The following is a 65,435-nucleotide window of genomic DNA, read 5'->3' on the forward strand; positions in this document are numbered from 1 at the left end:
TTTCTCTTTTTTTCCTGTTGTTTATTTTGGGTTTTTTGTTTTGTTTTTGTTTCCTTCTATCTTCATTATTTGATTGCTTGCTTGGTTGTTTTGTGGTCTAGTAACATAATAGGGATTTCCTGTTGTGTATAAAGGACATTTCAAGGCCAGCTTGTGTTGCACGAGACCTGGTCTTCAAAAAGAAGACACATGAGAATGAGGAGGGGAATATAAAATAATGATAGTCATATCACACCTGAGACATTAAGCACCCACCCAGTACTCAGTTATTCAGGCTGGCCGGGTACCTCAATAGTTGAAATAGTTCCAGAATAGCTGAGAGTAGCTGTCTCACTATGGAGGCGATGACCCACAGTTACTCATTTCACAGGTTGGGATGCCTCAGTAGTCCCTGATCTGGCCCCAGAAGCCCAGGAAATTTCCATAGAGCCTATGATCCCTGTTCCGTTATGAAGGCCTGGAAATGCTGATTCTGCTAGTAGCAAAGGAACCAGCAGTGTGAATCAACTCAGCACAAGAGGGAAAGCCAAGAGACAAAAGGAGACTGCTGATGGTCAGGGTGGGCCTTCCCGCAGCTAGGAAATGAGGACAGTTCTTAGGTGAGGCTTCCTAGTCTCTGATTTATGGCAAATTGACAGTAAAATCAACCATAATAGAAGAGAAAAACCTTTGCTAGCCTGCCAAACCCTGCCTACTTTGTCTTAGTGTTCATGACCTAGTGTCTGTTTTATGTAGGAGCTCTTGCAAGAGACTTAGTCCACCTTGTCCTCTCATGCAGCTGAGCATTGCCACACACTGTCCTCCAGCACCTGAGCTTTGGACTGAGAACCCATTCTTCTACTCGGTCCAGGCTGTTGGACTTTGTAAGGGGCATATTTCAGTGTCTCCTCAGGACAAGGGTAGGGTGCTAGTAAATGTACTTCCTCACAGCAGCAGTCTGCCCAACCAGACATCTTCTGACCTAAAATGCCATCGTTTCAAGGCAAACTGGCATGATCATCTGGGCTTTGCCATCCTCCCAACACTACAAAAATAATAGCACAAAGTTACAGAATGAAAAAATGGTAGCCCATCTGTAGTCTTCAGTATAGATGTCCAGAAATCATTCTTAGATGCAAGGCTTAACAAATACAACATTAGACCCAAAGTTTGCATTTTAAGAAAACCTCCAAATAAATCTGAAACAAGTGATATAAACCATATTGGGGGTGGGGGTGAAGACACTAAAAGATGGAAAGCTATGTTGAAGAATTGACAGAATTAATACTATTTTTAATAAATTGCTGTGTTACTCAATGCACTATAGAGATCCAGTGCAATCCCCACAAAAACCCCTATGATGTTTTTTACAAACTTAGAAAACAATTACAAACATGTATGAAAGCATAAAAGACTAAATTATGCAATCCTTAGCAGGATCATAAAACCCAGTCTCACACTTTGGAGCCATAGTAACAAGAGCAACATGGTACTGACAAAAGATCACAAAGAGAAGACTAAAGCATTCAGACAACAAGTCTGTGTACATTGTCAAAGTTGTCAAAAATGCATTGGACAAAATACTGCCTCTTTTATAAACCACTCTGGGAAAACTGGATTTCCACACACATAAGAATGAAGTTAGATTCACATCTTTTATCTTGTATAAAGGTCAAAATGAATTGAAGATGACAGTGTAAGACCTGAAACTAACCACTGGGGGGAAACAAGTAAAAGGATTTTCTGAAAAGGATTCCAGGACCACAGAAAATAATCACAAGAATTGATAATGGAATTACATAAAATGTAAAATTCTACACAGGAACAATCACTGGGGAAGAAAAAGCCTACTGAATGAGGAGGGAAGAGCAAAGAAACAGCTCATTACACATCAGACAGGATTAATACCTAGAATAGTAAACTTCAAAACTTATACAAGTGATATATCCAATAGATGGAATGATCTAAATAGACAGTTCTCAGGAGAATGCATGCAAGTGGCCGATAAGTACTTGGAACTCATTCAACATCCTGAGTTAATAGGGAAATGCAAATTACAACTGCTTTTGAGATTCCATCTCCAATTAGGCTTATCATTAAGAAAGCATGCTGCAGAAGATGTGAGGAAAGAGGAGCCCTTATTCACTGATGACAGGAATACAAACTGATGCAACTACTTTAAAGAATCGTATGGGATGGGGGAGGCAGACTGGAGAGGAGTCAGTGGTTAAATGCACTGGTTGCCCTGGCAGAGGACCTGGGTTTGGTTTCCAGCAGACACATGTTGGCTATTGACAATCTAACTCCAGTTACAAAAGATCTGACACCTGGCCTCTGGCCACTACACACACCTGCGCACAGACACACATGCAGACAAACCACCCATGCACATAAAAACACATCATTCCAGGTGTGGTGCCAGCAAATGCAGAGGCTGGCAGATCCCTGAGTTCAATGTCAGGGATTAAGAGTAGGTTCCAGGACAACCCTGTCTCAAAAAAAAAAAAAAATGATTACTAGTAATAATGAACCTGTATAGGTTCCTCAAAAAACTGAAAATAGAACTGCCATATGACTTAGCCATACCTCATGAATATATGCACCAATAACCAAGCCACACGCCACAGAGGTACCTTCCCACCCATGCTCATTGCCTCATTATTCGCCATAGCCAGGAAACTGAACCAGCCTATGTCCTCATCTACAGATCAGTAGATAAATGTAGTGTAAAAACACTATGGAATCTTAAACAGGCATACAGGAAAGTGCAATCACGACATTTGGAAGAAAATGCATCCAACTGGAAATCATTAAATGTTTAAGTAAGCCAGACTCACATGAATACTACATGGTTTATAATTCTGAATTTATTTAGAATTGCGTGTGTGTTTATATTTTGAGGGGGTGTGTCAGATGGGAGGAAGAAACCAACAAGGAGGTGGAAAACTAATGGAACGCGTGTAATAGGAAAAAGGAGACTAATGGGGTGACTGAGAACAAAGCAAAACATGTATGAAAATGCCATGGTGAAACTCATTCCTGTGCTAACCTAAAAGTTAATTTTAAAAAAGAAAAACATTCTGAAAAAACACTAACATCAAAAAACAGCCTTGATTTCAAATGCTTGCTTGGTAATGAAGACAGTGCCTGCCAACTCACTTTTCCTAGAACAAACATTCCTTCTGTCTACATTTGTGAACATAAGTATATTCTTGGGTCTTTGGCAGCCTTGTGTTCTCCAATTTCCTGTCCTTATTACAATAAGTAGACCTATTTACAGGTCCTGAGAAGATAAAAAAAAAAACATTTGTTGTATTATGGAGTAAATATACCAGTGAAGGTGGGCAATGAATGTAGATAACATATCTGCCCAGTTATCTACATCAGAGCTGCTGTAGTATCAAAGTCAGTCTAGGAGAGTGACAGAGGTTGAATCAAGTGTCATGGAACAGAGCACTAGCCTATCATGCCCAAGGCCCAGGATTCAAGCCTACATGGTGGTATGGAATAAAGGCATCTAAATGTTCCCCTCTTTTCATCTCACACCTCAGGTTATTGTGAGGAACCCTGCTTAAACCATTACAGAAATCCCTGACTACATATTGCCCTGGTGTAGCAATCTAGTAGCCTTATCAAAAGTAAGATTATACAAGATAAAAACTGATTAGATCATGTCTAACCATGTAGAAGTTCACAGAGGTATATAGACTTATTTCTTAGAGGAAATGTATTTATAATATAAAATATTACTATTGAAAATAATACTTTGTGAACTCTGAAATCTTTCCAAGTTATGATTATCACTTATTTTAAAAACTAATAACTTGCCAGATACAGTGGTAGAAACCTATAATGCCAGGACTTGAGAGGTGGAACCAGGAGGATGGGGAATTCAGTCTGGGTTACATGATATTCCTTTCTCAAACAAAACAAAACCAACAAAAACTTAGTAACTTTGAGCGTTTTTTTTGGAAAAGGTCTCAAGCAGCTCAGGCTGGCCTCAAATTTGCTATGTGGCTGAGGCTCGTCTTGAACTCCTGATCTTCATGCTTCCACTTCCAAAGTACAGAGATTGCAGGTGTGTGCCACCCTGCCTGGCTTACAGCATCTAATATTGCAATCACAGTAATGTGGAAACTGAAGTCACTAAACCTGAAGATGTGAGCTGATGAGAATGAAGAGTTAGGGTTTAGGTTGGTGTGGGGTGCTGTTGAAGATCATTGCAGAGATGCTGACAGGGACAGTAGGGCATTTCAGACTAGTGTTTGGCATCCTACATGATTCCTACATGAATGAAAATTGAACTCACACTGGAAAAAGTCACAAGGGGCATTATGTGGGGAAATCAAATTATTTCTTTAGGGTGTTTGTCATTTTCCATTTGTTCTCCAGGCTAGCTTTGAACTCCTGGGTTCCTCCTGCCTGTTTTCCAGGTAGCTGGCATTAGAGGTCTAAGAGCATTTTTATTCTTTCTCCTGTGTTTCTATCCCCACCCTGCTGTAACTGTATTCAGGAGCTGAGAGGAATCATACTTGTGAGCCTTCTAGTTCTTTGCTGAGTGTCACAAACTAATACTAAATGCAGTGACATTTTCTTTTCTGGGATTCTCACATCAAATCAAACTCTAGAGATGAAGTTTTCCCAGCCAGGTCTTCCATTCCCAGCTATATGACAGATTTATGCCATGTATGACACTGTGCTGGCTAGTTTTATGTCAGCTTTTTGCAAGCCAGATTCACAGGAAAGGAGGGAAACTCGATTGAGAAAATGCCTTTAAGATTCCGCTGTAAGGCATTTTTCTTAATTAGCGATTTCTGGCCCAGTGTGGGTGGTGCTACCCCTGAGCTAGTGGCCCTGGGTTCTATAAGAAAGTTCCCTAAAGCACTTCGGAGGCAGAGGGAGGTGGATCTCTGAGTTTGGGATCAGTCTGGCCTACACAGTGAGTTCCTGACAGAAAAAGTCTTTCTCAAAAACAACCAGACAAGAAAGAAAAAAGAGATAGTCCATTTCTCCACCCACAGGTCTAGATAGACCTGGGCCTGTTTACAGCCCGCCTTCTGGTGATCTGCACACAACTAGCAAAGACAGGATACTGCACACTGCAGCTCCCATCCCAGCAGGAGCCAGCCAGCCTAGAGACTGCCAGCATCCAAGACCCACTCTCCACCCACAGGACAGGCAAGATAAGCATGGGACTGTTTCCAGCCTGCATCCCAGTGCCCTGAGCAGAACCACTAGAGACCTGGGGACTGTGTACTGCAGATTCCATCCTGACAGGGTCCAGCCTACCCAAAGATTGCCAAGGTCCTGGTACTAGGACCACCTCCATCCATGCAACAGGAAAGTCACCAGAGTATTGGACCTGCTCTCACCCACTGGAATGGAACCTTGATCACATACCTACCAGGAGAGGAAGAGACTCCTTCTGCACCTACTGGAAAAAAAATGATGGGAAGGAGACATAAAAAATATGAAAGCACACCCAGCAACAAAAAAAGCAATATGACACCGCCAGAGTCTAGAGACTCTATACCTGCAAGACCTGAACAGCCCAAAGCAGATGAAGCAGATGAGAAAGACCTTAAAAACAACTTCATGAAAATGATAGAGGCCCTCAAAGAAGATATGAGAAAATCCCTTAGAGAAATGAAAGAAAAAATAACTGCAAGAAATGGAAGAAAAAACAAACCAAAAAAATCCAACAAATTCAAGAAAGAGGAAAAAACAAAGCAAAAATTGCAAGAAACAATTGAAACAGTGCAAGGGTTGAAAGCTGAAATAGAGACATTTAAAAAAAACACAGTCTGAAGGAATGCTGGAAAATGAAAAGCTGGACAGTCAGGTACTACGGATGCAAGCATAACCAACAATACAAGAGATAATCTCGGGTGTTGCAGATACACTAGGGGAAATAGATTCATAGACCAAAGAAAATCCCTACACAAAATATACAGGAAATATGGGACACCATGAAAAGACAAAACCTAAGATTAATAGGTATAGAAGACAGTGAAGAAAACCACCTCAAAGGGGAAAAAAACATATTCAACAAAATCATAGAAGAAAACTTTCCCAACCTGAAGAAAGACATGCCAATGAAGGTGCAAGAAGCTTACAGAACACCAAATAGAGAGGACCAAAAAAAAAAGTTCCCTCGCCACATAATAATCAAGACCTCAAACATACAGAATAAAGAAAGAATATTAAGAGCTGGTAAGGAAAAAGGTCAAGTAACATATAAAGGCAAACCTATCAGAATCATACCTGACTTCTCCGTGGAAACTCTGGCTTTGAAAGCCAGAAGGTCCTGGATAGATATTCTACCAACACTAAGAGCCCACAGATGCCAGCCCAGACTACTATACCCAGCAAAGCTTTCAATCATTATAGATGGAGAAAACAAGATATTCCATGACAAAACCAGATTCAAATAATACATATCCACTAACCAAGCCCTACAGAAAGTTCTGGAAGCAAAACTCCAGTTCAAGGAAGTTAACTGCAACCAGAGAAACATAGGCAATGGATAATCCCACCTTGCCAATAGCCAAAAAAAAAAAAACCCAAAAAAAACCGGGGGTGGAAATCAATATATAATTCCACCACCACTAATCATTCCAAAACAAACAAGAATGAGCAATCAATGGTCATTAATATCCCTCAATATTAATGGTTTTAACTTGCCCATAAAAAGACACAGCCTAACAGAATGGATTCTGCTGCATACAAGCAACACACTTCAGCCTCAAAGGCATACATTACCTCAGAGTTAAGGGTTGGGAAAAGATTTTCCAATCAAATGGACCCAAGAAACAAGCTGGGGTAGCAATCCTAATATCTAACAAATTAGATTTTGAAATAAAATTAATCAAAAAAGATTAAGGAGGTCATTTCATACTCATCACAGGAGAAATCCACCATGATGAAGTTTCAATTCTGAATATCTATGCCCAAAATATAAAGGCATCCACGTTCGTAAAAGAAACTTTACTAAAACTCAAGTCACATATAAAGCCACACACATATAGTGGAGATGTCAACACCCCAATCTCAACACTAGACAGGACTACCAGACAGAAACTTAACAAAGAAGCAAAGGAACTAATAGAAGTTACCACCCAATTGAGATTAACAGATATCTATAGAACAATCCATCCAAATAAAAAAGAATATACCTTCTCAGCGCCACAAGGAATCTTCTCAAAAATTGACCACATACTTGGCAACATATCAAACCTCAACAGGTACAAAAAAATGGAATAACCCCATGCATCTTATCAGATCACTATGTGTTACAATTAGAATTCAACAACAACACAAATTGCAGAAACCCTGCAAACCCATGGAAATTGAATAATGCACAATTGCACCATTACTGGGTCAAAGAAGAAATAAAAAAGAAATTATTAAGATTTCCTAGAATTCAGTGAGAATGAAGACACAACATACCCAAACTTATGGGACACTTTGAAAGCAGTGCTAAGAGGAAAGTTCATAGCACTAAGTGCCCACATGAAGAAACTGGAGAATAGTTACACGAGAGAATTAACAGCATAACTGAAAGCTCTAGAACACAAAGAAACAAACTCACCCAGGAGGAGTAGACGCCAGGAAGCAATCAAATTGAGGGCTGAAATCAATAAAGTAGAAACTAGGAAAACAATACAAAGAATAAATGTAATGAAGAGTTGGTTCTTTGAGAAAATCAACAAGATAGGCAAGCCTTTATCCAAACTTACTAAATGGGAGAGTGTGAACATGCAAATTAACAAAATCAGAAATAAAAAAGCAGACATAACAATGGACACTGAGGAAATCCAGAAAATCATCAGGTCATACTTTGAAAACCTGTATAACACAAAATTCAAAAATCTAAAGGAAATGGGCAATTTTCTGGATAGGTATCACTTGCCAAAATTAAATCAAGAACAGATAAGCAATTTAAATAGACCTGTAACCCCTAAGGAAATAGAAATAGTCATCAAAAGTCCCCCAACAGAAAAAAGCACTGGTCCAGATGGCCTCAGTACAGAATTCTACTAGAAATTCAAAGAACAGCTTATACCAATTCTTCTCAAAGTATTCCATGCAATGGAAGCAGAGGGCCTTTGCCAAACTCTTTTTACGAGGCTTCAATAACCTTGATACGCAAGCCGCACAAAACCACAACTAAGAAAGAGAACTTCAGACCAATATCGCTCATGAGTATTGATGCAAAAATACTCAGTAAAATACTGGCAAATCAGATCCAAGAAAACTCATCCACCATGATCAAGTAGGCTTCATTCCAGGGATGCAGAGATGGTTCAATATACAAAAATCCATCAATGTAATCCACCATATAAACAAGCTGAGAAACAAAAATCACATGATCATCTAACTAGATGCTGAAAAGACCTTTGACAAAATCCAACATCCCTTCATAATAAAGGTGTTGGAGAGATCCAGGATAACAGGAACACACCTAAACATAATAAAAACTATATACAGTAAACCAACAGCCAATATCAAACTAAATGGACAGAAACTCAACACTATTCCTCTAAAATCAGGAACAAAACAAGGCTGTCCGCACTCTCCATACCTCTTCAATATTGTACTTGAAGTTCTATCTAGAGCAATATGACAACAAAAAGAAATCAAGGGGATACAAATTGGGAAGGAAGAGGTCAAACTTTCACTACTTGCAGATGATATGATAGTTTACATGAGTGATCCAAAAAACTCTACCAGGTAACTTGTACAACTGATAATGATAAATACTTTCAGCAAAGTGGCAGGACACAAGATCAACTCAAGAAAATCAGTAGCCCTACTATATACAGATGATTAAAGGGCTGAGCAAGAAATCAGAGAAACATCACCCTTTACAATAGCCACAAACAACATAAAATACCTTGGGGTAACGCTAACCAAACAAGTGAAAGACCTATATCACAAGAACTTTGAGTCTTTAAAGAAAGAAATTAAAGACACCAGAAGATGGAAAGATCTCCCATGCTCTTGGATAGGTAGGATCAACATAGTAAAAACGGCAATCTTACCGAAAGCAATATACATATTTAAAGCAATCCCCATTAAAATTCGAGCACAATTCTTCACAGACCTTGAAAGAGCAAAAGTCAACTTTATATGGAAAAACAAAAGACCCAGGATAGCCAAAACTACCCTGTTCAAGAAGGCAACATCCGGAGGCATCACCATCCCTGACTTCAAGCTGTATTACAGAGCTAAAGTCCTTATGACAGCTTTGTATTGGCACAAAAATAGACAGATACACCAATGGAATTGAATTAAACACCCTGACATTAACCCATACACATATGAACACCTGATATTTGACAAAGAAGCAAAAATTATACAATGGAAAAAAGAAAGCATCTTCAATAAATGGTGCTGGCATAACTGGAGGCTGACATGTAGAAGACTGCAGATAGATCCATGTGTATCTCCATGCACAAAACCTAAATCCAAATGGGTCAAAGACCTCAACATAAATCCAGCCACATTGAACCTGTTAGAAGAGAAAGTGGGAGGCACGCTTGAACAAATTGGTTTAGACCGCTTCCTGAACATAACTCCAGTGGCACAGACACTAAGATCGACAATTAATAAATGGGACCTCCTGAAACTGAGAAGCTTCTGTAAGGCAAAGGACACAAAAAGGCAGTCCACAGATTGGGAAAAGATATTCACTAACCCCACATCTGACAGAGGGCTGATCTCCAAAATTTACAAAGAACTCAAGAAGCAAGTCTCCAAAACACCAAAGGATCCCATCAAAAAGTGAGGTACAGAACTAAATAGAGAATTCTCAGTAAAAGAATCTAAAATGGCTGAGAGACACTTAAGAAAGTGTTCAACATCCCTAGCCATCCGGGAAATGCAAATCAAAACAACTCTGAGATACCATCTTACTCCTCTCAGAATGGCTAAAATCAAAAACTCCAACGACAGTTTATGCTGGAGAGGACGTGGAGAAATGGGAACACTTATACACTGCTGGTAGGAGTGCCAACTTGGTACAGCCACTTTGGAAATCAGTAGGGAGATTCCTCAGGAAAATGGGAATCAGTCTACCACAAGACCCAGAAATTCCAGTCTTAGGCATATACCCAAAAGATACACATTCATACAACAAGGGCATCTGTTCCACTATGTTCATAGCAGCATTATTTGTAATAGCCAGAACCTGGAAGCAACCTAGATGCCCCACAACTGAAGAGTGGATAGAGAAAATGTGGCACATTTACACAATGGAGTACTATTCAGTGGAAAAAAATGGAATCTTGAAATTTGCTGGCAAATGGAAGGCACTAGAAGAAACCATTCTGAGAAGTAAGCCAGTCACAAAAAGACAAACATGTACTCACTCATATATGGATTTTAGACATGAATCAGGGGAGTGCCAGCAAATAATTCCACTTCTAGAGAGTTTGGGAAACAGAACCTTCATCCAGCGACTGATGGAAGCAGAGGCAGACACCCACAGCTAAACACTGAACTGAACTCCTGGAATCTAGTGACAGAAAGGGAGAACTGATGAACAAAGGTGTTAAGACTGGGCTGGTTTAACCCACAGAAACAGTTGACCTGAACAAGGGGGAGCTCTTGAACCCCAGATTGATGGCTGTGTAGAAAGCATGGGACTGATCCAGACTCCTTGAATATAGGTGTCAGTGAGGAGACCTAAGTAATCTATGGGGCCTTGGGTAGCATTTATCCCTGGCATACAAATAGACTTTGAGTGCCCATCCCACAATGAGGGATGCTCTCTTGGCCTGGACTCTTGGAGGAAGGCCTAGGCCCTGCCCTGGATGAAATGACCGACTCTGGAGTTCCTCCATGGAGGGCCTTACCCTCCCTGGGGATCGGAGTAGAGATTGGGTGGGGAACTGGGAGCCTGGTGAATGGTTGGGGGAGGATGGGCAGGAGAGGGAGATGGGATTGACATATGAAGCAAGCTTGTTTCTAACTTAAAAAAGGAATGAAAAAAGATGAAGAAAGGAAGGAGAAAAAGAAGAAAAGACAAAGGAAAAGAAAAGAACAGGCTGAGCTAGCCAGTAAGCAGCACCCCCTCTATGGTCTCTGCATCAGGTCGTGCCACGTTTGAGTTCCTGTCCTGACTTCCTTCAATGATGAACAGTAATGTGCAACTGTAAGCCAAATGGACTGCTTCCTTCCCGAGTTGCTTTTGATCATCACAGCAACGATAACCCTAACTGAAATACACTCCTTATTGAAACAACTAGTCTATTGGATTAACTGTTTAAATATATCTGGTCCCAAAGCTTAGGACATATAGAAGCCAAAACGAAAGCAGGAACCCTTAGGGGTGAATGAATCCTAAGCTAGCTCACACCTGAAAGCCTCTTCCAACACTGGGAGACTTGATGATTAAAAAAAAAGAAAATGCCAGAGTTATTTAAAAAGAGAATCTGAGTACAGTGGCTACATTTCTGGGAAACAGTGGATATGATATAAATCTCAATAGTGAGCATAAGAAATTCAAATATGAAAAATAGCCAGGCACAGTGGCCTATGACGGTACATAGTCCCAGTACTAGAGAGGCTGAGGCTGAGGCAGAGTTTTCCCCTAGGTCCCTGACCAGTCTCAGGTTCTTGGCCAACTTAAGAGGTTTATTTATTTATTTTAGTTAGGAAGTATTGAACCCAGGACCTTGCAGATGTTAGGCAAGCATTCTACAGAAACAATAATGATGTAAGGTACAGAAATTCATTGCTTTACCTAAAGAATTGAAAAAAACTGGTAAACTTATTAGGTAGTGTCACTCACTTGAAAACTGGACAAAGCTACAAGAAAACTGCAGACCAATATCCCCAGTGAACACAGATTCAAAAATCATCAAAACAATATCAAACCAAATTCTTACAGTGTTAAAAGAAGTGTACACAATAACTATATAGGATTTATGCATGAGATGGAGGAATGCCTCAACATGCAAACCAACTAATACATATCTGTATCAAAAATTAGTAAAAATTAATAAAGATTACATCATAATTCAATATATGTTTTATAAAAGCATTTAACAAGTACTTTTTTATGGTAAAAATGGTCAACAAACAGAAACTCCCTCAACAGCAGGTCCTGTATGATAGATAACTCCACAGGTAATAGAATACTCAAAGACCTAGAAAACTTTACACTCACCACTTTTAGTCAGTGTAGCACTAGAAGCCTTGCCCCAAACAATTAAGAAAATCAAACAGGAACTACGCAAATCAGAAGGGAAGAAGTAAAAATGGTAGGAGAGGTGTCACTGCCACACCACAGAGGCTGATACGTCTATAGCTGCTGCAACAAAAGGGAAATGCCCACCATCTTCCCTTCCCCCTTAAGTAGAGAGGACAGTTCCCACACCACAGCTGCCTGAGGAGGGAAAGCAGGAGGCCTTCATTTCAAAGTTAGAATACTGTAAAAATCAATCTGTTCTTACTTTGATATCTTTATTCAACAAGATAGTAATGATGTCTAACAACTATGTGCAGTTACAGACAAGGCACTTGTGGGCATAGCTTCTGGCCCCTCTTTGCAGCTAAGACTGTAAAAGGCTTTGTGGAACTTGGATAAAATCCTTGGTCTTTTAAATCGGCCACACTCTTGTCCATAAATTACCAGCAGGTGGAACTTCAGAGGTGAGTGGGGGAATTAAAAGAGTATTTTTAGGAGTCATTTTATTGCAGCATTCCTATAGTAGAAGTATTTGGTTTTCTCCTAGGTTCTTGGCCTTTGCGGTCTCAGGTTCTTGGCCAATTTAAGAGGTTTATTTACCTGTGGTGCTAAGGTCCTTACATGTTAGGCAAGCATTCTACCATTAGACTACATCTCCTGTAAGTATATATGTACAGTTCACTATGGTTCCTAAAGTTTCATGTTCATGGAATAATGTAAAATTCATGTATTCTAACTCTAAAAGTTCCCAAGGTCATAACTGTTCAAAAGTCCAAGAATAAGCTTAACTGAGACTTACACAATCACTTAACTATGAGACTCTATAAAATCAAATAGCAATTTACGTACTCCCAACATACAATGGCATTGAATACTTACTTCCATTCCAAAAGGCGGAATGGGGGCACAGGGTCTTTCACCTGCATGTATTTCTGTGCACCAGTTCATGCCTATTACCCATGGAGGTCAAAAGAGGACATCTGGTCCACTGGAATTAGATCTATAGATAGTTGTGAGCTGCCATGTGGTTGCTGAAAACTGAACCCCAGCCCTATGGAAGAGCAGCCACTGCTCTTAAACGCTCAACTATCTCTCCAGCCTCTAATTTAAAAAATAGCATGATACAGATAGAATGTCCAGAAATAAAACCATGAACAACGAACTGATCTTTGACTGTACAATTGTAGGAAATAGTTTCTTCATAGATAGTGTTGTGAAAACTGGTTATCTTTATGCAGAGCATGTCCCTGTATCTCTGCCATACACAAAAACACAACAAGGCTGTATCTCAAAATAATTACAATGATAACGACAATGCTACTAATAATGAAATCTTGAATATTTGTAGCATGGTGGAACCTGGATGGTTTTATGCTGTTAAATAAGCCATATACTGAAGGTCAAATGATGATACATGACACTATCCACATGATGAACAGAAACGGTCAAGGTCATAAAAGCAGAGTTGTAAGGAAAGACCAGGTACCTGTAACTGATCATGCCCCGTTGGGGCATGGTCATGGTTGCATGGGAAGATTGAGGGGATAAAAGGACAGAAGGAACAAACTTGGTAGAGAGATGTAGGTCAGGGAAGTCTTCCATGAGCACACACGTTAAGATGAACTCTGAGGGATGAGTAGGAATTACATGAATAGTGACTGGCACAGGAAAATATGCCATGCATAGGATTCAGAACACTGAAATAGGATGGAGCCCTGTTTTTAGATGAGTTGCTTTCTGACTGAGAGAGAATGAGTCAGGTATAGTAAAAAGAAAAGGCAGAGGCAACAGAGCTTCTGATGTGAGTTTTCCCAGACATGTTGAAGATTCTGGACTTGACTGCAATGCTATTAGGGGAGACTGTTGAAAGGCAGGAAGTAATGTCAGATTTTCATTTCTAAAAGATTATTCTGACCAAGTGAAACAGTGCATTCTGGGAGAATCTCAGTACTTGGGATACAAAGGCCAGTGGATCTCTCTGAGATCCAGGCCAGCCAGAGATACACAGTGAGGCCCTATCACAAAATAAGAAGCAAGGAAACATAAAAAGAAAGGTTACTCTGGCTGTGGCTGCATTTTAGAGTCCACGTCATACTATCTTGAGTGTGCCCAGTCTCATTGTCAGATTGCATTTTATAGGTTATTTTGAAGAAGAAAGAAAATGATGAGTCCGTATAGAAATTCATCACAGTGGTAGAGAGGCCAGAAATTAGAGCAGCCTGGACTACCGTGTTTGCAATGAGAAGTGATGTGATTAAGTATAACAAATTATCTCAACCCTTACATTAAATGCAAGAGATCAAGGAAACATAAGTCACGGCAACTCCTAAATTCCCAGCATTAGCATTTGATTTAGTAAAAGAAGATTTGGAAAGCAGAGAATGGGTTCGGTTTTGCCTTGTTGTAAATCAGATATGAAATAGCATTTAACGACCATATATAGAATCTGGAGACAGGAAAGATGGCCAGGAATGAGATCAACCTGGAGGCAGGAGCTGATGTAGAAGCTGTAGAGGAGCACTGTTTACTGACTTGTCCCCATGTTTTGCTCAGTCTTCTTTCTTATAGCTCTCAGGAGCACCAACATAGGGGCGGCATTGCCCACAGTGAGCTGGGCCCTCCCACAGAAGACATCACAGAGAAAATGCACCACAGGCTTGCCCACAGGCAGATCTTATGGATACATTTCTCGGTTGGAAGGTCCTCATTAAGATGACTCTAGTTGACATAAAACAGAGCTTTGTGGTCTGGCCTGGAAATTTATGTAGTGGCTAAGTGTACATGCCTCAGAATTTGAAGAATTAGGCATAACTTCTCAGTACACAATTTAGTATTCAACCTATAAGATGGAGACTACAGTATCTATTTCATATCTATATTGATTTCCAAGTCAACCTATCTGGAATGCCATCTATCACTGATCCATTATTCTTTATATTATTGTAGCTATCACTTGGTATATGATCTGAATACAATTATTTTACAGTTATTTTAGTTAATGTATATATTAAATAACTATTCATAAACCATGCCAAACACTGTACTATTTAAATACTGAGACTATAACAATTAAAAAAGTTTGACTTCATGGATCTTACGTTCTGGCTAGAGGGAGACAGACATTGGTCAAATAGAGTAAAACTGTAGGTGGTGATAACGTTTAGGATTAGGTCCATCAGTTCTGGGAACCTAGAGATCATCTACAGGGTGATTGCGGACTCTGGATGGACTAAACCATTAAAGGAGTTATTCGAACATTTGAGTGAGCCATGTGTATGTCTAGGACAGAACATGCTACAAGACTGAATAGTAAGTGTCAAGGTCCTTATATGAGCCATTGCTAGCATGCATGAGGGCAAGAAAAGAGGTTGAGAAGCTGGTGTGCCATGAAAAAAAGGACAAACTGGTGGGGTGAGAGATCAGAGAAGGAGCAGGGGGCTACCAGCCCAGAATGGTTTATAGCTCATGGTAATAGCTTTGGCTTTTATTCTGAAACAGGTAAGTAACTGGGTGGTTTTAAGGAGAGAAGAACTTGGTCTTTATAAAGATAATATGGGAATAATTCAGTCATTAGACTAAGGCAATGGGAGTGTACAGAAATGTCAGATTCTGGGTACCATACAGATTGAAGGTAAATCCAATAAGATTTGCTGGTGTCGTGAGTGTGTATCAAGAAAGATAAAAGTCAAAGATGACCAAAAGACTTTTTTTCTAAGCCAAATAGACAAATTGAATTGTTGTTTACTAAGAAAATGGGGAAAGTGATGGTGTGTCATGTCATGGTTTATTCATCCTGCAACAACAACAACAACAAAATCTGCTTAGGACTGGTTAATGTAGCTCAGCATTGTGTCATTGTTCTGTAATTCCAGCTCTGGACAGGCAGAGCTGGGTAAACTACAAGTCTAAGGCAAGCCTAGTCTGTATAGCAAGTTCTAGGCCAGGCATGACAACATTCTAAGACCCTGTCTACACACACACACACTCTTAAAATTTTTTAAATTGCCTCACATTTAGAGATGGAAAGTTCATTATCAGAGTTCTAGCCTCCCATAAGAGCCTCCTTACTCCATACTCACATAGCTAAAGGCAAAGGGCAGGAGAGACCAAAAGCGGCATGACGGGTCTCTTTGATGCAGGCTTCAATCCAACCCAAGAGGTACAGACCACATGAAATCACCTCTTAAAGGCCCTGCCTCCAAATGCCAGTTCCTATGTTCAATCTAATCAAATCCACAAACAGGGCTTGGATAAACTACTCGAGTGCGAGTTGAGTATGGATTATTTTCTTTTTAGTTATAAACTTGAGATTTGGCATTCATGTGTTACTAGTGTGCATATCTTTGATAGCATCTACGCTTATGCTTGTACATATAGTCAGTTATACCTTTTTATACATAGACTAGTGCCACAATTGTTGCAATTGGTTTTACTTGTCAACGTGACCATCATACTTCTCTGAGAAGCATACACAGATATTAGATAGGATTAAAGATCAGTTTTTGTTGCTGGCATCAGCTTAGGCCTCACGCCAAAATAAGATTTCATCTTTTCCTCTGGAGTGAATATGTACATCCAATTGTTGTTGGCTTTATAGTTTGTCTCTTTGGGGGGCCTGCCACCCACCTCCCAAATAATCATACACAGGGAATTAATTCTTATAAATGCTAGGCCTTACCTTGGCTTGTTTCTTGCCAGCTTTGCTTAAGTTATCTATCTTTGTTTTTGTTCTTTTCCCTGTGGCCTTTTCCCTTTTCTTACTTCTGTAATCTACTTTCATTCTTAGTCCGAGGTTGGCTATGTGGCTGTGTGGCTGGGCCCTTCTTTTCTTGCACCTTGCGTCTCTCTTACTTCCAGATCCCTCTTTTTCTCCTTCAGTTTAGTGTCTCTGCCTGTCATCCCCACCTATCCTCTCTTCTGCCTTGCTATTGGCCATTCAGCTCTTTATGAGACCAATCAGGTGTTTTAGACAGGCAAAGTAACACAGTTTCATAGAGTTAAATAAATGCAGCATAAAAGAATGCAACACATCTTTACATCATTAAAACAAATGTTCTACATCATAAACAAATGTATCACAACTTTTAAAAAAAGATTTATTTATTTATTATGTACAGTGTTCCTCCTGCATGTATGTCTGCATGCAAGAAGAGGACACCGGATCTCGTTACACATGGTTGTGAGCCACCATGGAATTGCTCTGAAAGAGCAGTCAGTGCTCTTAATCTCAGAGCCATCTCCCCTGTCCCAACACATCTTAAAATAACATTCCACCACATCCAGTTACTTGCATACACAAATTGCATCCTGGGCACACAGCCAGTTTTTAGGATAAGAGGGTATGATGAGTGAAGGGTGCAGATGGAGTAGGGCCAGTGCCTTGGCCACTGGCAGCCTGGTGGCAAGGACTTATAGAAGCCTCCCCTCCTTGACTACTTTCTCTACACATCTTAAGAAGCCTTTCTCTGGAATTTACAAGCTGACATGCTACAAGTGTATTTTGAAGATTCTTCGGAGATCTGACTGTCTGGGAAAACATGGTCAAAGGCAGCAACTATTTCTACTTCAGGTCTTGTCATTCAGGGCTGTGTACAGTGAGCATCTTGCTGTGGAAGGCAGATGTGAATGAGAGAGCCAAGGAAAGACCAAGACACGCATGTACTATGACTCTTACAGCTATCTATCTACCTATTAGGTAAGTCACTCCTCCCTTAGGGAGATATGACCGGAAGAACTCAGAGAAAGGTCAAGTTCTCGTTCCCAAAATATCTGATGTAGGTCTTGGTTTTGTGAGGTCCGAAGTTCATGTGATTTGTGTGGTTCTTTCTGAAGAAACAAATACAAAATTAGAAACATAAAATTTAGTAGGAGGCCAGCAAGCTTAAGGAGTGAAGGAGTAAGCACCGTGACTTTACAGTAATCCTCTTCTGCTATTTAGAAGATGATACACATTTTTCTGTAGATGTCAGGAGGTTGCTCTTCACCACAACAATCCACTGTGCAAGCAAAGCAACTTGAGCTTTGTAATAAGGCTTCAGCAATACAGTGTAGTGGCTCATGGAAACATAGAGTCCAGTTGTCAGACAGGCTCTGTGGTTGATTGACCTAACATCCTAACAATGTCACCGATGACCCAGTTTCTTTTAATCTTTCCACTGCTCTGTCCACTGTATCTACTTGATCATAGGTGGCTCCCTGAAAGTTTGTGCCTTGAATGCCAGCAGCATTGGATTGCTAACTTCCTCTTTTCTGTCAGAAGACAGAAGGCAACTGCTTTGACTATATAACATGAGTCCTAGGCTTCAAATAGGTTTGTTTGATACAAGCATCTGGGTAAGACATGAGCCAAGCATTTCAGCAAGTGGAACAGAATAATTGTAGATGTCATAAGCCAGTCAGGGCCTACCCCCAAAGGGATGGGGTTATGTCTCATTCAAATCCTGGAGCTGCTACAGGACAGGAATTGAGATCTGGGAAACAGCCACCAGGTAAGCCAGAGTAGGTCTGGCTTCATGGGCTAACTATACTGAACTTTTCAAGATACTCATTGGATTTATAGTTTGCCTTCCATTTTCACTCTTTTCTGCTGGGAGACTGAAGCCTCTAAAGGACAATGCTCATTTATTCATTCTTTTCCAAGCGCCAATGTTAAAAGCTCAATCTTTCTGAGAGAATAAATTTATTGCAGACACACTAGAAACAATTTGTTGAAGCATTAAATAGCTAATTACAATCATTTATGAAATGTAGGTGATACATAAAGTTAGAACAGGTTAGCTATTGTAGGATGTAAATTGAAAGGAACCTTCAGGCCAGGGCTATAGCTCAATTATAAGTGAAATTCATGTTTAGAATGTACAAGACTCTGGGACATAAGAAAAAATAAATGACTAATACCCTGGTCAGAAGTATATCTCATTAAGGGGAAAAAGTAAAACAGGACAGGGGTTTTTTTAGTGGCTCTTCAAAATGTAACATATTTGGATTATCATTGATTCAATAATAGCACAATGTTTCACAAAGAAATAAGGACTTAGTACAAATGGAAAGATTATTATAACCTTTATTTTTACATTTACAGAGAGACAATTAGATTAAATGTGAGTTCTAAATTTTTAGTTTTGTAACAGAAAAAGTATCACTTTATCTCAGGCTGAAGTAGTATTTCACATTTTTTAAGTCTAAAAGCTAAGAGAAAAAAACCAAAACCAAAAAACAATAGCAAGTAACAACATGGCATGATAAAGCAACCAGAAGAGAAAATGTGCTATGACCTCTGGTTTTCTATTTTTCACCTCTTACCACTGTATTCATTTCTGAAAGACAGACAAAAACTTCTTTTAAAACACATATGACAATTTAATTGTACCAGGCATTTTAAAATTAAATGTAATTGCTGGGAAGTGTGGCATACACCCTTAATACCAGCAGTCCGGAGGCAGAGGTAGGTGGATCTCTGTGAGTTCGTGGCCAGCCTGGTCTACAATGTTCCAGGACGGCCAGGGATACACAGAGAAAACCTGTCTTGAAAAACTAAAAAAAAATACACATCTAATTTATTTGAAATTGTGTCAGGGGTCTCACAGGCTTACTATAAAGCTACAATCCTGAAGTTCTAGGATTATAGGCATCTAAAAACATACCGAGCCCCTCAAAGCTTTTTGTTTTTGCTTGTAAGAACAGATATTTAAATTTGGTAAATTATTCTGTTAAAACACTTATTTTCAAACTGAAGTATTACCTCCATGTTTCTTACCTTCTAGTTCAAACTGTTATATACTCTGTATTTATTAAATCAAGTCATACTTTCTGGGTAAGTGCTATATTTCATTTAGGGTGGGCAGATTAGGTTACAATTATTTTAAATCAAAGCTCCACTTGGGTAACCTAGGCATGGTAGGTAGGAGATTTGAAAGGCTATGATTTGCCTACAGCTATTCCTATAAACAATTTAAATACACTGACTTTTGCATGCTAAACAGGTTATCCAACTCTCAGACTTGATATTCTCTGGAGAATTTGAATTATCTCCCTTTCTACACACATAATCATTCACATATATATTTCAATATCATCTCTATAAATACATGAGTATGCTTACATCACTATAAAGTTTCCTATAGTCACATCTTGTTCTTTCTGTACATTTTTAGCATTGGAAATTGATTAGTTTTTTTAAAAAAAGATTAGACACCTGTAATATTAGACACTTGAAAGTCTGAGTTCTAATCCAGCCTGGTGAAGCCTTGACTCAAAAAATAAAAAGGGGGCTAGGGATAGAAGTCAGGAATATAAGCCTCATTTAGCATTTGCAAAATCCCAGGTGCAGTGCCCAGCACTGTACACTCAAAAAACAGATGTGGGGGGGGGGGGGTGAGGGAAGACATACATAATATGCTGTGCTTCAAGGAAGTAGATGTAAGTTTTATTTTATCTGAAAAGAAAAATCAACAGTACAGGGTAGATTTTGAATGTTATTTATATGAAGATTGTGCACATGCTTATCATGCCAATTCATGTGAACTTTCTTTATATGGCATCTAAGTTTGTTAGATCACCTAACTACCAAATACTATTTCACAAGGAAAAGATGTCTGGTGACATGCTAAATTGCTCTCAATAGTAATTAAGGTGAATTAATCAAGTAGCCATTTGGTTTGGTAATAGCTCCTTCAAAACGGGATTCTCTACTTCTGATAAACATATTTTGAATTTTGTGGTAGTTCAGCAGATTCAACACTGAACATGTTTATTCAGCGTTATTAAATTTCAGAGTGAAGTCCCAGTCTCTACAATGGCCCTTGTCTTTAATCTGCTTTCCTTTCCTTACCTCTGACTTCATTTATTTCTCCCACATTCCTCTGCTCAAGCCACACTGGCTTTTCTGATATAGCTGAATATGCTGAACTGAATTTTCTGGAATAGTTGAATATGTTAGTTAAAAAATTAACAAAAAGGGCCAGGGAGGTGGCTCAGTGGTAAAAAAATTAACAATCATGCTTCCTAGTTTCTTTCGTTTCTGCTAATGTCCTTGTTTTTGTTTGTTTTGCTTTGCTTTTTGTTCTATGAAATGCTTTTATTTTGAAAGCATTTATATGGATATACATTATTTCTTCAGTTTTGGTGAGCATGAAGAAATGAGCTTGAAAGTCCTGAAGTAGTTGAATTTAGCACTACAATATTTAGAACCAAGTTGTAGCACTTCACTTGTTAAAGATGCATTTTTAACATACATAAAACATGAAACTGCATAGAGATGCAGTGCAGCATAGTGCTCTGATATGTAATATGCAACATGTAATCTTCACATCAGGTTAAGCATCTCTCCCCAGACATTTCTCATTTTGGTGATAAAAACGCATCATGTTCAGTCTCAGTCTCACTATTCAGCCTTTGCACCGCAACGGCGCTAGGCTTCCAGGATTCATCCTTTCCTTGGCATCCACGAGGCTGATTTCCCACCACTTACTGTTCAAAGCCACCCTTCTCAATAATGCCCACCCTGCCCGGCTGCTAAGAATGCTAACCCCCTTCCCAGCCTCTACATACTCCATACTTCTGCCCGGGAGCATTTACAGCCTTCTGCTTTCGTTTACAGACTACGCACACACGCGTGGTGTCTACTGTTTATTTCGTATCTAGTAAGTTTCATAAGGGAAGACCTTTATGTCTTTTTGTTGCTTCCTCATATCCAGTGTCAGAAGAGAACTGTGTGCTCTAGCATTCCCTGTTTTGCTCTGTTTGGAGATGAAGTCTTGCTTTGTTGTCTAGACTGGTTTGAAATGATACAATCAGTGACTGAAAAGAGCCTTCTGCCTCAGACTGCTGAGTTTGGAGCCTTCAGCCGCCCTCAGTGTCCCCATTCAAAGTATTTTCTGATGTTGCTTACCTAAGCAGGAACCCAAGTATGTGCCAATCCTGTGCTGTGTTTCAACACCTAAACTTCCTCAACTAGTACAATTTGTTTATCATGTGCCTCCAAATATAGGTGGTGAAAACCGCATCCACTTCCAATTTTCCAACCTTCAACAAGGATTGTTTGCGTGTTCTAAGGGAGCAATGCCACTGCTAAAACTACGATTTCATACAAATACACACACACATAAAAGAAAGGAGAAATACAGATTGCCCACTATCGGTATATGGTGGGGAGAAAATAAAAATTTAATGGTTCTGAATGACCTTTAATGCAGCGTCCACCACTCCCCCCAATAAAACCCCAAACTTCTTGAGAAGTCTGTCGTTGAAGCAGAAAATGTAAATCCAGAAGGCAAGTTTTCTTGTTGGATTCTAGGTAACTCCGCGAGCCTTGTCCAAGGATGGTGCAAAAGCCAAGCAAATATTGTACTTGTATCGATCTGTTTTTCAGAAGTAGACTATGAAGATACCTGTCTACCTGAAATCTCATGCGCTAAGCTAAAACACTCAACAAATACATGCAGGAAGGTCGCAACCCTTCGACCTCTCCAACCCCGGACATAAGAGAGAGAAATTAAAGTCCAAATTTTAGGATTTAGCAGAGCCGTGAAATCCCAGGCGGGTAACTCACAGCCTAGAGTGCCGGAGTGAAGAAAAAAACATCCCATCCTGGCCCTGACACCTGCCCCTCGGGCAGTGACCCCCTCGGGCAGAATGGAGTGGATGACTCACTTGGGGCCAGCCTTCCCCGGAGGGCAAACTGGGTCTGACGTCACGCTCTGAGACTCTGGGTCCGTTTGGTGGGCTTAGGAACCAGGACGCCTAAGAGCCGACCTCCCCCGAATCAGTAGGTTCCCGCCCCAGGTACCTTCCAGCACTCGGATCCCAGCTAGGGCAATCCAAGAGGGTGAAGTCCTAGGGAAGCGGGAAGCCACGCCCCGGGGCGGGACTAATGTTGGACGAAACCACTGCCTGGAGTGCGGGGGCGGAGCCTCTCTCTGGCCTTGTGCGCGGAGTCCTTCGTGGGGCCCGAGGTCTCCGGCGTGTCCCCCGCACTGTATGGTGTGGCCCGGGGTCGCCGGTCACGCGTCGGGGGTGCGGCCTGCTCCCGGCCGAGGTGGTCCCGGCTGCGGCTGCTGAGGGAGTCCCTTGGAGCGGCGCGGGCAGCTGGGAAGATGCTGGGCCCAAGTCTCCTCAGCTGGGTCCTCCTGGCCGCGGCTGTCACCTGCGCCCAGGCACAGCAAGTGCCGCCGGTGGGTGAGCTCCAGCCGAGGCGCAGATGGGGGTGCAGGTGCAGGTGCAGGCGCAGGCGGGAGGCGGGAGCAGCTGGGGTGGGCGGGTGGGGGCAAAGGGACACCTGCTCGCCGGCTGCATCTTCCGGGGACCCGAGGTTCAGTCTCGCGGAGCGTGGATGCAGACACGCCTTGGGAGTCCCGGACGGAGTCGCTTGGGTGCTCTCTGGGAAGAGAACACAACAGGGGGAAGCTCTAGCTTCCATGAACGACTGGGTAGGATTCACTCATTCTCCAGTCTTGATGGTGCTGTTTGAACTACCAGCTATAGGCAGAACCCTCTAGGGAAAAGACTACCGATTGCCTGTCGACTTTGGCATATGCTGCCTGCTTGCCAAGTGCTTTCTCCTGAAGAAGCCCACGCAGGAAGCTGTGGGTCACATGCAGTCTTAGCCCAGATGGTGAAGTCGCCCCCCCCCCCTGCAACCCCAGTCGCTTTCAAGCCCAGTCACGGAATGTCTGTCCCGTGGTGCTGCGCGACCAAGTCGCAAAGGCCACAAGACTGTATTTTCTAAAACCGCAAGAGACAGTGAGGGACTAGCACGACTCTTGCATGTAAGTACAAGAGGAAGTAGTCCTAGAGTGATAATCTAGCCAGAGGTCACATCGTTATTGACAGAAACATTTCTAAATTCAGGCTCTTGGCTGCAGTCTCAGCCTGACACCGACACTTCATAAATTGATTCATTCTCTCTCTGTCTCTCTTTGTCTCTGTCTCTGTCTCTGTCTCTCTCTCTGTGTGGGTGTGTGTGTGTGTCTTACAAGCTATTGATCTGAAGGCTATTTGTTTTGCTTTGTTTTGTTGCCAGCAAATTTAATAACTAGGAACCTGGATGTATCTTATCTGAGGCGGATAACATAATGTTGAAAAGACGGGACCTTGAAAGTGGCAACAGTAGGAGTTTATTATTTTATTCCTGGAAAGAGAAATGCTTTTTGACTTAAAAAAAAAAAGGGCAGGTTATTATCCAGTCACCAGAATAAACACTTAGCAAATAAAAGTAGAATGCAGAAAAGCATACATATGAATAATTTCAGTGACCAAAAGCCATATAGTATGTACAAACGATTGAAAGATGATAAGAACAAACTGTTTGCTCTGGTGTGGATAGAGAACTAATTTTCTGAGGTAGGTTGGGTTTCTGAGAGTTGTTAAAGGCTGTGGTATTTTGGTAGCCTGTGCCTTTTATCCAAAGATTACCAAAGGGACATAGTAGTAGTTGAGTAAATTAGGTCTGGTGTTGAAGGGGAGGATTGAGAAAGAACCTCTTCAACCATGGGTTAAACAACAACAATTTAAAAAAACCAACATGTTAGAGAATTTGGTTTAATCCAGGATTGGTTCTAGATTTGGTGTCTTTAGAACGCTGAGGAATACCTGGATAACAAGTGGCATTCTTTTCTCTTGGCAGTGGGAAGGGTGTGTTGTGTTTGGAGAGCTACATGCTGCTCATTCTTCACGTGTGGACAAGATCACGACCCAACTTGCTTTGTCTCATTTTAATGTCCCCGAGGAACTTAATTCTCTGAGTGTGTTTGTGTCCTAGAACACAACACAAATACCTGGGGTCCCACAGGCCTGCCTTGTGTTTATTAATGTCAGCTGTGAACCAAAGAGTAGTTTCATGTACTGGGAGCTGGTTATTATTATTTTTTAATACTTTGTTTTTAAGCAAAGACATTTTACTGTTTGTTTCTTGGTTTTCGGCGCGAGGGTGCTCACCCAGGACCTCACACATACTAGGCAAGCTCTTCACTTCGAGTTACATTCCTAGCTCAAGCAAATATTTGAGTCCTTCAGTTGATTTAATCGTTTTTCTCAGAACTGTAGGCGGAACTTTCTTTTGGCCTCCAGCTTACAGATACAGAGACTTCTTATTAATTATGAAAGCTTGGCCTTTACCTTAGGCTTGTCTCAACTAGCTCTTACAACTTACATTAACCTGTTTATCTTAATCTCTGTTCTGCCATGGAAAGACCTCTCTTCCATCTTTCACCTCCTGTGTCCTCTGGCTGGCTAGTGACTCTGACCTCCTGGATTCCTCCTCTTCCTTTCTCTCCCCTCAAGTCCCACCTATACCTCCTGCCTAGCTATTGGCTGTTCAGCCTTTTATTACTCCACCCACAGCAATACACCCTCATACAGGGTACTACTATCCCACAGCATTTCTCCCTTTTATCTAAATAAGGAAGGGTTGTAACTCTAACATAGTAAAACTACACACAATAAAGCAATTAGGTCAGAATTACATTTTCAGTGTTTAGTCCATATGTATTTGGCAAATTTGGAGAAAGTACTGAATTTTCTATTCTATCATAATAAGTCCAAAGTTTTATACCTAAACTGTTTTCTAGCATAACTTGTATTGTCATCCTAAAAATATCTTTTTAAACCTTAAAACATCTTCTTAGATAAACAACTCAAGCTTTTATGTTTCTCAACCTTATAAACGTTACATCTCTTTTTATTTATTTTTATTTATTTTTTTATTTTTGGTTTTTACGAGACAGGGTTTCTCTGTATTGTTTCGGAGGCTGTCGGTCCAGCCTGGCCCCGAACTCACAGAGATCCCCCTGCCTCTGCCTCCCGAGTGCTGGGATTAAAGGCGTGCGCCACCATCGCCAGGCACATCTTTTTTTTTTTTAATAAATTTTTATTTAAATTAAAAACAATCTTATTTTACATACTAATCTCAGTTCCCTCTCCATCCCGTCCTCCCATCCATTTCCCAAGGAGGGTGAGACCTCCCATGGGGGATCATCAAAGTCAGTTACATCATTTGGGAAAGGACCTAAGTCCTCCCCGTGTATCTAGGCTGACAGAGTATCCCTCCATAGGAAATGGGCTCCCAAAGCCCATTTGTGCACTAGGGATAAATACTGTTTCCACTGCCAGGGGCCCCATAGACTGCCGGAACCTCCCAACTGACACCCACGTTCAGGGGACCTGGTTTGGTCCTATGTTGGTTCCCCAGCTGTCAGACTGGAGTCTGTGAACTCCCACTTGCTCAGGTCAGTTGTTTCTGTGGGTTTCCCCAGCATGGTCTTGACCCCTTTGCTCAGCTCATCACTCCTCCCTTTACATGGCCTTTTCCTTTTATATTATTGTACTCTCTCTTTAAAGACTATTATTTTTAAACTATGTGTTTTTTAAGACTGTCTGTACCCATTTCTTTTCTTTTTTTAGCATCTAAGTACATTTTTAAGCATACTGTATCTGTTCAGAGGTTTTCTCAGTCTAGACCTGACTTTCTCACAGTGTTCTCTGACCATGTAAGCCAAACCTTAAACTGCTGAGCAGCACCTAGGCCCTCCACTTCGTTCCATGTAGCACATGACCTGGTGACTGGCTCTGCCCCCTTCAGGTTAGTGAGAGTGGAGCCTAAAACCTGTGGGCCCCAGGCTGGAGCTGGTCTGTCCACCCCAGTTCTGGGAAGTTTCTGAGTTCACACTGCAGTAGGCCTTTCTGCCTTGTCTCCTGCCACCTAGTAGGGTGCTGTTAGGTGCTCGTAAACCCCAAGTGCTAGGTAGCAGGTCCTCTTAAAAGACCTGTGCCTGTGTACGCTGCAAGCACTGATTCTACTCTGAACTTTTTTCCATTTTCTCAGTCCCTACGTTGAATTGTATGCCCCACTTTGGGCGCCAAATGCAGGTGGAGTTTTCTTTTGACATCCAGCTCACAAATAACATAGAAACTTCTTAATAATTATGACAACTTGGCCTTTACTTTAGGCTTGTCTCAACTAGCTCTTATAACTTAGATTAACCCGTTTATATTAATCTACATTCTGCCACATGGCATTACCTCTCTTTCCTTGCGCCTCCTGTTCCTTCTCTGTCTGGTGACTCCACCCTTCTAGAGTCCTTCTCCTCTTACTTTCTCTTCCCAGAAACCTCACCTATACCTCCTGCCTAGTCGTTGGCCATTGAGCCTTTTATTACACCAATCACACCAATATACAGTGTACAAATATCCCACAATGCAGAACTGATTGGGAAAGTGTTTCCACAGGTCTTCGGTGAATGAAAAAAAAATAGGGTTAAAACAGAAAGCAGTGATTTTCCTTATATTCTGGTCTTATGGCCATTTTATTATCATTGAACTGTTCTCTCATTAAATTAATGACAAAGACAGGTGTTATGTAGAGGGGATTTATTTTGTTTTAAAATCTTTACTTACAGAATAAAAACTGGGACCTTTTTTTGTGCTGAGGCACTGTTAGAAAAATTTCGCTCATCCTGAAGAAATTGGGCCCTAATTTCCAAAAATGCCCTTCAGAGCTGCCTGGAAGACTGGTGACTTTATTCTTTGACAGAATGGAAGGCAGTTGTTTTTTGAGTTTTGTTATCTTGTTTTTTTTAGCTTAAATCATTATATGAATGATAAACTGTATGAAGTGTAGCCAAATATATTTTGGGAGGTTACCAAACATAATTCCATATGACCAAATATATTTCAAAATATATGAATATGGATGAGGGCTTGTTTAAAAAGATAAATGAGTTATTTGGTTTGAGGCATTAGCTGTGCTTTTTAAAAGTTTTGTATTTGAGGCTGTTTTCAGTATAAGTAACTGAAAGTTGTCTTAAGTTATTCTTCACTATTGCTTCTATGAAGATTCCATTAACATAGGGAGCCGGGCAGTGGTGGTACACACCTTTAATCCCAGCACTCAGGAGGCAGAGGCAGGTGGATCCTTGTGAGTTTGAGGCCAGCCTGGTCTACAGAGTGAGTTCCAGGATAGCCAAGGGTATACAGACAAAATTTGTCTCGAAAATCAAACAAACAAAACGTAAGTGTGTGTGTGTGTGTGTGTGTGTGTGTGTATGTGGTCTGATGGAAATATTGGGGGGTCTAGGAATAATGAGAATGCTTGAAGCCATTGGAGCAGACAGGCTCTTCTACAAAGAGTGTAAATGAGAAGATGAGAAGTGACCAGAATCTAAGCGAGTTTCCCATGTGCGTGTCAAGTAAAGAGGAGCCCCGCCAAGTTAACACAGCAGCCCAAATGGGAGAGCTCAGAGTGAAGGATAGGCAAGAAAGGGAAGGAGTTACTGCTTTGAAATACCATTGAGCATGAAGTGTCCATTCTGCTCACAGAGGTGAGGTTACTGACTGTCTTGTTCTGTGTAGTATAGTGACAGAAAATAAATAACAGCAGAATGAGGACTGACTAGAAGGCAAGGAACCAGAGTAAGAGAAATGACTGTTCTCAGTAATAAACCTGACCAGGTGGTAAGATATACATGTGAGCATGTGATTGAGCAAGGCACTGCTAAAATGAGCTACAATTGTATGTCAGCATCCGGTGTGTGTGGTGAAACTGTTGGCGTTGAAGTAATGATTATAAAGCTTCTCTTAATCCCATAAGCCCTAGATGGTTTTGTTCACGTTACTGTACTACAGAGGAAAGAATACACAGCTATAATTTGTTCTCTTAGCTCTTCCTAAGTACTGGCATTGAGTCAGCCAACATGATAAGGCTTCTGCCCTCCCAAGTGGTTGATTCACCTACGTTTATTTAAATATCATTGGCTTACTGCGGTGCATCCAGCTAAAGGTCAAAAGACATGACAGCAGCCATGTTTCTCTGCATCTGAATTGTTTGTAAGCAACAGTGAGTCTCCATCATGGAGTTCTGACTGTCCTGCAGCTTGAGTCCCTCCTTCCTCAGCCTTCCTACACTACCACACCTAACTGAAAAATGTGTCTGTATTATTAGAATCATGTATGTTTCATTGAGAGTCCCATTAATCTTGAAGGATTCAAATAATAAAGGACAAAGTTTGCCATTGTGTAAAGATGTGGAATGTGCCTTGATAGCTTAGTGGAATAATTTTCAGTGGATATGTTACTTTTATTTTTTAAAGCCATTGTGTGTGTGTGTGTGTGTGTGTGTGTGTGTGTGTGTGTGTGTGTGTGTGTAAGGAGGAAGAGGTCAGAGGGTTATCAGATCATTTAGAATTGGACTTATAGGCAGCCGCAAGCTGCCTGACGTGGGTGCTGGGAAAACAAACAAACAAACAAACAAACAAAGAAAAAACAAGCTCAGGTCCTCTGCAAGAAAAGTGTACTGTTAACCACTGAGCCATTTCTCCAGCCCTGGTATGTTATTTTTATATGTATGATGTATTCAGTGGCTCTGTAATTTACTTTTCCTAATTAGTATGAAGGACATAAATACTAATTGAATAGATTTAAGTTACTATAAAAAATAAGTAGAAAATCTTGAAAAGCATTTATTTTTCTTTTTTGGGGAGATGGGGTGGGGTGGAGTTGATGCACGTTTTCTCTATTTAACAGCCCTAGCTATCCTGGAACTCACTCTGTAGACCAGGCTGTCCTCGAACTCACAGAGATCCACCTGCCTCTATCTCTTGAGTGCAGGGTTTACAGGCATGTGCCACCACCTGGCTCAGAGGTTAAGAACACTGGCTGCTCCTTTAGAGGTTGTTAGTTCAATCCCCAGCAACCACATGGTGGCTCACAACCATCTATAATGAGGTCTGGTGCACCTTTCTGGTGTGCAAGCATACATGCAAGCAGAAAAGTCATTTCTAAACAGATGTGGTGATGCATGACCATAATCCCAGTACCCAAGAGACTGAGGCATGAAGAGCATGAATTCAGGGCCAACGTGGACTACATAGCTAGTCTCTAAGTCAACATTTTTTGGTGTGTGTTTGTGTGTGTGTTGCTGTTTTGCGTTTTTTTCCAAGTTCAAATACAATGAAACATTGTTTTTCTTTGCTTTAAACAGCAACATAAAAGAGAGGGGCTTCCTGGGGTTGGGGTGGGGGAACTGAAAAATTGAGATTCTTAATCTGATTTTTTTTTCTCCCTATGACAAATTAGCATGATATACTGACAGACTACTTACTCTGTCCATCTAGGATCTGTTTATAATACTTACTAGTTATCTATTTAAATTTTCCCTACCCTGATAAGGTTGTCTGTTATTAAAATCATGCATAGTTAAATTTGGGAATGGTCAGAGAGTTCACATAGCAAATGAGATGATTGTGTTTCTATTGCAGTGCTGTGCACAAGCCTTGAAGGTGTTGTTTCTTGATGCGGAGGCTGTGCCTCTCTTTTCACCCTAGGCCCTGAACTAGCCTGCTTAAATGACTTCCATGCCAGTGCCTTCTAAGGGACTGAGATGCCAAGGTCTAGTGGCTATTGCCTTTACTTATTTTTTCTTGTATTTATGTATTGTTCTTACAGCTATACTCTTGTTTCTTTTCAAATCATATAATCGTTGGCCTTTTCTTTTTAGAGTCAGATTGTATGTCATTTTCATGTCTCATTATTAGAGCCAGTATTATTGTAGCTCTCAGCAGTGATTACTACATGTAGTGTAGCCTAGTTGCTTTTCAGTTCAGTGTGTGTGTGTGTGTGTGTGTGTGTGTGTGTGTGTTTGAATGTAGTCACATGCATGCCCCCTCTCATGTGGAGGTCAGAGGACAGTCTTGGTTGTTGGTCCTCACCTTACACCTTGTTTGAGACAGGATCATTTTGTTATCTTTCCACTGCATGTACTAGCAGCTTGCCAGCTTCTGGGGACTTTCCTGCCTTTGTCTCCCATCTCCCTGCAGGAGTGCTGGGGTTACGGCCTCTTGTGCTGTGTTCTTTGCTTTTATAGGGTTCTCGGAATTCTTAATGGGTCCTCACAGTTGTGTTTCCAGATGGTGCTTTTACTCACTGAGGTATCTCTCAGGCTCCCCTTTTTTGTTATTTGTGACAGGGACTCAAGTAGTCAGCTGACTTTGAACTCAGTGTGTTCTGAAGATGACCTTGAACTCCTGACCTTCCTGCCTAGTCTTCCCAAATGCTGGGAGTACAGGGTGCACCATCTTGCCATGCTTGCAGAAGCTTTTATTGCCCTAAAATAACTTTAGGTAATGATAGCTTCAAACATTTAAAAATGCCAGAGATTAATTCTCTGAAAAAATCCTACATAGAATATAAAATAAAACCATACAAGTTAGAGAATATTTGGAAATATGTATTAGGTGTACATGGATAAATAAAATGGGATAACATGAACAGGCTTATGAAAAGTTAGCCTCCTAGTCCTTCTCCAGTCCATACCTCAGAACAGCCACCTTCAGTTGTTTCTGTGCTTGATTGACTAGGTAATTATAAAGATACTTGACCTGCTCATGTATCAGTTCATCCAGAGCTGGTGTCTCCTGGTATGCTAGTTGTTTATAACTGAGCTTTTTTGATTGCTTGCAGCCATGATATATGATATATTAAATGTTTATGTTACAGGCAGTGGTGGCGCATGCCTTTAGTCCCAGCACTTGGGAGGCAGAGGCAGGCGGATCTCTGTGAGTTCAGGACAGCCTCCAAAGCCACTGAAAAACCCTGTCTAGAAACCCCACCCCAAAAAGTTTATGTTAGCTTTATACATGCCAATATTGATGATGAAGCTATACTAGTATGTCAGAATTAATTTGGTTCAGGTGTTGCCTATCTCATGTGCAGTGATGGATAAAGAGCTTATTTTAAGCACCCTTCCCACTGTCATTGCTTTTATGATTGCTTTGTGGAGATAACGCTCATAAAATACAGTTCACCATTAAAAATACACAATTAGAGGACTAAGGCAATGGCTCAGTGGTTAAGCACTTGTCATGCAACTGTGAGGACCTGTTGTGGAATATTACTTAACTATGTAAAGATGTGTTTACATTTGTTTATGTTTCAGAATATTACTCTATGTAAAGATGTGTTACATCTGTTTATGTTGTGGAATATTACTTAACTATGTAAAGATATGTTACATTTGTTTATGTTGTATTTAACTAGGCAAAGATGTGTTACATTTGTTTATGCTGCATTTATTTAATTATGTAAAGATGTGTTGCTGTTTTACCTTGCCTGCCTGAGGCGCCTGATTGGTCTACTTAAAAGCCGAATGGCCAATAGATAGTCAGTAGAGGGATAGCAGATGGAATAAGCAGGAAGAGAAATTTAGGCTTAAGGAGGAGAGAACAGAGAAGGAACAAGGGAGAAAGAGAGGGAGATGCCTGGAGCCAGCCAGCCAGACACGGAGTAGGATATACAAAATGAAAGAAAGGCAAAATGTAGATGAAGATAAACAGGTTAAATTATGAGCTAGCAAGAAATGAGCCTAAGCTAGGGCCGAGCAGTCATAATTAATAAGTCCCCATGTCCTGATTTGGGAGCTGGTTGGTGGCCCAAAGAAAGCCTGCTACAAGGACCAGAGTCCAGGACTCCAGAAATCCTTAAAAATGCCAGCTGGGTGAGATAACAATTCTTAGACTCAGAAAGTGGAAACAAATATCAACGTAAGTTTCTGTCCAGCCCGGTCCCACTGCCCTTCAGCCCAAATAAACACACAGAGGCTTATCTTAATTATACACCGTTTGGCCAATGCGCAGGCTTCTTATTTGGCTAGCTTCTTCTTAATTATTAACCCATTTCTATTAATCTGTGTATCTCCACTTTGTCTTGGCTTACCCATCTTGCCTGGGTCCCTTTCTTCCTCAGCAGCTACATGACATCTCTCTGGCGACTCACCCTTTGTGTTCCTCCTCCCAGAATTCTCCTAATCTGCTAGCCCTGCCTATACTTCCTGCCTGGCTGTGTCTTGCATGTCCAATGGCCGAAACAGCTTTATTCATAAACTAATAAGGGAACATATATTCACAGCATACAGAAGGACCCCCTCCCCCAATCAGATAACGGATTCTGGGAACAAGCTGGCTAGCAAGATTAGCTGTGTCTGTGAGCTCTGAGTTTGATTGACAGCCCTGCCTCAGTTAATAGGTAGAAGAATGAATGTGATCCCAGATAGCTGCCTCAGATCTCCACGTGTACCATCCTCACACACAAGCACATACCACACACATGAAAAATAGAAAAAAGAAAAAATATTTCTAAAAATAACAAAAATATACAATTAGAGAAGGTGGGGAAATAGCTCTTTGGGTAACAAAACTCATTGTAAAAGCATGAAGACTAGAAGTCAGATCCCGAGCACCCATGTAAAAAAAAAAAAAGCCAGGTGTGACCATGTGCACCCACAATCCAACCAGGGTGGTGACAGGAGAATTGTTGGGGATGGCTAACCGTGTTCATTAAAGACCTTTTCTCAAAAGAATAAGGCAGAGGATGATAGAGCAAGACACATAGTGTCCTCTTCTGGCCTTCACAGTGTGTGTGTGTGTGTACACATTCACAGATGCTCATGCATATATCACACACACACACACACACACACTAAAATAGCGTCAGCATGGTCACAGAATTGTACAGTCATCACTGCCATCTAGTTTAAGACAGTTTACTCCCAACTCCCAGCCCTAAGCAACCACTAATAGAACCTCTCTAAAGATTCGCCTGTTCTGAGTATTTCAGAGGGGACTATACAGTGTATGGCCCTTTGTGACTGGCATTTTCTATATAGTATCGTTGTTTTATGGCTCATCCCTCTTGTAGCGTGTATCAGTTCTCCATCCCAAGACATACCTCGTTTTGTTTATCCATCATGTAGTTGGTGGACAGTGGGCTCTCCCACTTTTTGGCTAGTATGAGTAACATTGCTATAAATATCGAAAACATGTTTTTGTGGGTGTTTCTGTCTTCCTATCTCCTAGGATATATATGGGATCAGGGTGGCTGGGTTTTATGTCACTGTTTACCTGTCTGAAGAGCTGCCAGATGATTCTGTAAAGCAGCTGCTGTTTTGTATCTTGCTGTCAGTATGAGTGATCCCAGTTTCTTCATGCCCTTAGCAACGTTGGCTGTTACCGTGTCTCATCAGAGTAGGCGGTGATGCTGGGCGTCTTTTCTGTGCTTATGGGTTATTTGCATATCTCCTGGAAAAATGTCTACTTGGATCTTTTGTCTGTTTTAAAAATTAAGCTTTTACTACTGAGTTGTAAGTTTTTTAATGTGTTATAGATGTATATTGTCAGATATACGATACACAAAGTTGTAAATGTGGATTTATTTCTGAACTCTTGGTTCTATTCCATTGTTTTATGTATTTATACTCATGAAAGCACTCACTGTCTGCCATTGTGTTCTAGACTTATTGTTACTATATCACCATAAGATTTCCACTTTCTCATTTAAACATAGGATCTCATATAGTAATTTACTATCATAGTAAAATTGTAACTTAATATTTTAGCAACCATAAAGCAATAGGTTTCTTATGACATTTTCATACATGTGTAGCATTGCTCTTTTCTCTTATTTGTACCCCAGCACCTTCCCTTGGTCCCCTTTTCCCTCCCACTGGTCCCTCTGAGCCCCCAAACTGTCCCTGTCTGCTATCATGTTGTGTGTGCGTACGAGCGCACGTGTTTGCGTGTGTGTATGTGTGTGTGTGTGTGTGTGTGTGTGTGTAAATGAGAATGAGGTTCAGTGGGAACACAGATCTACCTTTCTCTTTTCTCTTCCATCTTCTATCTTGTCTTGTTCCCCTCTTCCTGCAGACCCCTTCCTTTTCTACACAGTCCCATTTCTTATAGGTAAGACTGAGTCATCCACCTTTGATCTTTCCCAAGATTTCAGCCACTCATAATGCTGAAACCTGTGGGTTAATTTTAGGAATCTGGCCATGTTGATAATTAAATCTTCCACCCCATGAACAGGATAGCTTATGATTACCCATGTTATCTTTAATTTTGTCGGTTAGTGTTTTGTAGTTTCAGGTGGACAAGTTTTGAATTTCGTTGGTGAAGTTTATTTCTAAATACTTGTTTGTTTTTGTGTTTGAGACAGTCTCCCTGGCTTGAGTTTATGATCCTCCTGCCTCAGCCTGTGGAGTAATGGAGTGTGATTGTACGTGTTTACTTTGTCCATAGGTATTCCTTGGATGCTTTTATAAATGGGACTGTTTTCCTTTATTTTAGTTTTTCATTATATAGATATGTGATTGCTGATTTGGTACATTGATCTGGTGTTTTGCAGACTTGCACTAGTAAGTTTTTAATAGCTCCCTTCAGAGTTTTGTATTAAATATCACCTCTTGTTCATTTCAGATGCTGTCTATTTCATTTTTTTTTGCCTTATTGCCTTGGCTTTGATTTTATTTATTTTCCTGTAGTTCTGAAGTCCTCTACCAATTGTCAAAAAATCATTCAACTTTGCTTGTTTGTGGCATTATTGGTGTTGAATCCAGAGTTCAATGCATGCTGAAGAAGCATGCTGCTACCACTGCTCTGTGTCCCCAGCAACACTCGAGTCTTAGTCATGTGTATTTTGTGCCTCACCTTTGTAAGCCTATCCCCTGGAGTTTATAATTGCTTTCTTCCTTTTTTTTCTGCTAGAAGAACCCAAGCTAATGTCATCTCTGTATCCTGCTCTGTGTTTTGAAGTTCCTGGTTTGTTTTCTTAACATATATTTTTATCTATTCTTCCCAAAATCTACTGAATTCCTTTTGTAATTATTACCATGTTAATATTTGCACCATTTATTTCTAATTGCCATTTTATATGTTCCTAACATACACACTAACAATAAATAAATGTAAAAGGCAATTTTAAAAAGATCTGAGCAAAAAGTTTATTTAAGAAAACTTATAAAACTTTTTTAAAAATGCAGCATTTAGTAGGCAGAGATAAAGTAAGCTCCATGAGTTCAAGACTACGCTGGTCTACACAGTGAGAAACAGGCTAGCTATGTCTACATAGTAAGATCCTTTTTCAAACAAACTACACTGTATTTAACAAAAGTTGTAGTTATTACTTGCAGTTTTCATTGTCAGCACTGTAGACTGAACTTCACCTCGACGTAGTTATCAGAGTTTCAGTGAACTTTTGCTAGAAACGGAAGCAAGCAGAAAGCCTGACATTTCAATATAACCAAACCTAACAGCTGCGTAACACTAAATCTCTGTACTGTTTTGTTTGTTTGTTTTTGATTTTGTTTTTTTGAGGTCCAAGCTGAGGTTGAAGCATTTTTGAGCAAGAACTTTTTACAATTGGTATTGTTTAGCACAAACGACTTTTTGCTACAGACTTAATATTGTATCTAAAAGCTTTCACTGAAATCATGCTTAAACAAGAAACCTATCCTATGGTAAAGGCATTTTGGCAAGAGTGAAATAGCTCTACATGCTCACCATGTTATCAAAAATTAATTTTGAGATTTCCATTCCTGCATAAGAGTTCAGCAGGTAGTCTGAGCACCACCTATAATTTCAGTAGTTTCCTCCCCTACTCTACCCCCTCTTATTACAGATTTGTGCTTTTTAGTTTACTTTCACAGTATTAGGTCACTAGAGGCGAGATGAACATACTTGCTACCTGGAAAAAGTAACAAGAGGCATAAATCTATAGGCATATCTCTTGCCTGATTTTGTGTTAGGAGAAAATTCAGTTTTGCCACTAAATGTGAACAGTTATCCCTGAAGCAATCTCATTGACTCATTGCCTCCAGTAGTGACCTCAGTGTTGGGGCTGCCCGCCCTCCTATCTGGGAACACAGTATGGCATTGAGAAGACAATTATAGTACAATGTGGTATTGTAATGGAGATGTGTACAAATGCAGAAATATATAGGAGATGACTGTTTATACAAGAGGTAGATGAGACTTCACGGAGAGGGGTGGTGGAGAAGTGGGAAGAGAAGTACGTGTCTGGATTGGATTTTAGAAGTTAGACCTACAAGTTCCCCAGGTCAGAGAGTAGACATCTGGGCAGAGGACACAGCACATGCACAGGATGGAAGCGGGGGAGGCTTAAGAAGTGTTTGTGTGTAGCCATGGTATTAGGAGGCGTGTCCAGAACAAGACTACGATGATAGGCTATGGCCAGATTATTAAGTACCTTATGCATTTGCCCTGCAAATCTGGTTTGAGATGCAAATCCTAGGTCAGGATGCAATAGAGTTGCCTCAAAAATTGAGGTAAAGCTACATCCTATTAAGCCATTGACATACTACCCAATCTCATAGAAATATTTTCCATCCATCTTTATACATTTCTTTACTCAATATAATCATTTTTAAAAGCCAAATTATAATGCCTAGTCTGTGTGTAAACTGAAGTGAAATTGTTTGGGGATTTGGGAGGCAAGACTTTTATCTTTAAAGTTATTGAATGCTGGTACTGGGAAGATATCACAGAAGTTACGAGTATATATTGTTGTCACAGAGGATCTGGGTTCAGTTCCCACCACTGTGAGGTAACTCACAACACTTGTAGCTCCAGGGCTTTCCAATACCTTTATCTGGTCTCCTCAAGTACCAGACATTCAGGACGTGCACATAAAAATATGAATATTTTAAAAAGGTATTGAATTCCAACTGTTGCACATACCTATAATCTCAGTGCTCAGGCAGCTGAGGCAGGAGGATTATGAGTTTGAGGTAAGGATGAGTGTGCTATTTAATACTAAATTTGAAGCCAGCCTGAGACAGGGAACTTCTATCTCAAACAAAGACAGTGACATGCCTTAAAAGGATGCTTTTGTCTTAATAAATAATGGTTTTTAAAAGGTTGCTTCAATGACAAGCATTTGTAATTTTCTGAAATGTTCATTTTTCTTTGTTTTTTAGTGGACAGAAGATTGCAGAAAATCAACTTATCCTCCTTCTGGACCAACGTAAGTGACCTCAGCTGATCAAATCATTGTCCTGTGCACAGATCCTGTAATGATCGCCTAGAAGTAACAGCAATAAATGGAACTTAAGCCAAGTCTTCCACCTGGAGACAAGGTTTGGCTTCCTTATGTGTATGACTTAGGCAGGTAAGAAGGTAATCTGATTAAAACGTCCATTTCCTGCCCATGAAACTAATAGGAAAAGAAAGGGTTCCTACCCATCACCAAGCTACTCTATCTCCTAGCAAGCATTTTTCTGCTCTGTGACAATGGAGGCATGTATCCCTCCTGAGCTCCAACACTTTGTAGTGCCTGGGTGTAAGCCCTCAGACTGCAGTGGAATGTATAAGGAATCCGTATATGAAAGTGTCTAGAAACAAATCCTGATTTGATAAAGCTTTCAGGTAAAACAAGATCAAAATCCATATGACAAGGACTGAAGCCATGTTTTATTTTAGTCTAACATTGTTTTTCGTTCACATTTTTGTCTTTCCAAATCTTAGAGATGAAGTAAGCCTGAGAAGCATGCAAGTATAGCCGAGGGGCACGGGGAACAGAATGCAGGGTGAAGGAGGGGTGTAGAGATGGTCATCTTTGTCCCTTGTCCTCTGCCGAGGCAAGTCACTGTTGGTGGAAGCAGAGTACAATCGAGACTTCGAGTTTTTGTAACACTACATGGCCTAACCAGCCCCTTTCCTAGTCTGTGTGTTCTGAGTAACACTGGAGTGTCACCCTGTGTCCACCCTCTGAAGCATTTCTGTTGCTCATTGAGTCCTTAGTATCTGTTGTGTCGTTTGTCCCTCTATGTGTTCTGGATTAAATTACAAATGACCTGAGAGCCATGTGGGCACAGGCGGCATGATTCTGGAATGGTCTTGGCATAGGGAATACCAGGTTACAAAGGATGAAATGATACTGTTTATAGTAAAGTAGAAAAATACACTAAGGTAATTAGCACTGATTGACTATCAGTTACTGTTGGTTGAGAGGAACTGTGATAACCCAGTTGTCTTTCCTTTATGGAAAGATTTAAGAGTAACCAGCTTCAGTACTATTCTCCAGCCAGTGCCATTCAGCTCAGTCCAGTGAAGGTCCTTTCCATCACTACTGATGCCATCTTTGCCTTCATTGCCCTCCTGATTGTGTCTCTTGGCTGCCCAATTCACTGAACATTGAGCAAGCAATTTCTATACTAAAGGCCTTTTTTAAAAAGAATCTACCTTCTTCTAAATGTATCATATATATATGGATATATTTCCTTACAAACTGTAAACCTTTCCTGTAGACATAACACAACTTGTTACCACATGTGAATGTGTTTGTATGTGTGTCCATCCCTATATGTTGTGTTTTCTCTCTTTGCTTGCTATTCTGCTGTGTTTCTTCCAGTTTCACTATCCCATTCCCCAACAATGAAGTCTCCTGCCCTATTCTTCACCTTTTTTTTCTGAACTGTACAGCAATAGCTCTTGACAGCTGGGAGACAGGGTGACATGCACCTTTAATTGACAAGTGTCTTCCTAGTCCTATGAGGTCATCGTTGTCAATCAAGTGCATGAATCTTGGTGGGATACACCAGCAAATCTGAGGGAGGAAAAGGACACCTGTCTGTCTGGCCTGACCTGTCCCATCAATGCAGATATGGGGAGACTTGACTGGCAGCCACATCACCCTGCATCCACTGGAATCCCATTAAGCATTTCTTTCCTGCTGCTCACTGGTGCTTTGCACCTGCTCGTATTTGTATATGCATGCATTGTGTCACTTGGACTAGCTTGCAAGCCACCTGGGAAGGCAGGTGGGTTCAGCTATTATTATGATTGATAATATAGTGACTGGGCATAGCACATGCGGAGTCTCAAAAATAGACATATTTACATTCATTGTAGTAAAGTAGCAAAACATACTATGGAGATTATCTATTGATCACGAACACTAAGTGCTTTCTACATCTTTCATGCGATCTTCACTGCCTTCCTAGGGTACGTACTTTTTATGTGTGTAGGAAATGAGTTGCAGTATAAGTACAAGAATATCATAGAGAGATGTGAGATAAAATATAAGCTTAAATTAAGCTTTCATTGTGAAAAAACTTCCTTAATCAGATTAACCAGTTCTCCAAGAATTCCTACTGGTGGAGGTTTCATTATCAAATGCTGGCCCTCTCTGAGAGTGAGCTTCTTTCCTCTCCATTTCTACTGTCAAATGCTTGGGCCTACATGTCCAATACTCAGCTGACAAAGACTCAGGAACTTACGGAAGATGTTAGGTATGTGCTGGCTCTGTTGGATGCTGAGAAGGGAAGAGCTGGTTGGAATTCACAGGTAGGACACCAGCCACCAACGTGCACAGATAGTCCCAGGAGCACAACACTTCATTACTGCATCCAGACATGGAAATAGTCCCATCAGCCTATAAATGGGGTAATAGATTACTAAACCTTGGGAGACAATTTAGCATGGTTAGTCAAAAGAAGAAGCAGAGGAAAATTAGAATTGTTATAATGAAAAAGGGTTTCCCCACAAAGATTTAAGTATACAGTATTCATGTAGTTGTCAGCTTCTAAGGAACTGAGGAACTTGAAAAGAACAATTATATATTTTATATGTACACAATAAATATACATAAATATATACATATAATAAGTATACATTTAAACAATTATAATTAATTCATAATAATAATACTAATAAATAATAATGAATTTTAATTTTGTTTAAATGTATATTTCCAAAACTGAATATACTTCTCCTGCATTTATATCACAACATGAATGGGTACTGGCTAACACTTTCTTTTTTTTATTACTTTAATTTTAAATAACTTGCTTCACATGTCAATCCCAGTTCCCTCTCCCTCCCTTCCTCCCGCACCCCCCCACCATTCCCCCAGCTTCCCACCTTATCCCCACTTCCTTCCACATAGGGGATATCTAGAGTCTGTCATTTCACTCAGGGCAGGGTCCAGGGACTCCCCTAAAAGTCCAGGCTGAGAGAGCATCCCTCTTTGTATTATGGACACATGAAGTCCATTTGTATGCCAGGGATAAACACTGATCTACTGCCAGGGCCCCAAAGGTTGCCCAGGCCTCCTCACTGACTCTCACACTCAGGGTTCAGGATCAGTCCCATGCTGGCCTCCCAGCTGTCGGTCTGGGGTCCAAGAGCTCTCCCCCCTTGTTCAGATCAGCTGTCTCTGCTGGTTTTGCCAGCCCATTCTTTGCCAATTTGTTCATCGTTCCTCTCTCTCTGTCACTGGGTTCCATGGGTTCAGTTCAGTATTTAACTGTGGGTGTTTGCCTCTGCTTCCATCAGTCACTGGATGAAGGTTCTAGGATGGCATATAGTGTAGACGTCAAGTTCATTATCAGGATTGGACATTTAAGGTGGTCTCTCCACTATTGATTAGCTTGCCAGTTGGTGTCATCCCTTTAGATCACTAGAGATCTCACTGGTGCCAGATCAGTCTTTAAAGTAATAAAAAAAAATCGAGGGGTGGGGGAGGGAGTGGGAGCTGGGAAGAAGAGAGGGGGAGAAGAGAAAGAGAGAGTAGTTCATGGGGGAATAGGAAGGTTGAGTGGGGGGGGTAGAATAGGAAGAGGGAGTCATAGGTTAGAAGACAGGTCTGGCTAACACTTTCATAAAACCTTACACATATACCTGGGCCCCAAGCCCAGCAATATCATTTAGAGAAGCAGATATTCATGGTAGTAAAGTAAACACAGAGGTCCAGTAAATGACTTTCAGGAAATGAACTACGTCTGGCTATAAGTATATGGGCTAGATGATCTGTTAAGAGCCTGGTATCATTGCAACACATACCAGTATGTACCCTACCCTCTTCTTAAAGTAATACACGGCTCAAGTGGTGGATGCTTTTAGGTTTAGCTTTAATCTGATAAATCCTTGGATGTCACACCCTTGAAAGCTATTTCAATTTGTTAAAATTACTAGAGAAGAGCTAGTATGGTGGCACATGCCTGTGATCCCAACCCTTGGTGGGTGGGTCCAGAAGGATTGGAGGTTCCCGAATTCAGGGTAATCCTTAACTACATAGTAAGATGAAGGCCAACATGGGCTACATGAGACCTTGTCTTAATCCCTGCTCCTCAAATGGATGAGAAAATGAAGTTGCTGTGGCAGTGGAAGTAATTGTAAAACTTGTCCATCAGAAATGTGACCCAGCTCCATTAATAAGGGGTGGACATCACTATATCCTCATAGCAGAGATGGCTGTGTGTTAAGAGTAGGGAATTGAGAATGTATGTGACAGGTTAGTGCTTGGGATTTGACTTGCTACAGGCAGATAAGAGGAGTCCATAGGCATACGGAGAATCAAAGAGTCAATCATGGGAAGCTTGTGTTTGTTACCACTGTGGCCTTATGAGGTGACAAACTGAAGCCATCATGAGAGACACCAATTTGGCAATAGTGTTAGACTGGCTGACAAGCATTTCAGACTGGGAAACCAAGTGGTGAAGTGTCCTAGTGTCTAGAAGGGTCTAGTAGTTCAGCACTAGACTAAATTGTCACAAATCTTTAGGAAAAAAAAAAGTGGGCATTTTCTGTCAGCAGTGTTTTAAATTGTCATTTTTGAGCCACAATTGATTCACATATTCCCAAGTCATATTAACATTCCATGTTTATTTGTATGGTTTATTCTTTGAGGCAGGGCTCAGAATATAGGCCAGCATTCTGAGTACTGGGATTATTGCTATGTCTGGTTCACAGTGTAGAATTCTCTTCTATGATTGCTGAGTCTACTTGAGATTGTATGTGCAATCGCTGAGGCACTGGGTGCAAGTTGAACTTCCTTTGCAGGCTTTGCTTGAGTAACCCACTTCTATACTGTTGCCATGGATATGTGTGTAGTCCACCATTTCAGCTCCATACACCCCTCCTGAAAGTCAGTTTCCACATTTCAAGATGGTTCCCTCTCATTGCAGCTATAGAGGAGCAGTTTCGTGGCACATCATAAACCTTGATTTACCACCTTACGAAAGATGGCAGGAATTAGTGACTCAGAAGGCACCAATGGTATGTTACAAGTCTTAACTCTTCCTTTTCTTACTTTATGGAATATAATTCTGCTTTTTAAGACTACTTTATATGTTGGGTATGGAAGCCGACACCCATAATCCCAGGAGTTAAGAGACCATGGCGGGATAAGTGTTAGGAGTATAGAGGCCAGCCTGGTCCACATAATGAGTTCCTAGGCAGTCTTGGCTATCATGAGACACTGTCTCAAAAATACTACCAAAGGGGCTAGAAAGATGGCTTATCTATTGAGAGCACTTAAGGGTACCCAGGATCAGCACCATAGTGAGGCTCACAATCACCTGGAACTCTATTTCAAGGAACTTTGATGCCCTCTTGACCTTGTTGGGTACCAGTCACACATGTGGGACACATACATAAATGTTAATACTCACACACATAAATAAAAATAAGTTTAAAGGTATATTTTTGATACTCTTCTACCATGTATAATAATTGATAGAGGAAAATACATCATTTCCCTGTAGCATTTTGTGCTTTTGGAGGGGGGTAGAATTTGTTTTTCCTTCCCTTTGTACTAAATGATTAAGAAGCAATGCTATTTTAAGGAGAAAACTGTTGATATAGTCATCGAAATACTTTCAAATTGAACTGTTTTGTTATCTTGCTTGTTTTTTGATTTTGAAGACATCGTTTCTCTGTGTAACAGTTCTGGCTGTCCAGGAACTGGTAGACCAGACTGGCCTACAAATCAGAGAGATCTGCCTGCCTCTGCCTCACAAGTGCTGGGTTAAAGGAGTGCACCACCACTGCTCAGCTTGTTATCTATGAATAAGTCAGAAGGTCTACATTTGCTTTCATGACACCAATATTCATCTTAAATCTCAGTACTTAATTTTGGTGTTCTACTTATTTTTTTTTCAGGTGAGGATTATAGTGAATACTCTCAAGAATTTAGTAAACGCATTTGTGCCAAGTGGAAAAATAATGCAGATAGTGGACCAAAAGTTGGTAAGAAATATTTCCTGCAGTTAATTTTAAGGACACATATATAAACACACATACATAAGAGTTAAAAATAAGTTGTGCTTGGGTGCAGAGACACTGAAGCAGCAAGCACAGGGCCTACATGGGTCTACACCAGGTCCTCTGTGTATATACTGCAGCTATTGGCTGAGGGTTTTATGGGACTCCAGACTGTGAGAATGAATGGGCCTCTGACTCTTGTGCTTGCTCTTGGACTCTTTTCCTCCTTTTGAACTGCCATGTCCAACTTCGATATGGTAGTTTTTGCTTCATCTTCCTATATTTTCTTTTGTTCTTTTTGGTTGTTATCTCTTTAAAGCCTCTTCTTTTCTAATGAGAAACAGAAAGGGGGTAGATCCGGAGAAGAGGAGGTGGGGAGGAACTGGGAGGAGAAGAGGGAAGGGAAACTATAATCAGGATGTATTGTGTGAGAAAAGAATCTGTTTTCATAAAAGAAAAAATGTGCATGAGATTTGTTTAAATAAGAGATACTTCATTGACCCTTTCTAAGAACATTAGGGATATTTACATTTATTCTTAAGCACTGCCAAACTTGAGAGAACCTGCAGTGCTAAGGATTGGGTTATTAGAGTCACAGGATACCAACCATGGCAGGTTTCAGTAGTCAACTGCTCTGTGATTTGTGGGCAGCTTCACAAAGCAATGGGAAAAGACAGATTTCATTGGAAGTAAGGGATTTCTTGTTTTCACAGTTAGATATACGGGCACACTACTCAAATCTAGTTGTTCCAGAAGAGAGCTCAGTGGTAGAGCACCAGGGTTAGAATGCTGGAAGCCTCAGATTTGATCCCAGAAGGAGAAAGAAAATGTTATATTTTAAAAGATGAAATAACATGTTCATCGTAACTGCATATTCTATGGAGTCCATTGGTATCTGTGACCCTTGAAACTCCACTGTGTTGAATATTTCTTGTGCCTAGGCAATCACAGAAGTATTTCTTTCCCTGATCCCCAGCCATACAAGAAGATTTCTCAATACCTTTTAAATTTAGGTAGCACCAGTGGAACTGGAACATCATCTAGAGACTGCCCCCCCCCCAGGCCTCCAAGGTGTCATCATTTAGGGACTGGCCCTCAAATCAGGTGTCCTCATCATCTTGGGACTGGCCCTCCAGACCCCCAAGGTATCCTCATCATCTTTTGGATGCTACTGCAAAATGCAGGTCATGGTAAGGCTGGTAGGCTCTAGAGCAGATTTGAGGAACTAGTGACTTTAGGGTCAAATACTTTTTGCCGTGGGAGCTGGCCTGGGTATTTCAGGGTATTAGGTTGCAAGTCTGGCCTCCATCCCCTGTGTTCTTTGGTTGTTGTTTGATACGGGCTCACTATGTAGCTCTGGCTGTCCTGGATTTCACTGTGTAGGCCAGGCTGGCCTCAACCTCAGAGATCCACCTGTCTCTGCTCCTGGTGTGCTGGGATTAAAGGTGTGAGCCACCACCGCCATGCCACCCACTGCTTTCTTCTTCAGTTGTAACAACCAAACTTGCACAAGACATTGCCATGTCCTCCAGGACAGAACTGCCTTAGTTCTAGGGACCGGATGATCACAGCACTTCCTCCTTCCCATGTGACCCCTGACTTGCCAGCCAGCAAGTCTGTAGGGTCATGTTTATGTTCTCACCTCTTTACCAAAGTTAAACCTACGGGACTTACCCAAAATAAAAGCTGGTAGAAACAAAAGGGGAAGGAGTCATCACATGCCCCAGTACCTAAATTCGCCTCTGTCCTGAATGTCAGTAGGGAGGCAGCATTGCAGTTTTTGATGGCATGGTTTAGAGCCCAGTGTTACTGCATTTTAAGGCTGTCATGTACCTATGAAACTTTAGTTTTCTTATTTGGAAGCATAATATTTACTAATACATATTTCATATGGTGGCAGTGAGGACTAAATGGTGTATCACTGTATGCAAAGTGTCATACTTAATGTGTGTTCATTAAGTTGTATTTGTTAAACTGGCTAGAACATTTCACTCCCAGTGCCTTGAATTCACAGAGAAACAAATAATATGCTCAGTTAGGTCACCTCTTCAGATGGTGAAAATAGGATGTTGGGGCAGTGAGATGGCCAAGCCTGATGACCAGATCTTTCATAGCTGAAGGAACACACCGACACCAGCAAGTTGTCCTTTGACCGCCACACGTGCCTTGTGGCATGTGTGTACACATACCTTGTATACAAAATAAATAAGCAAATGTAAAAAAAATACAGAGTAAATACAGGACTTGTGAACTTTAAACACACTGTCTTAGCCAGAGAATATAAATTGTGTTCTCTGTATTTGTGCTTAGCTGAGGTTGAGAATAAGATACAGTGTCTATCTTTGGATTGTTTACTAATTGAATGCAGCTGTATACAGCTTAGGTCGGGACCAGCCATTAATCCTGACCAACAGTTCTGTGATGTGGTAGAGTACTATGTCTTTGTTGCTGAGGGTTGCCAGTCAATAAAGATTGAATTATCAGAACTTTGCTCCTTATAAAGCTGATCTAGATAGTGGGTCACTTTAAGTCATGCAGGTAAAATGATTCCTGTTCTCTTCTCTCTGGGGACCAGGACAAAGATCAGTAGGAAAACAGAATCTAAGAATCACAGGTTTCCATAGGAGTCCAACACTGATCATTATATAGAATCTTTTAGAAATCCAGGATGTAAAATGCATTAAAAATAACATACTACTTATGGCATTAACAGTACCTAAAAAGTTGTAGTCGGAGAACCAGCTCACGAAGCATGGGTTTTAAGTTCAATGGTCATTCATGTCTTTCTTTTTAGCCTGGTCTACTTGGCAAGATTCCTGACCCCTTTGAAGAGGAAATGAAAGGAATTGCAGATGTTACTGGGATTCCTTTAGGTAAATTTCACCTTGCAATGCTGAAAACATTTGATAAAACACTGGCGTATCTGAAGTCTGATGTACTATATGCAGTGAAATGCACAAATTCTAGGTTTAAACAGCTCATTGAGGGTGACGTATGCATCCACGCATGCACATCTCACTCATAGGTGAAGGAATTCTAGTCCTTCACAGGCAATAACCCTGTTCTGCTTTCACCATGTTAAAAATAAAACCTAGCAACTGAATTGCTCTTCTTTCTTAATCCTGTCAGTACAGGTTGTTGAGTGTCTGGGTTGTTTTCAGATTTTGCATATTAACAATGGGGCTATTATTGATGTATTTGTGCATACATTCTTATATGTTTTTTAATGGATATATACACTAATTTCTCTTGAATTGAACTTTGGAGCCATGGGGTAGCTAGCTATGTACTTAGCCTTGTAAATTCTGCATGACAATTCCTAAGATGAACAGATTTATTGATAAGCATAGAATGAGAAATGGAATTTTCTCTATTGACACCGCATGTCTCTGGTGAGTTACTCTTTTTCAGTTTGACTTTGCTTTATTCCTCCATTTTGGGGAAGGGCAAAACACTAGTCAGGGTCTCTCCATGTATTTCTAATGGATGAGGGACCATTTACTAAAATTGTTAATCTTTCCCTCCACACATCACAGTGCTGTCTTTGATGTAAGTCAGGCAACCCCATGTATCTGATTCCACTTGTGGACTTGTTTCTGTTTTTATTCCCTTTGTCTTGTGTCAGTCACACGATGTCTGTTTCTGAAGCGGTACAGTAGGGACATTTAGCACTGGAATTCTTCACCTATGCCTTCCTTCAGCATTCTCTTGTCTATGTTGCCCTTCTGCATTCCCCATGCTTTATAACAGCCTGCCACCTCGACAGTATGTCTCTTTTGAATGCAGTTAATATACCCTTGAATAGAGTCCAAGTCAGCCTTCGTTTGGGTATTGATTGCTCAAAGGAATTTTTTTTTAAGTTTGGGGAGAAAAGGTCTCCTATATTACTCATTAAATTATTCTTAGGTAGTGATATTTTGGGCAACTAATTTCTATCATCTTAGGGTTTTTTTGTTTTTTGAAACAGGGTTTCTTTGTGTAGCTTTGTAGACCAGGCTGACCTGGAACTCACAGAGATCTGCTTGCCTCTGCCTCCCAAGTACTGGGATTAAAGGTGTGCACCACCACTGCCCAGCTGTTTTATCCTTTTCAAGGCAAATATTCATTGCTATGTAGCCATGCTGGCCTCCTTTTCCCCTTATGGGGTGATGGGATTCTGGGCATGTACAACCTTGCCAGCTCTTGAAAATTTTTACTTTCAGTTTTCAGTTTGTATCATGTATTGAAAAAGGTTTTTCTCACTAATCTAAAAGCAATACAAGCAATAGAGTCACCACTTTATGTAAACAGTGGTACTTTTCACAAGAGAATTGACTGAAAATTTCTGTTGCTTTTGTTTCTTTTGCTTCGCTAAATGATTCTTTTAAAGGGCTGGTAATACGGATTGACAGGTAAAGGGCTTGTTGCTAAGCCTTATAACCCGAGTTCTGGGTTCCTGGGATCCACATGGTGGAAGGCAAGAACCAACTTCCATGTTTTCTTCTCATCACCACATGTGCACCATGACAGACTCACATGCACAGCGGCCAGCCTGTGCACACATCCTGTATGTGCACACGTGAATAGGTGCACATACAAATAAATGTAAAAGTATTCTCTCAGCGTTAACTGACTTAGTCCTCCCATTTCTTGTGTTAATGAATTAATTGTTAGGTGATCAAATTCAGGATTATTATTGAAAATAATGATGAAATATTTCTAAATTTAAGTTTTCATTTTTATACTCTCAACTGATATTCTATTGGAAAGTGTTAGAGGAATCATTGTTTGATTGTTTATACTGAAATATTTTTAAAATAATATTGTGCAGAGAGGGAACTCAATTTTAGTTCAAAGTACATCATGCTGTCTACAGTTCTCATAGATAGCTTTAGGTGATTTATTTTCCTAGATTGTTCAATTTGCTATTGTTTTATAGAAAGGATGATAGAATGTTATCCATTTACTGTTCAATATGAATTAACGTCATGGAATTTTACAGTAAGCTCTTATCTCTAGCATTTGTGCTGATCAGAAAGTTTTTGTTAAATTTATTCAAAATGTGTGTACTTTCAACATTAGTAAAAATAAAATAAAAACATCATTCTAAACATTGAAAAACATTCTGTCAGGTGGTGATGGCACACACTTTTAATCCCAGCACTCAGGAGGCAGAGGCAGGTGGATCTCTGTGAGTTTGAGTCCAGCCTAGTCTACAGAGCTAGATCCAGGACAGCTAGGGACTGTTACACAGAGAAACATTGTCTCGAAAAAAAAAAACAAACAAACATCAAAACACAAAACAAAACGAAAAAGAAAACATACTGAAGATACACACTTGTCATTTACATGATAAAAAATTCTTAATATAAATATAAAGAGTCCTCACAAGCAATTACCAAATACAAATATCTTTATAGAAAAGGGGAGTAACAAATTAACTGAAAACAAAATATATTGGGGTAAAACTGCATATTAATCCCAGCATGTTAGCATTTAACAAACAAAGGTTAAAAGTGGAGTGACATTTTCCTTATACTGCATGGTTATTAACAAAAATTTTCCTTTTTTTCACAGGAGAGATTATTTCATTCAACATTTTCTATGAATTGTTTACCATGTGTACATCAATAATAACCGAAGATAATGAAGGTAATCTTTGCTAAGGGAACATGACAGTGCAGAGCAAAGCATAGAATAAAGCTTTTTTAGACTAGAATTAGAACATTTACTAACGAGGCTTGCCATTTAAATTGTGTGTATGTTGTATATACTTTAGCTTATCTTAGTAAATTTTTGTAAGCCTGAAGACAACTGGGATGCTCATTCAACTTTAAATCAGACTTGTGCCATTCCCTGATGACAAAGCATCCAAATATATGGGCGTGTGGGGACCATTCTTATTCAAACCACCACGGGCAGTGACAGATTTGTTTCTGGAGACCCAGCACAAACATCCTCTCATAATTTCCCAGTCAACAAGCACTGTGTATGGGAGCCTCACTTTCCTGGCTGGTCCCCAAGATCTATGGCATGAGGTGACTTGCCCTTCATTCACTCTGACTTTTGACCTACAAGTAATACTTGAGATAGCCCTCTATAAGTGGCAATTAAGGAATTGGGTAAGTCACATTAATAGAGGTTAAGATACCTTTGTCTTGGTAGAACTGTAGTTGTTCAAGGAATAAGGATTGGCCTCCATAGCTGATTTTATGGAGTCTCCAGATGCCAGTTGTTACTGTCCCAATGTGATAGTGACACTAGTTTGAACTTGTTAAGACTTATTCTGGCTGCCAGGATTCTTATTATATATTGCTAGGTGATACAGTTGTGAATAAATAGTCATATCTGTCTGTCCATCAGTGATTAAGAATCCATTGTACTTGAACTGTGGATAAATGTCTCTGCCACTTCCTCCTAATAGGTCATTTACTACATGGAAGAAACATGGATTTTGGAATATTTCTTGGGTGAGTAAGTAACTTGACATACTTTCACTCCATAAGAAGTGTAGACTATAGTAATACCTCAATGAAAAGCAAGTCTCCCCTCATATGCAGAAGATGGCCATAGGTGAAGATGTTGGGAAGGGATGTGAGGGCGATCTGGCTGTGACATGTCACCCCATTGATCGCCAGGCTTATTCGGCTGATCTGGCTGGCTAGATGGGTGTCCCCTTCCTCCCTCACCTCCATGTGCGTCCCTCCCGAAGCTGCACGCTCGGTCGAAGAGGTTGACCTTCCCCTAATAGAGGAGGACCTGTCTTCAGTCAAGGGTATACGAGTAGCTGCGCTCCCCTGCTAGAACCTCCAAACAAGCTCTCAAGGTCCTTAGTGTTGGAAAGGCAGGAACACTGGGCGGACTTCCCAGTTACTTACGAGTCATATCTCAGAAGTTACACCTACTGAGAAGAAATTGGGACCATGCTTGAAGGGCACAGGTGCTTATGGTTCATTTATTGCTTAGAGAAATCTTTCATCTTGACCTTTATGAAAAAAATTGGCTTTGTAATTAGAGGTCTTCCTTTGAATCTGGGTCTCACTAGTTATGTAACCAGAGTTAATCAACTTTTCTGAGCCTCAGTTTTACACCTGGAAAAGGGATGGAATGACCCTATTTTTCTGGCTCACAGTTCAGAGGTTTCAGTCCATGATCAACTGGTTCTTCTGTTTTTAGGCTGGTAAGGCAGAGTATCATGTTGCAGGAGCAGGTATTGGAGGAGGCTGCTCACCTCAAGTGAGGAATGCATTAAAGACAAAATATAGCCCCCAAGGGTATACATTCAGAGCCCTGCTTCCTTGTTATAGGACCCACTTCCTAAGTTTGTAATGTCTCCCAGTAATCTCTCAGACTGTCACCCATCTGTGGATTAATCCTATTACTCCTATTAAAGCCTCACCTCTGAACATTGGTGCACTGGGGACTGGACCATTAGTACATGAGCCCTTTGACAGACATTTCAGATTCAAACCATAGCACACTCATAAAGATCTTATTAAAAAAGTGGATCCTAAGTGACCAGTCAGAAAAAGCACCTATAAGCCAGACATGGAATCTCAGGCCTGTAATTGTAGCCCTTGGAAGGTTGAGGTAGGAGGACTGCAAGTATGAAGTCATGTTGGACTCCATAGCAAGATCCAGTTACAAACACACAACATCAGCATCTATGTCATGCTTCCTCTCACCTCCTTCTTTGTCTCTAATGTCACCAACGTTTATTTCTCTTTTTTAGGTGGAATATAAATAACAACACTTGGGTTGTTACAGAACAATTAAAGCCTTTAACAGTGAATTTGGACTTCCAAAGAAACAACAAGACTGTTTTCAAGGCTACAAGTTTCGTTGGATATGTGGGCATGTTGACAGGGTTCAAACCAGTAAGACATGTTATAATTTTCTAAGTAGTTCTGTGTCTTGCTTTTACTGTCTGGGAGTCTCAGAAATTGAGGACACTTAAAGACTATGAAGGAAAGCATGGTGGCACACTCCCTCAGTCCTAAGAAGGCAGATGGTGTTGAGTTCAAGGCCAGTCTGCTCTACATAGAGAATTCCAGGCCAGCCAGGACTACATAGGGAGACCCTGTCCCAGACAGACAGACAAAAAGAATTTGAAGCCCTATTTTGCTCCCTCATCCTTATCACCTTTGTCAATATTTGACCCAACACCACAAAAGAGAAATGAAATGGTTTCTGTGCCCATTGAAGATAGAGCTTGTGGCTGGCCGGCAAAGTCTCAAAGTAAAAGTGGGGTCTGGCCTGGGTCCGCTGTTTACTTAGGTGTCCCTTGTTTCATTGACAGTACTTTCCCACCTAACTCATCTCACACAGCATGTGAAATGTTTTGAACTTAGAAGGGTTTCTAATGTTACTGTGGTTTTGATTTCTCGTTCCTTTCTCTGGCACCCAGTTCAGGTCTTTTTATACCACTGCCCTGGTACAGAGACAAGGCCTTTAAGAGTGTGCTGATATTTATTTATTTTTTAATTTAAATTAGAAACAAGCTTGTTTTACATGTCAATCCCAGCTTCCTCTCCCTCCCCTCCTCTCCCACCCTCACCAACCTCCCTCCCCATCCCCCCTCTGCTCCCCAGGGAAGGTGAGGCCCTCCATGAGGGATCTTCAAAGTCTGTCATATCATTTGGAGCAGGGCCTAGGCCCTCCCCCATGTGTCTAGGCTGAGAGAGTATCCCTCTATGTGGAGTGGGCTCCCAAGTCCATTAGTGTACTAGGGATACTGATCCACTACCCGAGGCCCCACAGATTGCCAAGGCCTCCTCACTGACATCCGTGTTCAGGGGATCTGGATCAGTCCCACGCTGGCCTCTCAGCCATCAGTCTAGGGTCCATGAGCTCCCTGTTGTTCAAGTCAGCTGTTTCTGTGGGTTTCACCAGCCCAGTCTTGACCCTTTTGCTCATCACTCCTCCCTCTCTGCAACTGGGTTCCAGGAGTTCAATTCAGTGTTGAACTGTGGGTGTCTGCCTCTGCTTCCATCAGCCACTGGATGAAGGCTCTAGGATAGCATACAAGGTAGTCATCAATCTCATTTATTGGGGAAGGGCATTTAAGATAGCCTCTCCACTATTGCATAGATTGCCAGTTGGTGTCATCCTTGTAGATCTCTGGAAATCTCACTAGTGCCCGATCTCTCCTCAAACCTGTAATGGCTCCCTCTATTATGGTATCTTTCATCCTGCTCCCTCCCCCCATAATCCACTGAGGCGATCCTGTCCCATTCCCCTTTCCCGGAAATCACACTGATATTTCTGACTGCATTGTTTTGTCTTTTTCTCAGGGACTGTTTAGTCTTACACTAAATGAACGTTTCAGTCTAAATGGCGGTTATTTAGGTGAGTGGACTGTCTGGAGATGCAATGGGAATCTCAGTGTTTGTAAGGAAGGGCAATAATCTAACCTCCTCCTGGTTCTCTGACACTGTCTGCATTTCATGTCTTCCAGGTATCCTAGAATGGATTTTGGGAAAGAAAGATGCTGAATGGGTCGGGTTTATCACTAGATCAGTTCTGGAAAATAGTACAAGGTGAAGTTATTATCAAATATCTCATATTAAATAACTCATATTAAAATACAGAAATATTTGCCAAGACCTAGCTTCACATCCATTGAGGAACTGTATTTCTTAAGAGATTCTTTGACATTCACATGGAATTATTCCTGTTTTCTGTGTGTTCTGTGCTGTCATAGTAGAGCAATGAAATGAATTATTAGTATTAGTATTAGATACTGACACTAGGAAAGATATCTAAGCTTTTGCTATAGAAAAAAAATCATACTATGTGCATAGGAAATGCTATACAGTAAAATCTGTATTCAGTTTCTTAGCACAGAAACATACATAAATTGTTAATACATATTAACCTAAGTTATAGTCTGTTGTAGTGCCGAAATACCAAATTTTTTTAGCACATATTATGTTCATTTGACTTGAACAAAATGAGAATCAATCTTACTTTTTAACACTTTCAAGGGAATAGAAGTTGGTTTGGTTATCTTCTTTATTACCATTTAATGTTCTTAATAGTCTTCATTTCCAAAGTTAACTTTCTGTTCCCCAAATCTTGTAGGGATTTTTGTGTGCACGTGCTTTTTTTGTTTTCCTGAGGCAGAATCTAATACATTCTGGGCTGGTCTCAAAGTCACTGTGTAGCCAGTGAGTTCACTATGTACACGTGATCCTCTGGCCTCTACTTCCTAGGTGCTAGCATTAGCAGGCATACCACCATGCCCAGTTTATATGGTGCTGCGGAATGAAACAGGGTTTTGTGCATGTTGTCAAGGACTCTGCAAACTGACCTACTGCCCCAGCCCCTCCCCGGCACTGACTATGTTTCCCATTCTTTTGTGGGATAAAAGGCATAGAGAAAGGCTAGAGGATGACATTTGATATCTCCTTCAAATTAGGGTCATCCTAAAATTTTCACATTGATCCTCCCATTACCCTAATTGCTCACCAGCGTAATCCACAAGCATGTTCCTTAACCACAGGCTTCCTCACCTTCTCCCATTCAGCCCCCCTTTGTCTAAAACTGCTTTATCTGATGCCAAAGATATAGGTATATAAAATATGTATACAGACCAAATATTTACTGTAAATAAATTTAACAGTTCTTTGGTATATATAGGATTTTACCCTTCATTAAAGACAAAAGCAAATGTGCATACTGACGACATGGGATGTACTTGTTTATATGAAGAATTAAATCCTGACTGAATATTTGTTACCACAGGTTGTAAAGCATCTTCATTTTTCAGAATTGATTGTCAACATTCAGAATGCTACTTGACATAGTATGAAATGGCAGAAATATATTTAGGGGCATTTTGGAAGTTCTGTCATAATCCCAAGCCAAATTTCATTTCAGTTTTTAAATGAAATTCACTGGCAACTCAGATAGTAATTTTTAAAATGAGATGTTCTAGAAGCTAGAGCCAGGGCAGTATGAAGCACTTTCAGAACCAAGGCTGCATGGAAGCTGCAAATGCAGCTTGGGAGAGCACTCCCAGAAATGCCTCTGAGTCAGTTCACATTTATGTGATTGACAACTAATGTTTGGTCATTGCTCATTCAGAAAGCCTTTACTGTTGCCAACTGTGTGTGTCCACATTCAGTTAAGTAACTCTATTAAGGGGCCTCACATACCTGTTTCCCTTTAGTTCCTACAACTAAAATACATCATTCAAAATCAACTAAAAATGCTCACTTTTCAAACTTTTTCTGTATAGTTATGAAGAAGCCAAGAATACACTGATCAAGACCAAGATAATGGCTCCAGCATACTTTATCCTGGGAGGCAACAAGTCTGGGGAAGGTTGTGTGATTACGAGAGAAAGAAAAGAGTCTTTGGATGTATATGAGTGAGTACATTTGATAAAATAAGTAACAAAACAAAACAAAACAAAAACCCATGTACACATGAAACCTAAGAGGGAAACTCTTTCTGTCTCTAGACTCGATCCTAAGCATGGCAGATGGTATGTGGTACAAACCAATTATGACCGGTGGAAAAACACCTTGTTCCTGGATGACCGCAGAACACCTGCCAAGATGTGTCTAAATCGCACGACACAGAAGGTACAGTTGCACTGTCACATACAGAAAGACACTGTCCCCATTATGGATGATCTTAGTTCTAGTGTTTTCTTTGACCTCAAAGAATCTGTAAACCTGAGTCTCTCTAGACAAACCTCACAGAGCTTTTGCTGTTCAACTTAAGGAGCAAATTCTTGCTGTAATTTTCCTTCCTTACACTAATGCCAGCTACCATTCTATAAAGTGAGATAACAAATTTTGAAATAAATTACAATAGGGGAGGAGAGAGAAAGAAGTGATACATGAGAACTGTCACCTTTGTTTCCTGCGGTGACTCCAGAGGAGATACCTTAGGAAGACTGAAAAATATTTCAATTTCTGGTGGCCAATTTGCATGGATAAATGTAACTGAAAGTCTGTCTTTAATCTATTGAACACAATTGTTTTTGTGTCTTAGAATCTCTCGTTTGCAACCATATATGACGTCCTATCAACAAAGCCTGTCCTCAACAAGGTATTTATAAACACACATCCTGCTTTCGGGGAAGAATGTGCTTATATGTTTTGTCTTTCTCTGTTACTTTAGATCATTTTGGGCATATTAGTTATGTCCAACTTCAAGTTCATTATTTATTCATTCATTGAGTCATTTTTCAAGACAGTGTTTCTCTGTATCCCAGGCAGGCCTAGAACTAACTCTGTAGCCCAGACTGGCCTCAGATGTGCACAGTCCTTAGCCCTGTGAGTTCAGGGATTACAGACAGGCATCATCCCACTCAGCCTTAAGGTCTGATTCTTGAAAACTATTTTCGTGTGCCTACAACTACAGTAAGGGCATTCGTTGTTCACTTGGCAACACTGTCAATGTTGTTTCAACTTTAATGCCCCCTTCACTGTAACTGAGAATCCTAAACATCCCATTTGCTTATAGTCATTCTTTGTACAGAGATACATTCTGGATATACTGCCTTAGACTATCCCATTTTCTTTGTTCTTGTCTGAGGCTCCCTAAGATAAACAGCCTGCATTACCCCTGCCAGAACAAAGTCCTCCTTCCCTTTAGCATTTGGAACCAGGGCGTGCCCTTTTTGATTCATCTCAGCCAAGCTATCATCTTTCTCCTTTGCACAGAATCTCCATGTGGCTTCACAGCTCATTGCATGTGTGTGCAGGACCCCAAGGGTTTGGGTTGTGCTTTGTACCCCGTGTGCCTACAGTGTCCTTACTGTAATGGAACTGCACTGAGAAGAAGCACAGGCAAAGCCAAACTGGTCTGTGCCCTAGTGCACCCTTGGGCTTTGTATGTATGCTGGCTATCCACTGGAGAGGGTTAACTGTTCCCTCATTACCAAGTATCACCATAAAGCAATTTCTTTGAAGGACACAAATGCTAATATGTTCAAGAAAATCTCAGACTTGAAAATATCTTTAAAATAAAAATAACTTTTTCTTTTCAGCTGACTGTATTCACAACCTTGATTGATGTCACGAAAGGTCAATTTGAAAGTTACCTGCGGGATTGCCCAGACCCTTGTATAGGCTGGTGAGCACACATGGCCTATAGGACATACTGAAGATATGTTCTCTGGCGTGTCTGATCTCCTTCCACAGGCTAAGACTCAAGGCCTGTTGCCGTTCAGTTGTAAGATTGTCCTCAGTGTGTCTGCCGTTTACAGACTGGTTTTGTTGTTTGTTTTTATCATCATCAGTCCTATTTACAGATCAATTCTTTAAGGGACCCACGCCATGTAGAATTCGCCAGTTCATTTCACTTTGACATTGGGGAAGGGGCAACCCTGACCTCTATGGAATGTATCAAGGTTCTTTGCTGGTGTTAAATCCAGTGGCCTGTGTGATTACTGTATACCTTTATGCACCTTTTCTTTTTTATCTACATATTTATGTTTCCCTTAGTTCTCTATTAGAATCAGCACGTCATCCACCTTTGCTGTTAGTAACAGCAATGCGATATCACTATGCTTGGCTGGGGTTTCTGAGATGGACAACTGACACTTATTTTAATGGACAATAAATAGACCTTTGACTCTGGAAATAGTATTTGAGAGGGCTACAAAATAATCACAGTATTTTTTTAAAGAATAAAAGTGTTCTCTTTTTCCTAATTATATTACCTTCCAGTAACCCCAGGAAGTTTCTAGCTTTAAAAACTGGAGTTTACGATCTCTACACAAACTAAATTCCTGAATGTATAATTCATTTAATAGTTTTTCATTTTTCCTTCTAATCAACATATTTTTTTAACTTTTCATATAATAAACTTATTAAATTTTTCAGAAATCAATCTATTTATGAAAATGCTTACAGAACTTGTTCATCTTTCTAACTTTCACAATTGGCAGTGAAATGTATGCTGTTTGTGCCAGACTGTATCCATTTAATTTTGTACAGTCTCAGGTGTATCATGATGCTCAATAAACAGTCACTGGCAGTCATGTCAGCACTCATGCATGCTGACTGGGTGTGTGCCTGTGTTGCTTTGAGGGTGGGGGTCATTATCAAGAGATAAAGCTGAACATAATATCTAGATTAAACAACAAGGGTTATGCAAGTAGGTTACTAAACATATGACTTAAATGGTCACAATCTGTCATGACTAATACTTATCTCTTAACCTAGTCGTGCCGACCCAGTTTGCAGGTATGCAAACACAGCTTTTCCCCGGAGACTCCACATAGGTGCTTCTACAATGTCGGCATCTGTAGGATTGTTTTAGAAAAGGAACAGGAATTCACTAGAGGGTTTGTATTACAGTAAGATTCTAAGGTGGGCATGTGCTGGTCCATGGCTATAATCTGAAGTTGAGAGGTCAGCAGAAGAATCAGAAGTTAAGGGCCAGCCTGAGATACATGGGGGCTCTAATCACCAAAATAATAAAAACAGAGTAAGATTCAATTAATGGGAAAAAAGATTACAATTTTGACCCTCTCTTTCGTAAGAATGATGTTAATGGAAACCTTTTCCTTGAGTGAAGCCTTCCTGCCTGCCTGGTTCTAGAGCCGCATCAGTCCCAAATAAACACACAGGAGGCTATATTCATTATGAAGCTGTTGGCCTTGCTTGTTTCTTACTGGCTAGCTCTGACTTAAGTAATTACCCCATAATTGTTAATCTAAGTATTTCTCTTACCGGAGAATAGTTCCGGGCTTCCTACCCCCATGGCATTACATCTTGACTCTCTTGTGTTTCTCCTTCCCAGAATCCTCCTGGATTCCTAGCCCCACCTATCTAGATTCCTATTGGCCAGACAGTGCTTTATTGACATATACACAGGACTTCCCCAACAGAATGAAATGAGATAAAACTAACCCATGACTTGCAGTAGGCCTTGGTAGCATAATATGAGACATTCTGATTGCTACAGACTGCTTATTTAGGATAAGCCAATGACTTGGAATAACTGGCATTGAAATTTCAGTACCATTGTTAAGTGGTGAAGCAGTTTGTAGACAGTGTATGTAGTCAAAACTTATTTATACAGCTGTTTACATACAACTATATAGCTAAAATAGAAAGTGAGTGATGGCTGAGAGGAAATTAGCCAAAATGTTGACAATCATTTCCCCTGGTTAAAGGCCAGGGATATTAAAACCCAGATTGGATCCAAAACATAGAAAGCATCCCACCTGCTTAATATTTAGGAATATGATTTTTTGTTTGTATTTTAAGGCACAGTCCTGTAGCCCTGGCTAGCCTTAAACTTGTGATCCTCCTGCCAAAGTGCTGGAACTCAGGCATGAGCATCAAACTGAGTTTAGGAATATGATTTGAAATGGAGTTCCACACTTAACTAGTGTGCACTAGGACCTAGGTTCAATCCCCAACACCACAAAAATTCTTAAAATAAGAAGCTGGATAGTTTAATGATTAACAGCATTTGTATGTTCTTGTAGAGGACACAGTTTTATGACCCAGCTCTCACATGCTGGCTTACAACTGTCTATAACTCCAGTTTTAGGAGAGCCAACAGCCTCTTCTGGCTCCCGCAGTACCAGGCACTCAGGTAGTGCATACACATACATATGTCCAGGCAAATACATATAAACAATATTTTCTTAAAAATAAAATAGAGAGCTCACCTTAGTAAGGGTTCCATGTACCCAGAACTCAGGCTTTGTAACAGACAACAGTTCTCTGCATGCAGCAGCTTGTTTTCTCAACAAACCCGTTATGCTTGAAGTCCTACTTGATGGTGATAAACTATGGCTGAGTTGCTCAGTTACGCTAACAGAGATAAGAGCTGAGATTTGAGCCAGAGGTGTCTAACTCTTAGGCTTTTATCATGACACTATTTCATAACTACAAGTAGCACAACAAGGAGGCCTCGGCCTAAGCTGTGTGTGTCCCAAGCCACCAGGCTAAGTATGCCATTACTTTGGCTCTGTCATCTGCTGGTTCTTTGTAAAACACTTCAGCTTCCATGGGGATCAGAAACCTTTTGAGACCAGAAAGAGGACGCATGATCTTCACTTCTGCAATCTCAGCTGTACTTAATCTTGGGGATTTAGAATTAAAGAATCTGTCTTTCTGTGACTGAAGAACTACATTAAAAACACCAAATTCAGGTTTAAGTCACTAAATTGCAAAGCCCAGGCATTTGTTGCTATAGTAACAGTGAGTCCTTGTTGATATAAATGTACTTATATTCCCCATCTTAGAATTGTGGGTGTTGGACATGGCCAGCAAGTCCTAGACAACCTTGTACTGTGCACTGGCCCTGCCAGCAAGCTGGAGGGGTGTGGCTGGCCCTGAGCCATCAACACAGCAACTTGTCAGCCTTCGGGGTTTTACTCCCTCTCTGGTTGGGAAAGCAGGGTTTCCCAGCCAGTTGCCACAGAGCCAACTGGTTTGTTTGGGCAATTTTCCATGGCATTTCTACATACCATGTGAAAAGTTTACATCAGACTCTGGAAGGATTTGCTTTGAATAATAAAGATTATTGTCTCTCCACAGACAAAAGTTGTCAGTCAAGCTGACTGGTAGAATAGCTCTTCATGTATTTCTGGTAGTTTCCTAAGCATGAGCTTATTACAGGTCATGTGGAGTACAGCATCCACTTGACCTATCTATTACCTCCTTGGGGGACTTGGGGAGGAAAGCAAGTAGAACAGATGCAAGCACAGAGGTCCCTAACTCTGACCAGGAGTGCCAACAGCCATTAAGTTGTGGGACAGACCAGATGGTGATCTTCCAAGCAGGAGCATTCATGGTTCTTGTGACCTCATGTTGCACCTGTGCTATAAATATTCCTTGAGATACTGATCACTGAGCCTTTCAGAGCAGCTGGGCTGGGGTTCAGGCATGTAAGCCCTTGAGAAAGCTGCTTCCTTCAAGTAGACTGGGCAAGGAGTGGCATGTAACACATGAAGTAGGGGCCTGAGCCAACTAGGGTTTGCATAGTAGAATTTTACATAAATATATCTAGCTTTCAGTCATACCTTCAGCCTGCCTTGGTGGTCCTAGTTTTCTTCTGATAGTGATGGCACCTGGAAGCTACTGCTTCCCTAGAAAGGCTGAGCAAGATCTAGCAGGTGTCTGAGGACCTGGCTTCCTGCAAATGTCATCACTATCCAAGTGACAAGAGTCCAGTGGAGCCTTTAGGAAAATGTAGGTTCCAAGTACCATGGAGCCCAGCACACAGCCCTTTTGAGAGGTGAGTGGGAGGTGAGAGGCATTGGGTTCTTGTGAATTCAGCTCCAGACCATAACTAGAACCTTTGCAGCTGACATGGAGACATCCAGACTGATAGCCCTGTTTATTCCAAAAGTGCATCTGCAATAAGAACTTAAGTGTTTCCGTTTATCAATGAAAGAAAAGCCATTGATTTTCACATGTAATAATTGTTGAATGACTGTAAATGTAAATTTATCACATAGGTTGGGAGTGTAGCTCAGTGATAAAGCATTTGCCTAGCATATGTGAGACCTTGGATCCAATCTCTGACTTTCACAAGATAAAGGTAGTTAAAGAAAAAAATTGCTACCCAACACCAAGAGATGGATGAATGGCTTAAGGGACTGATAACTTTAGCTCAATCCCTGCTACCGATGGTAGAGGAAGAGCAACTCCATGAAGTCGTCCTCTGCCTTCCACATGTGTGTCATGGCATACACACATACCCACAATAAATATAATTTTAAGTATTGCCATCTGATTATGCTTATCAGTATGCTTTTAGAATATTAGGAAAGTGTGTACCTTTGAATATTTGATATGTAATTTTTTCTAATACTTTTTCTATTCTAGATTTTGTAATTTAAGGGAAATACAATGCATTTCTCACTATGTCCCCTCCAGTTTACCTCAACATGTCTTATAAACACTCTAATTTAATATGTAAGGGTATGCTATTTCACATGTGGTAGTCACAGGACAACTTTTGGGAGCTGGCTCTCTCCACCGTATGGGTTACAGGGATACAACTCAGGTCATCAGGCTTGGTGGCAAGTACCCTTTCCCACTGAGCCATGCCATCAGCCCACAGACATGCCGTAGAATGCAAACTGGCTGAAAAATGTTGAAATTCTGATTGCTTCACCAGTAGGCTGACTGGAGACTTAACTGTCTTGTGGTTTCATATTTGCCTTTGTAAAATGTTCAACAATGATTTTTCTCAGAGTTCCTCTGGGATTAGGAATCTAGAAATTATTTCTCAACTTTGTAGGCAGCTCAGCAGAAGTACCCAGGTGGGGCAAGATAACTCCGGACTGTTGTAGTGTTACTCACACTGATGCAAGGGTGAACCCAATAAATTTTCTCTTGTCAAGTATTTAAAAGTGGTGTTGCTCTACCTGACTGGAATCATGTGAATTGTCAGTATAGAATGGTTTCTATATGTGTACACCTGAGTATACTATACACACAACCACACAAAAGTAATGTGGTTAAACACACACACACACACACACACACACACACACACACACACACACACACACACACACACAACGTTGTTATGGTTAATCTGTACATTAATTTGAAGTTTTTGTTGTTTATAATACACTGTCAGCTTTACCTTTCTTTACACATTTTTTTTTAATTCATCTGATATACTACATCCTGGCACGATTTCCCCTCTCTCCTCTCCTCCCAGTTCCTTCCCCCAAAACCTCCCCTGTACCCCAGATCCATCTCCTTTAGAAAAGGGCAGGTTTCCTAGGGATATCAACTAAACATAGCATATGAAGTTATAATCAGACTAGGCACATCCTCTCATATTAAGGCTGGTTGAGGCAACCCAGGAGGAGGAAAAGGGTCTCAAAAGGAATCGAAAGAGTCAGAGACAGGTCCTGTTGCCACTGTTAGTAGTCCCACAAGAACACCAAGCTACACAACCATAACATATATGCCCTAGGACAAACCAATGCAGGTTCCTTGATTGTTACGTCTATGAAGCCTGGTTAGTTGAATCTGTGGGCCCCTTTCTTGTGGTATCCTTATTTTATTTCACAAACTAGGTAAAATCTATGGTACAGTGTGGAATGGAAGTTGTAATTAATGGCACTCATTTTTCTTGATTTTGATAGATTAGGTATCTTATGTTTTCAGTTAAGAATGCTAGTAGGGAGTTGGAGAGATAGCTCACCATTTAAGACCACTGGCTGCTTTTCCACAGGACACAGGTTCAATTTCCAGCACCCATGTGAAAGCTCACAATGGTCTGTAACTCCAGTTCCTGGGGATTCAATACTCTCACAGGCAAAACACCAATGCATATTAAAAAAAAAATCCTTAAAAAAAGAATGCTAGTAGGAGGTTTGGAAGAAATCTCTGGTTAGAATTAATTTAAGAATTACCTTTTTATGGGGCTGGAGGGATGGCTCAGAGGTTGAGAGTACTGGCTACTCTTCCAGAGCGACCTAGGTTCAATTCCCAGTAAACACATGGCAGCTCACAACTGTCTACAGTTCTGGTTCCAGAGGACCTGGCGCACATGCACACGCACACGCACACACACACACACAACACCAATGCACATAAAACAAACAAACAAAAAATTACCTTTTCTCATATGAGCTCATAGACACTGAAGCAGCAAGCACAGGGCCTAATGGGTCTGCATCAGGTCCTCTGTGTATATACTGTGGCTATTGGCTCAGGATTTTATGGGACTCCAGACTGTGAGAACGAGTGGGCCTCTGACTCTTGTGCTTGCTCTTGGGACTTCCTCCTGTTGGGTTGCTGTGTCCAACTTCAATTTGATAGTTTTTACTTTGTCTTAGTTTTTGTCATCTCTTAGAAGCCTGTTCTTTTCTAATGAGAGACAGAAAAGGAGTGGACCCAGAGAGGAGTGGAGGTGGGGAGGAACTGGGAGAAGAGGGAAGGAAAACTATAATCAGGATATAGTGTATGAGGAAAGAATCTATTTTCAATTGAAAAAACAAAGACAAAAGATTTATATTCTAAAAAATTGCCTTTCAGTGCCTTTTTTATTGCAGTGGTCTTAAGGTTTTTGTCTTCTGGTCTATACAGATTGAGAGTCATATTAGTGGGTTATTTAGTATTACCTCAGATAGATGAGATAAATCCAATAAGATTTATCTTGCTGAATGAATAAACCTAGTATTTCCCTTCTTCATATTGTTCTTAGATGGCCATCACATCCAGCCATCAACTTGACAGAACTGAAAAACACTCCCCCTTTCCAGTTTTAATTATCTTTATCAATGTTGAATCCATCCTCTTTTCCTCCTCCAGCCCTTTCTCCTCCCCTTCTGCACAGCTGATAGTCATGGAACTTTTGTGCATGCTAGACACTTTGCTCCTGAGATACATGCCCAACCCTGTCCATTCTCTCAAGCGGTTAAGCATACTTGCTATCTTTTCACCTTACAATGTAAGAAATCACCTCGGTCATTGTTACCAATCATGATCACAGTGACAAAGCCAGTTCTTAATTCTTATTAGTATGGTTGATCCTTGACATGTTTTCTATCTGCTGTTCCCCCTAAATGGCTATTTTTAAAATGGGAATCAAAGTTGTTCTCACATCATGAAGGGCACACCATGTGGGTTAATACTGATAAACTTCACTCACTTTCTCTAGGGACTTTTTTCTGCCATTACCCTCTTGAACTTACCCATATTTTAGATTTTACATTTAGATGTACATATGTGCCTGAATTAAGTGTACCAGGTGCATGCAGGAATCAGAAGAGGGCATCAGATCTCCTAGAGCTGGAGTTGCAAGTTGTGGGCTGGGAACTGAAGCTCAATCCTCTTCAAGAGCATCAGGCACTCAACCACCAAGCATTCTTTCTAGCACTTACTCCTATTTAAAAAATAAATTAGATACCACAGTTTCTACTAATAATGGTGTTGAAAAAATCCACAGAAGAGATATTGGCAGCTAATAGAATATTAAAGGCCTTTAATATTTATATTCAATAAAACTACAAATGAACCTTTTCCTCTGCCCAAACATGTTTGCACACTTTCTCCTTTATCAGTCTGCTATTTCACTAATTGCATAGCATTTTTCACTTAAAAAAAGCTCCATATTTTCATATTTGGCCTATAAACATAGACTTTGGAGGACTTGACATAATCATGAATATTCTATTTAATCATTGTACAAAAACAAACTATGTCATCAGGAAGTTGATGGAAAATGTGTATTAAAACCTTTGTCCCATCTCACTGCTTAAAAACCTAGAAACTAACAATCTGGAAAACGTCAAATAAGACACAGTACTAAAAAACATATTTGTTGGGCCAGTGAGATGGCTCAGTGGGTAAATGTACTTGCTGGCTGAAGACCTGAGTTCAATCCCAGGGGCCCACAAGGTAGGAGAAAACAGATTCCTACAAGCTGTCCTCTGACCTCCCCATATGTCCACCATAGTACACATATAAATAAATGTAACAATTCAATGAATAATAACTATTACACAA

General features: G+C 40.6%; 1 protein-coding gene and 1 long non-coding RNA gene across 2 annotated transcripts; one reads left to right on the forward strand and one right to left on the reverse strand.

Annotated features, from left to right (window-relative positions):
• Window positions 1-18,837: 18,837 nt before the first annotated feature.
• Window positions 18,838-23,028, reverse strand: LOC121134122. Its single transcript, XR_005871148.1, has 2 exons — window positions 22,962-23,028; window positions 18,838-22,533 (listed from the first exon to the last, which is right to left on the reverse strand). It is a non-coding gene; the product is annotated as an uncharacterized LOC121134122 (long non-coding RNA).
• Window positions 23,029-23,118: 90 nt separating this feature from the next.
• On the forward strand, window positions 23,119-57,998 carry Asah1 (N-acylsphingosine amidohydrolase 1). The gene is made up of 14 exons (XM_005066649.4): window positions 23,119-23,346; window positions 37,929-37,975; window positions 42,918-43,008; window positions 43,894-43,980; window positions 46,790-46,868; window positions 49,552-49,626; window positions 50,399-50,444; window positions 51,707-51,851; window positions 53,268-53,322; window positions 53,432-53,513; window positions 55,217-55,348; window positions 55,442-55,565; window positions 55,981-56,037; window positions 56,981-57,998. Exons 1-14 carry the CDS (start codon window positions 23,269-23,271, stop codon window positions 57,068-57,070), a joined length of 1,188 nt encoding a protein of 395 aa, XP_005066706.1. The 5' UTR covers window positions 23,119-23,268; the 3' UTR covers window positions 57,071-57,998.
• Window positions 57,999-65,435: the final 7,437 nt, after the last annotated feature.

Source organism: Mesocricetus auratus, unplaced genomic scaffold (assembly GCF_017639785.1).
Source record: "Mesocricetus auratus isolate SY011 unplaced genomic scaffold, BCM_Maur_2.0 Super-Scaffold_100026, whole genome shotgun sequence".
Lineage (NCBI taxonomy): Eukaryota > Metazoa > Chordata > Mammalia > Rodentia > Cricetidae > Mesocricetus > Mesocricetus auratus.

Excerpts from the sequence above, each read along its gene's own strand:
- Asah1 (XM_005066649.4), top strand. The coding sequence starts at position 23,269 with ATGCTGGGCCCAAGTCTCCTCAGCTGGGTCCTCCTGGCCGCGGCTGTC. Across the intron at positions 53,323-53,431 it reads TCTAAATGGCGGTTATTTAG|GTATCCTAGAATGGATTTTG; the intron begins GTGAGTGGACTG and ends CATGTCTTCCAG. Across the intron at positions 55,566-55,980 it reads TAAATCGCACGACACAGAAG|AATCTCTCGTTTGCAACCAT; the intron begins GTACAGTTGCAC and ends TTTGTGTCTTAG.